This window comes from Dromaius novaehollandiae, chromosome 2 (genome assembly GCF_036370855.1).
Source record: "Dromaius novaehollandiae isolate bDroNov1 chromosome 2, bDroNov1.hap1, whole genome shotgun sequence".
Taxonomy (NCBI): Eukaryota; Metazoa; Chordata; class Aves; order Casuariiformes; family Dromaiidae; genus Dromaius; species Dromaius novaehollandiae.
The window spans coordinates 92,622,527-92,694,126 of record NC_088099.1 but is presented as its reverse complement, the minus strand read 5'-3'; the positions used below and the strand labels follow the sequence as shown (position 1 = coordinate 92,694,126).

The following is a 71,600-nucleotide window of genomic DNA, read 5'->3' as shown; positions in this document are numbered from 1 at the left end:
AATTATAGAGTAGGATGAAGCTGACAGAATTATTCCATCTCCAACATAAAGTTATGGGGAGATAACTGAAAATATATTAATACCACTCCAACTACTGTAAATGTTCTTCCATAAAAACAGTTTGAGCCTATGTACTAACCTGACTAAGGTTAATACATAATATAAACAAAATACTTAATTCTTCACAACCATCCCAAAATATTGTGTCATTCTCACTACTTCTCCTCCCCAGCCAAGTTTTTATGGTCACTTTGAAACATCTGAAACATCCATGAAAGATTTTGGTACTGGAAACAATTTTTGATAATACAAACTCTGTTCTAAAATGTAAAGAACAGGCAGAAGTTGTTATTAAGAAACATCAAAGAACCTGGAGGATGTGAGGAAAAAATAAAGATACTACAGACCACACTAAGGTCATGGCTGGTGTGTGATTAATTACCAGCAGAGGCTGAAAAGACAGCAGTGGATGAAGACTGCAACAGAGACAGAAGAAGCTAAAATACTCAAACCTGGTAGATAACCTAATAACCCAGTTCTGTTTGAAGTTCACTCATGTCTCATTGTTCTCAGTGCTTAACTCCAGCACTTCTGGGTTTTTTTTTAATGTTGTTGTTTTTTCCTCATTCTAATTATAACAAATAAAGTAATAGTTAATGTTTCAAAGCAATGGTTGAGTTTCAGTGTTAACAGAACATCAGCATGTGAATCTAAACCTATAAATGAAGGACATGGTGAGATATAAGTGACTGAAAAGAGTGAAATAATAAGAATATACTAAAAATGTGATTCAAAACTAAAATCTGTGATTCTACACAGATTTATCTTACTGGGCTCGTGAACATCATCTTCTCATGGCTCATCGCTATTCCACAGTAGGTTCCTAGAATTGGTTGGGGGGATTTTCACATATGTTGCAGGATCTACATTTCATAGCGTGGATTTCATAGGATGTTGGTAAGTAACAATTCATGAATTATTACTATATTTGCAGTAAGAGACCCATATGTTTATAAAGTTTATTTAAGGTCACACTTTTTAGACCAACTTTAGTGCTCGTGCCCCAAAGGATGAACGCCCCACCACCAAAGTTCTTATTTATTTTACTAAAACCTTTGTGATTCTTCAAAATAATTTTATTCTTCATCTCAAAATTTACACAGACTTCTTCCCATTTCTTCCAGGATCAATCCCTGTTGCTCACCTGGCCATTCTACTGCTTTTTCTTTTCAGGATTATTGTGAGGCATTTTCCTGGATACTAATGAGCCTCTCTTTTATTCTTAGCTCAGTAGCACTGATCCTTGAATAAAAACCACTTCCAGGATGTGTAATTCTATTAGAATTTTATATTCACTCAACACTGGTGCTACTTTCCTGAAATTCCTGAATCACAGGGAGGATTTATCTTGTTTCATTCAGATCTAGACTCAAAGCTGTTTAATCCGTTTAGAAGAAGTCTCGCCCTAAGATAACCGTCATATTCCCAAGTACCTGTTGCAGATAGTTATGAACTGTAAAGGTTCATTAGGAAAGTTAATGAAACTATACATAATGGTATGAAAATCCAATTCCAGCAAATCCCTATAAAATCTTGCATTTTTCTTGGAATCTCAGCAAAATTCAACAGCTCATTGAAATCTTAAAAAGACCCCTAAAGCTAGACAATTATATAGCTCTTCACTACCTTAAAAAATTCTCTGTACCATGCCTATTGAAAAAGATTGAAGTCCTTCCTTTGTCTCTAAGTGACACTAGAGCAGGCACACACTGAAAAAATCATATAGTTGAGTATTACACATCTTTTCATCCTTCCTCATGAGAAAGGTTCATTAGAGGGCTCTCGTTACAACACTACTATTTATCTCAGTTTACCCACAAAAGGCCTTTCACAGAAGACGACCACTTCTTCAGGCTAACATGCTGATGAATTGTCAGAAAAAAACAACAGCCAAGATAGAAGCTCAGCCATGAATTCAGGTCAAAGTATTTCAGAAGGGGCTTTGCAAATATGTCATATGATGCAAGAACTCTCTCAGACACAAGAGAGAAATAAGTGGCGACTCTTTCTTGAAGACCAGTAAGTATTCTGGAGATGTTTCTTCAGTGCGATCACTTTGCTCTTTTAGTCACCTATCCCATTTATTTTAGTGCCTTTAATCATGCCGTGAAATGCAGTCTCTCACATGCCACATTAGCTCTGAGAAAATCTAATAGCACTAAATATAACACTAAAAAAGACTGTAGCCTATTTTAAACTGTAACTCTTCCTTCTATCTGGGCTTTCCTTTCTCTTCAAATTAGGCTCTTTGAACATCCTGTAGGGTCCCAGGGTAGGGTCCCAGACCTTAGTAACAGCATTGCAGAAATAACAATAACCCATTTTAAAATACTGTTCTGCCACTGGTTTCATGGTAAACTTCAGTCTCTCAGGTTATACCTTTAAAGTACTAGTACACATCATAGCTATAACTTTGGTATTCTTAACATCATCAACAATTAAAAGCGCACTTTCAGTTATAAAGCAGCGTGCAAGGAGCATGCATAATTTCAACGACTTCTGTCCAGAGAGTCAGGAACTATTTTCAGCCCTAGAAAAAACAAAATGAGTATTCATCATCCCCTCCACTCCACTGGCTTCCGTCATGCATCCCTCCCTTTCCCATCCTGCACCCTACCCCTTCCAGTTACCCCTTCCAGAAGCAACTCCCGTGACAAGACACCTGCACCACGCAGACTCCCTGGTCACAAATTTTTGCTGAGCTCCAGGAAAATCGTCCCAGCTGCTGTGCCTGTAGCAGGCCCTACAGATGACAAGCCTTAGCTGACTATGAATATTTACCCATTTCTGGGATAGCCATAGTCACACAGGACATTCTGGGAAATTTTAATAAACCAAAAGGCATGTTAACGTAGCACCAAACATGAGCTACATGAGCTAATAGTGCCTGCATTTCCTCAGCAAGAACAAATAGAAAGAAAAGTGGCCGTGTAACATACAAGTAAGGAATTATCATGGGAGTTCATGTACCTGTGTACAGAGAGAGCCATAAAACCGTTGCACAGCTATAACTAAAATGCTGCTTACAAAACTATCAGTCTGATATTTATGCACTCTGCATTTTTACAAGTGTCCAAGAAGGGGATAGTTTCACAGAGCCCTGCTTCTGCAGCACTTACTGTGACAGAAAATTCCTCCACAGTCGTTAAGGGCCTAATAAGTGCATAATTAAACATATTTCATAATTGCAGAGTTCTGGCCTACCTCGTGGCTGTTTTTCAGGAGCAGGTCGTTTGAGACTACATGGATTTGCACTGGCAATCTTTTAGAGCTGTACATGATTCTAGGTCTTTTCCAAGAAAAGATTATCAGTTTGTTAACTGAGAACAAGAAATTCTGTGGGAGGAGGACATCTAGTGATCTGATAAATATTTACATGCCTTAGTTGTCTATTCTTGTACAGCTGAGCTATATGGCTAGTAAATTAGTGTTTTGAAGAGGAGCAGAGAGGAGGACAGGTACACATCTTACTTTGCTATAAAGTACTCAGGGTTTTGATAAGACAACATCCGAAACAACAGCAGTGATTTAACCACTTAGTTCTCAAAGCAACCTGTTTGCAGTTAGATGTTGCAAAGATTTAGTGACTATTGCGACCCTTTTCATCTACAGCAATGGTATCTCCAAATCGGTATTATACTGGCACTACTTACCACCTATAAAATTCATGCACAACAGTCACTAAAATCATGATATGCTAAGTGTCAAAAGCTTCCCATTGAACTACACAGATGTTTAGCATAGCAACAACTCTGAAATATAGTGATAACTCTTTTTTAAATGCTCCTGAAAGCACGATTTATTACATCTCAGACTGATGAACATTAGAATAGTTATTCTTCATTGTAACTCCCCAGAACAAAGGTTTTATCAGTGAAACGTTGGAAACTTGCAAGAATAAAAACTCAGATAAATACAGTAACAATCACTGACACACAATAGTCATTGTTAGTATGTGCTCTTGAACTGCGTATTATCTGGCAAAACAATGCCAGGTATCGCTAAGATAAAATAAATATCAGTAACAACATCTCCATTTATACCATTTTCAAAATAATATCAAAATATTCTTTCCATATTTCTAAAAGTAAAACAAAGTTATATAAAACAGATAGTGAAATATTAAAATAATTAAGGAAGACAAGAAAAAGAAAGACAAGAAAAAATATATTATCAAAAATATTAGTTAAATAAATTCATAGCCATAAAGAAAATCTGCAAAGACACACATTTGCTCATGTACACTTGTTTGTTGTTTTGTAATTTAGGGGCTAAAATCAGCTGAACTGGAAAATTTATAGATGCATCTCGAACACTTTTTTTTTTTTAATCTACTGTACTAGCAGTATGAATAGCACATCCCATAAAATCTCCTTACTTCACTGCTACAGAGAGATTAAATGGGTGCTAGGTTAGATCTTTCTGGACTATTTCTTCAGCCAAAGTCTGCTGCTGATGTAAAACAGAGGGACTATTGAAAATCCTCTGCCACGGTTTACTGCTATTTAAGCAGCTGTGTTGTCTCCTACTAAACAAGTTGTACTCTCAGTCTTCAATTTCAAACATCTAATCAACTTCTTATAGTTGTATTATATACTTACAACCAATTAAAATTCCACATCTGAATTTAACCAAACTTGAGGAAAGTTTGAATTCATACCAAAAATTTTCCCGTTGAAATTCATCTTTGTATCCAAAGAAGAGCTCAAAAAGTACTTGTGTGAATAACCGTATTCAGCAGCTTAGAGTTTACACAAGCAACCTAAAACAGCAAAAGCAAATGCCCTAACAGTTCTGTGTTCAGGGGTTTGGCTTTTAAGTATATTGCCTATATGACTAATGATAAACAGCTCAGTGGTTAAGTTGGTGACTAGACACAGAGGAAAAAAAGGAAAGGAACAGGGAAGGCAGTAGGGGAAGAAGAAATCAGAAGTCAGAGAAAAGAGGAGGTGGCAGTAAAAAGCTATTCAGGCACCCAGAGATCCCGTTGGTCCCGGAACAAGTAGTTTTAACTATCAGTGACAGTTAAAGCTGTAATAAAGGAAAGCTTACATGCCATTTTGAGACCTAGTCCTGAAGTGAGCTCTTGCAACATTGCTGCAAGTCCTCTGATCCTATGTTATGCCTGATTTTGGCATAACTTCACACCTAAATCCACAACAGGCAAAGTCAGCTGTAACGATATATGATTCGCATATGTCCTGTTACAAGACCTGCAATATCATAAAATCCAAGCTTCTCAAAAAGGGGGATTTCTGTTGCTTGCTGCTTGTATCTTACCAGTACAACAATATCTCCAAAAATGCACTTGCAGCGTGGAGGAAATAAAAGCTGAACAATGAGGCAGTTCTCTTCAATAATATAACAAAGAGCACATCCACAGTACAGGCAGCTTTTGATTTTACTGCTTCTATGCAGTGTGCATGGGAGGATACCTCCATAGGTCATTTTATTAGTATTACAAAAAATCACAAGAAAAAATAATCAAAATAACATGGTATTTAGGAAGCAACTTCTGGAAAAGCCAGAGCATAGCAGAAATACCAGAACATCGGGGCAGCTGTGCTGCACTGCATGGTGTTACTAGCAAGCATCTGTGCTAGCCTGAGGTTTGCTGTCTCATACTTCATTTTGTAGATACATTCTCAGGGTCTTGCCCAAATTCACTCAGGAAGCTCATGGGTGAGTAGGAAATAATATCTGCTAACCAGTGGGAATGGCCAGCCTCTTTACAATACACTGCATTTCTGCTACACAACTCTGGTTTGAAAAAATCCTGCTAACGATGTCATTTTTGTGAACGTGTTTGCACTGAACTGAGAACTGACTGTTTAGGTTGAAGTTATGTATGTATTTTACAGGCAAATAACCAATGTAAGCAGCTCTCAAAGTGACAAGGCACATCCAGGGATTGACAAATCCAATACGATATGGAAATTATAAATCTAGATATTCCTGGATATGTCAGAAGTAATATAAATTGTATCAAGCCGAGAAATTAACTTGTTGTAATTTATTTCAATGATTAACTAATGATAGCTATAGCTACAAACTCACACTTGAGCAGACAGTTCTCAGTACTTCAATGCCAGCATAACACTTCTGGCATGCAGGACATATCAGTTTGTAGAGTATCATTTACCATGATGATAAGGCAAAGTAGTTTTTCAATGAAAAGATACAGAAAAGTTAAAAATCTTTGGAAGTTCAGGTAGTGAAGTGAATAAATAAAAATTAGCTTGCTTTTCAACATGTTATCTATCTAAAGCTTTTGCGCCTTTTAATTACTCTCTTCATATTCAGACTCTTTTTCCACTAAGAGCAAAAATTTAACTGGAACAGAAATATTTGTTTTTATTTTTTCAAGTTACACACTAATAAAGAATTAGGGAAAAGCCATCTTCGAAGGTAATGTTATATCTTCAGTGGAAATAAAGTGAGTTAAAAAGGAAACCCTTATTTTATCTCCTTGCAGAGCCCAAAGCGAACGATTTTTTCAATTTGTGCTGCTGGAATTCGTTAGCCTTGAGCCTGTCTGAAGACATTCTTAAGAAAATCAACTGAAAGCTGTATTATTGCCTATTGTAGCACTTCCTTAATAATTAATACTACTGTACAAAGCATATGACCATTTTATATATAGAGAAAATGACTTTATCTTCTTTCATTTTAGCCAGTATAGTCCACTGAGGTTGGCAGCAGCAAGAATACTGAATAACTTTTTAAGGAAAAGTAATACTGGGTGCCTTTCAGCCTTACTACCATAAATTACCCTTAAACTCCATTGATTATTGAAATAAAAATTCCATTTCCCTTACACTGACAATTTCTTTGAGGGAGAGAGGAAGTTTCTTTGTCATGCAGAAAATTTTCATTCTAAAGTTTGCTAAACAAAATTGGCATGGACATTGCTGTGATTATTACAGTCAAGCTTCTGATTTTTAATATTTTCAACCTGACAGATTTATTTCTCCTCAAATCAAAAAAATTCCTTCTTAGAATAAAAATATATAGCTTCCTTGTATTTCCCGATTCTGAAAATTACCAAGTGCCAAGCTGTGAACATAAGGAAATTGAAGACCCTTGAGGGTGACCTTAAGAACCACAAAGGTTGGGAATTGTGATATAGTGGTTTAGGCAATTTCATTGCAGCTGCTTGGTGCTAGAAAAATGAGAAATGGGTTTTCTATTACTAAATATAATGAATTCCCTTTCTGTCCTGTCACAAATTGTCAAACTTCATTAATGAGAAGAAAGATGTGGTGCATCCATATATAAAGGGCATTATGAATATACATATTTAAAGTGGAGAAATGCTGCATATTGCTACACAAGAATTCTTTCTCTGCATTAGATATTTTATAATTCTTTCTAAATACGATTTTCCAAAATTAGCAGACATGCTGATGTAATGCAACAGCTGTAACTTCAAAACAATTTGATTTTATTTGCAAAAATGGCTACATGCTTTTAGGTGCATAGACACAGCTCAGTGGCTTCATTTCAGAATACTTAGACCCCATTTAACTTTAAATCTGTGAGCATCCAATGGAACTAGAGAACTACTTTTAGTTAGGATTAGTTTTAAATGCCTTGCTGAATCAGGGCATAAAATACTGCATCATTATGTAATAACATGACTTATACTTTAATTGTCTTGGCAATTATATTAAATTCAGTGTGGCTCAGTTTGATTTTGAGGACAGTAATGCCTTCCATGTACTGTATTATGCAATATATAAGTGCTGTTAGGAAGAAATGCATAAATTTCTTTTTATAATCATTTATAAAGTACTCAAATATAATTTATTTTGGAGTTATGCCAATAATGAAACTGAAGAAACCCACCATATGCAAATTTAGATTTATCCCCAGCTTTTAGCCTAGAGTTTTGCTAGCTAGACTAATCTGGGGATAAAGTAGAGATTACTGGAATCATCCAGAAGCCTAAACGTGGATATTCCATAGAGCTCTTTTACTCAGCATATATCCTGAGGGGCAAGATGAGCTTATGTATATCTAACTCTTGAGATGAGTCCCCCTGAGGCCTCAATTTACATTTCCCAGTTCTATTGAGAAGAAATCATACCTAACTTTTGCAGGATGTAGAAGTAGTATTTAGACATTTAGTGGTGGAAAGACTCCTGCAACTATAAAAATGAAGCATATGTCAAACTTTCTTACAGTTCTTTTTGGCAACTATAACCTGATGGATGTACAAAACTGAAGGGATGCTGGAAGTCATTTTGAGTAACTTGAATACATCTATCATCACAGTAGAAAAAAGTGCTTTGCAACCAAAGATTTCAAACATGCTAATTCAAAATACCTTACTAATATGAAACCTGAAACTGCAAGCTCTGAAACAGAGGTAGCAGAGAAGTTAACCCATTTGGAAAAAATTTCCTCTATTCTTCACCGGGGTAGAGCAACATAGCTCATTTACAGCATGTGCTCTGAAACCCTTCAGCTCCAGGTCTTGTATCGCTATATTTCGGTCATGTTCTCCCCTCCCATAGACCTTCTCATGAAGCACCTGCTCTTGAGGTTCATTGAAAGTACTTGTTTCTTTTTGAGCTGCTCCATAATCACAGACTCCACAGGAAGTTGTGTCCCTGTACCTAACCTCTTTACTCACTACCCAAATCCTCTATATTATTAATCAGTGATGCTGTACTAGAAAGGATTTTCTTTTTCTTCTCTTCTCTGCAGTTGGCCTTGGGCCTCCAAAGTGTCAAAAGCTACATCAAACCTGATCACTGAATGTGCTCCATGATATCCCTCGGGGCTCCCAGGGTCCCTCCTTCTCAGTCTGCACACCCAGCCTTCCTTCCAGCAGAAACTAGGCAGCAGAGAGGTGGTAGGGGTTGATTCACAGACACCCAGGTCTTAGCCACGTGCAAAATGAGCACAGCAGTCTTCTGTGTCTCTGTCTTCTGCATAGCCAAACGGTTTTTGCAAATGACTTATCCCTCAGAAAATCTGCTTTGGTACTTTTTCCTCCATCACATGTTTAGAGCATTACTCTGTTCCACTTACATAGGACATGCTCGTCTCTTTTGTTTACTTGACAATGCTGGATTTGAGACAGGCTAGAGCAATTGGCAAAGTGCCATCTAAGTTCTGAAACTTAAAATGGGAACAGGATATTTGCATACAGTAATAAGTTGGAAATCTAAAATTCCGTTCAGCATAGAAAGATCATTCCATCTTCCTGAAGTATGCAGGGGCACATCGCTGCACATTCCACGTTATAAAAATGTTCTTTTAAGCAGAGCAGGCTTAGGTCTATAAATAAATGTGTATGAAGCCAGAGAGTGTATGTCAGGTATTTGTCACACACAGCTAGCCATTTTGGAGACATCATGCAAAAAAATGCAGTTGTACAGGTCTGACAAAGGGAGGACCCCCAGTTAGTCCAGTTCAGCTCACCAGTAACTCCACAAAAATTAACAGAATTAAAAGTAGTGAAATCAGGATCTCGCTTTGGTCTTAGAGTGAGATGCTCTTAGGAAAACAAAGATATCGCATTTCTAATGTTTTAGGACTGGCTATTGTTGGTCCTTCTGGCTTTGCTATAGCCTTACTTACGGAAATGGAATTAGTCCTTTTACCTGAAGATATCAGGTGAGATTCTCACCTGGTGCAACATCACAAAAGCAATCACTCAAACATTAATGTTTTCATCTGGACTGTAAACATTCTTGCTTAAAAATACTATGGAAATTGGATCTACTTATAATACAACTATAAAGTGGTAGCACAGACACTGTTTTGGACACACTTGTGCACGTGCAAACAGCACATCAACACCAACTGTCGCTGGGAAAGTTAGTTTCCGAGGTTTCTGTGCTGTCTGTAGAGACCTCTAGTGGAGAAGGAGTAGTAAAATTTGAATTTCTTAGGTAACCATGAAATTGGATACATGTAATTTTTTTAACTGATCTGGTAATCCATAGGAGCTTTGATCAGATCATCTCTTTTGAGCATATTGTGTTCAAAAGAGTAATGTAGGAAAAACAGCAGGTAGTCAAGTGGAAGTTAGTAGTTTGCGCTGAGGAGTAAAAAGCAAAACACTTGCAATGTCACATTAAGCACTGAACAAAATTGCTGTTTCCTAGAGAACTGATAGTTTGCCATGTGCTTTTATTCTGCACATGAATATTTTGAAACTGGTTATTTCAGGTCCTGATTATACATTTGTATTTTCATTCTATTCATAAGTCATTCATAGCATAATGTCTTGTTAAAGTTTTTTTAAAACTATTAAAATAGATAATGTCAGAATTGCCTTCATACTTTGCTCAGAAAGTATGTCAAAAAATTCTCTACTGAAGTTAAATAAAAGGTTGTGTTGAATTTGTTAAAAATAAAAATGAACTCGAGTTAAAACATACCGCATTTTCTATACAGACTACTCTGCTTGTTTCAAAATACCCCATTCTAAAACTCATCTGGTATGCAAGTCAGGAAAAAATAAATAAATCTATTTCCTCCACTGTTTTGTTTTTTTCTTTCAAGAAAGTAAACCAATAGCAGGAATTGTTTCCAGAACACTGTCTGCAATATTGAGTGGGAGAAGACCTTGCAAAGTTCCCTGAAGCTCATTCTTCAGGGAACGTTGCAAGGTCTTCCCACTAAATAGATCATAACACAGCCCACCCAGGCTGCATTATGATCTCTAGTGACAAGGAGGCTTTCTATCAGGAAACCCAGCCAGAGACCCCACGTCCCACAAGAGCAGCTCAGGCTCCATCAGCCCGACTGTCCCTGCTGAGTACCACTGCCTCTGTGCGGCAAAGAAAGACAGGAGCTGAGCACTAGCAGATGACTAACGGGTGTGATTCCTGACGATTTGCTGCTTCTGGGCTACTTCTAGCTGAGGGCAAATCCAGTAAATTTTTACATGAATTGGCTTTCCAGTTGCAGTATCTTTTACCAGTTATAGAAAACTGCATACAAGAAAGACCATACACATCTCTGCACTATCCTTATTTCAAAAGATGTATCTCAGTATTTTTAGAGTGTAGAGAGCTTTCTAGGAATAGGTACATTTTTACACATACTTGTCTTACATATTGTACTCCTAGGAACAGCTCTATGTCATATGTAAGTGATTTTATAGACTGTACTTCTTCTACTTGGAAGCAAAAACACACTGAGAAATAACCTTACTTTACTATAATGAAGAGAGAAGATGTTGAGTGAGCCTGAATCAACAAACTCCCCTCCTCCCATAAACAGCGATGATACCAATGTAGATAATAACTGTTAAAAACATTAGTATTAGAATGTATAGAACAGTTTTGCATAAGATATAGAGGTAAGAAAACAATAAATAATTTACTCTGCTATACTTATTTAAAGTATATTTCATGTTTCCTAGGGACACAAAATAACTTGGGTAACACCTACAGATAGATGAGAGAGTGTCTCCATAAAGTTATGGAAAACATGTTCTGCAAAATACTACTGACTGTTAGCAAAATTAGTGCTTAATGTAAAAAACTGATGGACAATTTTTTTTTAATCAAGGTTCTCATGTTAAACCAACCCAGTCCACCATAGTTAAAAATGCAGCAAGTAGTATAGATGCAGTATGATAAAATAAAATGGCAGTTGATTAGTATGTCCAAAGGACAAGCACAAAGTATGTATTTTGTTTTCTGTAGATTATCATGGTAATAAACATGTAAGCTCTTTCAGCAACTATGACATAACCTTGGGATATCACAAAAACCTGACTTAACACTACCAGGTTGTAGCTCATGTTGATTATTATGATAAAGTGAAGAAACATACTAGGATATTGAACAGAATGGGATCTAGTTAGCAGTTCAATGTTGCACAGATCCTGCCCCAGATTTTTTTATTGTTATTAAGTGGTGGTGTATTTCACTGGTCAATTATCACAAACTCACCCCCAGATATTCATAAGAATCTGTGACAGCTTTCCTCTGCTGTCTCACCAAGTGTGGGGGACTTCTTGAGGACATGGGGTTGTTAGTGCTGACCCAAAAGGTAGGTGCTCTTAGCTGTGCCAGGAACATAAAATTATCTTTTAGGAGTCAGAGACAATAAGTGCACAGAAGCAGAGTAGTTTCTTATAGAAACAGCCAACCACAGGAGGAACAAGATTGATAGCTGGTATTAGCAGTAAAGATAAACTCAAGGTAGGGTGCCAAGTATTATACAGCTTGCATGACATGCATTTGGTGGCCCTGTCCCAAAGGCCACCTGAGATCTCATATATCTTTCTGTGCTGTGGATAGACAGCTGCAGTTTTTTTCCTGCCACAAACACTCAGTGGATAGAGTTTGCAAACAGATAATATTTTGTAGTTGTTTGCCTTCATTGTCTTGTAAAAAGCCCAGGAGGCAATCATAATTTCTGGTTGGGAGGAAGCCAACCTAAAAAGGACAAAGAATGGGGGGAAACCAGGAAAACAAGTGAAAACATCCCGAGTTTATCTATGCCACAGGTGAATATTTAAGAGAGCAGGCAAAAGTGTTGCATACCTTCAAAACCATGCACCAATATCAACAACTCAATCCAGTAGATGCCCTAGAGGGTTGGGAGGAGTCAGACTGTCTATTTTTAAAAGGAGTGATACACTACTCCGGAAAAGTTAAGAAACCTAACTGTATTTATTTTCTGCATCCCTGAAGTGCAACCTGCCCCTGGGAAGCTTGGTGCTCTACAATTTCTTTCACTTGTCTCCTGATAATGAATTATGCTCATCTGACGAGACAGCAAACAATTCTTTGCTGTCAGCCATAACAAAACCGACCATAGCTTATATACTGAGTATTGAACTCACATGGCAAACTTTTCTGTTCACAATTAATCTACAGGATAAACAAGCACACAGAACAAACTGTAAATTAAAAAAAAAAAGTCAAACTCTCACTGCTTGAAGTCATTCCCAAAGCAGAAAAAGTGTGAAATATGCAATAAAGTCACTGCAAAATGGATCACATGCTCATACATTTACTTATGTTTTGCTGCATTCATGAAATGATCTATTAATCTAGTTTTTAGAAGTCAGATATGTAAATGGTGAGGAACTGCAACATGGTATGTACAAGAAGCCATCAGAAAATGAGCCAGCCCTCAAGAATTTCTACTTACTCTGTATCTCAAAACCTAAACCTCCTCTGCCATTGCAAGTAAATGTATTTCATAAATGTAACATAGACATGCCATTGTTTCCTGTCCCAGAAGATGGCAGCAATCCCACAGTATTTCATGGCTTCAGAGAAGCTGTTTCCTCTTGAGACAGGTTTTTTCAATTCTTTTAAAGCTAACTTTCTATATTTTACCATTAAAGAAAATTTCATTATCATTACTTTGCTCTAACATACAGTTTGTACCTGGCAATTATTAAGGTCTACTCCCATTTTTTTTCTTATTTTAAATGAAATTAAAATGAAATGAAAAAAAGTTGTTATTAACAATCCTTAATGACCTTCCAACAGCACGTTTGTTGCTATAGATTTACTGCCTGACACTAGTGAGATATTAAAATCTGTTCTGTCTCAGATTGGAGACCAGAAATCTGTGCTGTCTGTTCAAGCTTGAGCTAAGACAGTTTTAAGACAATGATAGTTAAAGCTAGTTTTCTTGCAGCCCGGAGCAATGACGCTACAAAACCGTTTGAGCAAATGGATTTGTGTCTTCTGCCACACAGTATGGAGGAAAACTTTTCTATTTTTTTGTTTGTGTTGCTAACTCTCCATTTTATTAGAAATCTTGTATTTGACATTTTCTTAGTTCCCAGAAAATAAAATCATAACACAGTAAAGACTTTAGTTCCTCTTTCTGAAAAAAAAAAATCATACCACAGTTGCAGAGAAAATTGAAGATTCGAATCTTTAGGACTCAAAAACTGGGTGACAACTGAAAGATCATTTCTGTAGGCAGCAGCATGATATTCTGGAGTGAGCTGATTTGGCTGGAGGTTTAGCATGATCATAAATCCCGCACAAGAGATAACAAGAACATTGATGAATTCTTTCCAGCAGACCCTGCCTGCTGTATTTACAGTCTTTTGTTTACTTTAGAAGTTCCTCATTTGCATATATATTACTAAGTTCAAAATATCATATCTGACATGTCAAAACCTCAACTACAGCTCTCTGGATGTGTTTTACTCAGAACATGCTCTGTCTTTTTGCATGCATCTTCTCAGCACTTTACTCAAGAAGGGCCTGAGTTTGATTGGGACTTTTGGCTCCTACCTGATTAAAAGTAATACAGTATTTTAATAACATCCTAAGTATTTCTGAAGGTCAGATTCTCCCTGAGTGTCTTTCAGAGTCTATGGGTCCTACTTTTTTAATCTGCGAGCCAGCAATTCATTGCATTGTGATTAACACATTTTTTCCCCTACTAGCTATGTGAATTGTGTAGTACATTAGACATATTTTGAGGACAATAGGTGAATTGTAAAGCAGCATTTGTGAAATTGCCATGTTGAAATCCTAGCAAGTTCTTCCTTGACTGTTTCTCCTCCTCCTTCTCTATTATCTGAACTCAGTCTGTTTTCTGTCATGATGGCTTGAGACTACTTTAAGGATGAGTAAAGAACAATTTAAAAAACAATAATCTCTCTTGACCTTATTTCAGACAGGTGAAAGAAAAATATATTCTGAATAATTCCAAATCCTTTTTCTGTACTTCAGCTTCCAGGAGCTGAATACATTTTCATTACCTTTGGAAAAATGACTGAAAGGTTCAATTTCCGCCCCAGATCCCCCTGGGATCCCCTTGCACGTCTACAGCGATACCGAACCACAATGAAGAGGATACAGAGCATTAGGGACTTGTGCAAAATCATTAGACGCCTGGTATGTACCCTTTTGAGAACCCAGTTTCACAGATTTCAAAGCTTCATGCCCATTAACAATGGGGTGAGAATGGTCTGGTAGAAGAGTTTGTGCCCTGTGCCTATAACAATCTGTAAGTAACTTCACTGTTCACCAGTTTTAAAGTAAGCCCAAGCTTAAGCAACTCTGGGCCTGAAGATGACTGACTGATTTACCTGGGAGTTGAAACCACCTAAAATGCAACTGAATTTGGCCCTATAACTCTAGCCTGAAAACAGCTGCTGCACGTGTAAGATGGCAGTTTAGATCACAGTAAGGTCAGCTCCTCCTATTACAAAACTGCTTAAGAAATGAAGAAGCATAGCAAGATTGCAGCAAGGAAAAGAAATTAAGCATTCACCAACATATAGAGAAGGGTTAACAAGCGCTCTATAGTAGCAGAACATGACTCATTTTCTTATAGTGCTGCTCTACAGCAGAAGGGCGCACTGAAGTTCAGATTCACACCTATGAGGCCATTTCAAGGCAGAGCAAAGTTAAGCTCCAACAGAGCTGAGAGCAGCTAGGAACAAATGGAGTTGGCCACAATCTCCACAAATACAGAGCTAGAGCATTAAGCCCTTATTAGCACAGGTGAACACACATACACAACCAAACTTTGTTTCCAGTCTGGAACCAACTAAGAGAACACTAACACTTTTGTATAAAGACCCACTGGCAGCCAGTTACTAGTGGCATCCCTCAAGGGTTAATACCACCAGTACTGCAAACATCTTTATTAAGAACCTGGACAACACTGGATGGAGTGCACTCTCAGCACATTTACGGATACCAAATTACACGCAGCAGTTGGTATGCGGGAGAGCAAGGCTGCCATATACAGAGACCTAGACAGGCTGGAGGAATGGGCTGACAGAAGCCTTATGAGAAATCTCAAAAACTAATGCAACGTCCTGCACCTGGGATGGAATAATCCCATGCAGCAATACAGGCTGGGGGCAGCTAGCTGGAAAGCAATTTCACAGAAAAGGTCCTGGCTGACAGCAAGTTGAATATGAGCCAGCAGTGTGCCCTTGCAGCACAGACCAACTGCTCCCTGGGCTGCACTGGCAGGAGTGCAGCCAGCATTTTGAGGGAAGTGATTCTTTCCCTTTGTTTGGCATTTGACACCACATCTGGGGTGCTGCATCCAGTCCAGACTCCTCTGGCCAAGACAGACATTGACCTACTGGAAAGAGTCAAGTAGGTAGGTGCATCTAATTTAAGACTTTAATAGCTTCAGAAGACTTTAAGACTTCAGAAAAACTTCAGTTTTATGTGAGATAAATCGCTTCTGTGGAAGTGTAGCAGAATACTGCAGAGCTTGCTCAAACCCTGCGGGATTTAACAGTTAATACCTACCTTTGAATCAAATTCTGTAATAAGGAAAGAATTCTATTACAGGTATTTTTAACCATCCTATAAAACTGTAACACAAGCAGATGCTTGCAACCCAGAGTCAAACACCGTATCACCGTTTGAAGAGTAATTCAGTGGCACAATCATAACTAAAAGTGAAGTGTATGCAATACACACTTGGGAAGAAATTACAGATATTTACAGTGATGGATATTTTTAAATACTTCAATACACATCAAATCAAATATCTCAAGTTTGCCTACAAGCCAGTGTTGTGTTTTGTAAATGCAGCAGTTTTGTTAAATGATTCTGCTTGTACTGCTTTGGCACATGAAGCTGATGGAGTGCTATAGACTTTCTGAAACTCCTGTGAGTGAAATAATCTTTTCAGTCATATCTCAATGTTATTTGCCCTCTTAAGCAACACGTTTAAGTATTCCCTTTCCCCAACTCTTCCACAGAGGTTAACAAAAGCCTAAGAGAACTACAAATATCTAGTAATGAAAACATTTTCTCAGATCTGGAGTGAAAGATCATGCGTCTTGTTCAAACCAATTTTTTCTTCTTGTAAGAGGAATAGTTTAGATTAACACTCAATATATACTGAAGCAATTATTACACTTTTTTATCATGAAAACAAGAATAGAATTTTCATACCATATATGACCTGTAACTAAATATGACAACGAGAGCACTAATATTTTGTCAGTGCTTTTGTCAAGGAAAGTACAAGTTCTGCCTATAAAATCTGGTTAGTCCTGAAATGCCTAGGTAATACACATAACTCAAAGCATTTTAATATTCAGTCCAGACTGACAACAGAAACTGATGAAGCCCAAGATGGTATATGGATTTAGTGTTAGACTGGAGCTACAACTCCTAATTTTACATTCCTACATTAATTCTAGGATCACATCTAGGATCTCTTCTAAAAATCTGTTCCTTCATTTCATAAGCAGCTTTGAACACATTTTGAAATGGATACAAACTCTAGACTGAGGACTCCCAGCGCATTGCAAAATTTACCTGTAAAAAGGAAAAAAAATAAAAAAGTGAAGACAAAGGTGGAAATAAACAACACATGTACCCCAAAACTCAGTCCTTACTGACAATAAACTATAGAGAAGGAAGATAGCAATGGTTGCTCCTCTTACCATGTACAAATTCATTCTCACAGTGTTGTATTCTTATAAGCCAAATATTTTGGAGCAATGGACTTAGAATTTGACTTGTCAAGGATTTTTTGTTTATTTAAGGAAGGTTTTGGTCAAGATAAGTGCAAAGAAAGGTTTGAAAAATTTGTGCCAAACACAGGTTAACACACACACACACAGAGCAACGTCTGCTATCTTCTGACATCTCAGAATTTTTAGGCAACTTGTTATGTTGGGGGTCTGATTAGCAATTCTGAAAGCTTGAACTTAACAACACTGAATGAAGCAATCTGGCAATCTGAATTTGTGTTTTGGACTGAAACCAGGACTTTGGATTTCAATCCAATGACATTTATTTTAGTTTTATTTGAACCCATTTCATTTACAGAACTTGGAATGAGTTAGAAACAACTGATCAAAATCTAACAAGTTTTAATGCATGTTTTCAGCTTCTTCCTTCGTTTCACAACCTGCCAAATATAACCCTCATGAAGGTGAATCAATATTGAGAACAGTCAATGTTGACAGCTGTTGGTGCCTACAGAGGGCAAAATTTGTCCAAGAGAAAAAGCTATACATGCCAGTCGAGATCGAGAGCTATCCATCCCTATGGATAGGTATGAAAATAGATAAGCATCCCTTGGGACTGATGTCGATAGTAGTAGATGCCTACTCAATGCAAACTCGGTCTGTGAGCAAAAGCTGAGGTACTTGTGGAGATCAAGAGCTATTGATGCCTATCGATAGGGCTGGATATCTATTGATCTTGTTCCTAGCAATACAGCTGGTAATTGATCCTCAGCCAGGCCTCTCCACATTGTGACCAGTCAACTTTGATAGGTGTCAGCATGTACTGAGCAGAATCAGGGTGAGAAAGAATGCTCTAGCTGCCAGTCAAAACTGAGAGTTCTCAGTGGTCTGAGAGGAAAAGCTATAGCTTCCTGTGCAGATGGAGAGGTATCAATGCCTATTAGGCATTAGGCATTTCCAATGGTAGGGAAATGAATAGGCATCAACAGCGATGCCAAGGTGGCACTAAGGACATTCAAGCAAGGAAAAAGTAGGGCGTGACACAAGGAGAACTGATAAACCATGATTTTATAGCCACATCAGGTATAATAAAGCTGGAGGTTCAACCCTGATGTCCTTATTTGGTTCTCATGCTGATGGCAAAAGGAGTGTACTTATGTAACAAGGGAGTTTTTCAAAAACAGAGCAGGATTCCTAGTGTATGTTTCAAGACTTGCAATGACTACAGAAGAATGACCCAGAGGCATACCCTCTATCTGTAACTATAGCAGTTAGGAGGCCTGGCTGTGCTGGAGACAAGAATTATTAGTACTTAGGCAGTCAAACTTGCACTGTAGTTAGTTGGAAGTTGCTGGAAGACTGGGGCTTGTGAAGCATTTCTGAAACATTCCTAAAGCAACTGCAGTAACACCAGGGGGAAGCAAAAAAATTGTGCATTAACTGAACAGAAGTTCATAAATCTAAGATCTGTATAACAAGTTAACTTTGCAAAACTGGTTTATAATTTGCCATATGCTGGAACTCACTTCCTCCTTCACAGGCTGTAGAGAAGGCACATTACTGGGTTGTGTTACTGAAGCACTGTGAGTAACACCTGACTGCTCCTGACTGGCAGAGTTCTGCAAAAGCCGGTTCTGTGCACAAAAGTATTCAGCAATCACATCATATGATGCACACAAACGGACCACTGAAAGCAAGCCAAACTTGGCAGAGGGCAGAGCAGAAGAGAAAGAACATTTTCTTCAAGTCTATAGTGCAATATATGCAGAAAAAATGAATTGTATCCCAAAGCCTAGCAATGACCACAGAACATTTTACAGAAGCACTGAAAAAATCCAGTCAGAGTCCCGGCCTTTTATTGAACCATGGCAAAGGTGAACATTCTGCCAACACCAGTGAGCTCTGCAGTGAAATCTAGCAAAACTGTGGAAGGGCAAAGCTCAACCCAGCACTGCTGCAAACCCTTTCCGTCCTCCCACCCCCGTGTGGTTTCAACGACCCCATGCGTTAGCCAAACCACTACACGCATTCCCCGATTGCCAGGGTAAGGGTGGTGGATCCCCTGCGTCCCTGCCCAGGCCACACCGCCGTGTCACCACCGCCGCAACTCCAGAGGGGACGCGCTGCTTTGGGCAGGCTAAGACGCTTCATCCTCAGGCCCCGCGAATCCCCACGGTAGAGCGCGGCGATCCCCCGCCCCCAGAGCCGTCGTTCCCGGCCGAGCTCCTCACGGCAGGCAGCGGAGCGACAGCGGAGCGGCAGCGGAGCGACAGCGGAGCGACCACCGCGGCGGCGGCGGCGACCGCGGCGGCGGCGACCACCACCACCACCACCGCCGCCGCCGCCGCCGCCGCCGCCGCCGCCGCCGCCGCCGCCGCCGCCGCCGCCGCCGCCGCCGCCGCCGCCGCCGCCGCCGCCGCCCCTCGCGCCCGCGGCGGAGGCTGCTGAGCTGCGCCCGCGGCCGTCGGCTCTTGAGTAACGGCCATCGAGCCGCGCCCCTGCCGGAAACGCGCCGCGGCCACGCCCCCGGCCACGCTGCCGCGACCCGCAGTGCGCCTGGCCTCTGACGTCCCCGACGTGCGCGGGTTGCGGTGCCGGAAGCGGAAGTCGAAGCGGCGTCGGCGGCGGTTGGATGCGGAAGCGCCTCGCGGGGGTGGCGGTTTCGGTTCTGCGGCCGGCGACGGCGGTGGGGAAGGGGAGGGGAGGGGAGGGGAGCGGAGCTGAGCTGAGCTGAGCTGAGCTGAGCTCCGACCAGCGGCAGCCGCGGTCCCGCCCGCTTGTCTCCCGCCCCCCCGCGCTTTGCGATGGCGGGCAATACCGGCAACCTGCAGGTAGGACGGCGCGGCCGGGCGGGGCAGGGCAGCGGGGGCGGCCGGGGGCCTGGTGGCCGGGGCCTGGCGGGGATCGGGGCCGGAGCCGGCGGCGGAGAGGCCACGGCCGCCTCTGACGGGGCCGGGGCCGGAGCGGGCGAGCTGCAAGGGGGCGCGGCCGCGGCGGAGTGACGCTGGTTCGGGCTCCGAGGCCGCGGCGGCCCCTGGCAAGCGCGGACCTGTGCTGGGATTCCTGGCCAAGGGCGGTGGGTCGGCTCCGCCAGCGGGACCCCGGGTCCTGTGGAAAGCATTGTTTTGTCTTGTGGTCCGGAGGTGCGGCTTGGTAGAGGTTTCTTCTGGGAGCGCTGGCTGCAGGAAGTCCTCGTATGCTCTGTTTTCGCATTCATCGCGTTAACCCTCAGTTGTGCCGGTGTAATTGTTTCTGCGGCTGCTTGGCAAAACAAGTCCCGAAATCGTCTATGTTAAAAAGTTATTTTCTTTTCAGCTGTTTAGAATAAGCAGGAGGAGAACAAAACCTGTTTATGCCTTTGTTGCTTATGAAGGTTGGTGTTTATCAGGCTGTAGTCTGATACGCACACTTTGTGCCTCGTGGATACTTAGAGCTGGCCATTTATGGCCTGGTTTATATAACTGTCTAGTAAATTATTTCCTTTTTGATAGCAGAGCTCTTCATCACAGTTACATGCTAAGGTGCCTGCTGATATACCAGAGCTGAGAATCTAATACTCAAATAATAGTTTTCTCTGTGTTTATAAAGAGAAGCATTAAAAAAAACAGTCAACACATGATACAGATATCTTTCTATTTAAAAGGAGCAAAGCTACAAGATGCCCTGTTTTCAGAGAGTTTTGTTTCACAGGTGGTCTTTACCATTCATTCTTTGGATATGGTGTCACATGTATAACTATCACTCCCCTAAACTTGGCTCTCCGATAGCATTGTTCTTGTTGTGCTGGATTCAGGGCTTACTGAACTGCCTATGGAGTAATTTAAGTCACTGTAATAGCAGAAAACACCTTTTTGGGGGGTTAGTTTTCTGCTACGCTGTTGAGTTTAAATGGTTCATGAAGGGATCTGACAGAGCAAGCACAAGGTGAGCAGCAAGGAGGGGACTGGAATTGCCCATTTAGAAGTGGTGAACTGTTGTGCCAGCTTATGGCATCTCCTAAAAGGAAGGACTAAATTCTCTTTCAAGGGAACAGATGTTTGCAGTGTTTCCAACACTTGCCACACAGGAACTGCAGCGTCTGCTTTGCTGAGGTCATTGTTTTTAAAAAATTACTCTTAATCTCAGATAGGTCTGATGAAAAGACTTTTGTTTCCAAGCCAGAAAGTCCAAACCGTACAATGAGAGATTTTGCCATTTCTTCTGTGATGCCTACTGCTTATCAGCTTTGTTTTGCCTGAGACATATGAGAATATCTGCATACCAGTGAGAATTTGTATGCAGGAAGGCCTAATGAAAACTTGTCAAAGCTTTTACCCTTGCTCCCTGCCGTTACGAAGATCATGGTGAACGTCCTAGAAATGTTTTAACAAGACAAAATCAACGGAATACGGGAGAATATCTGTAGGGCTATATGTGATTTAGGTATTGTTGGTGAACCCTGGCTAACCAACTGGCTTTCTTAAACTTACTGTGAGCTAGTCATTCAAACTGTCATTTTTAATTGTCCTGAAGTGATATAGGCAGTCCAAGCAGCAAAATGTAGTCAATGGTAGCAAGCACTGGAGAATGGAGGAGTAACAGTCATATCATCAGATTCACAGGCCAGTTTATACAATCTGATAGCTCAAATTATGGCCAGATTTATCTGAAACTAGTCCAATAAGCAAATTAAAAATTCCCTCCCTAAGTTCTCCTCCATAGAACTTTTCTTGATGCTTAAGTTCCTTCTTGATACTTGTGTGCTTTCTGTCTGGTGGGGTTTTTTCCCCTTTCCCCGGAATGGTGACTAGAACTTGTTACTTGGTTATCAGGAAGCTGAATCCCTGAGAAGCTGAACAGATAATCAATCTTTGAAGCTGTCTCCCAGCATAATGTTGGAAGACTGACAGAACTAGTTTCAGTGCTTTGTAATCATGTACTTCCTGTTTTGACTCTGCCTTCAGTAGGATTTAGTGATCTCATCACTCGTAGTTGAAACTCTCTAGGTCTGCGATGAAAAAACATGCGTTTATTGCAAACGCTTTTGGAAATCTGTTGTAGGAGAAAGGAAAACTACAGGGAAAAACTAGCAGTAGTTACAATTTACTATGTGTAAACGCTTGTTCTTGTCACTTACTGCTTTTCTTGTATACTAGTAAATTATAGCAGTTTTGCTAATTGTTGTCCATAAAAGAATGGAGAAATAGTGTCAGGTACAAAGCACTCTCTAAGACTGGAAATCAATTGCCTTTAACTTTTTGGGGCTTGGGTTCAAGAGCAGAAAAGCTAGCCATTGAAAACCAGTCAGAGCAACAGCTTAAAATGTGTCTTTGACTGTGCAATGTTGTTGCTCAGCAGTTACGTCATTTTAATCATCTGCTTGTGTTACAGAAAGCAATAGACCTTGCTAGCAAGGCAGCACAAGAAGATAAAGCAGGAAACTATGAGGAAGCATTCCGCTTGTACCAACATGCTGTGCAGTATTTTCTCCATGTTGTTAAATGTAAGTGTAATGTTTTAAATGATTACATAGACTTTTTAAAATCAAATTGCATAGAATGATCCCTTGTGTTGACATCAGTATTTAAATTCTGACTTTCATCATCAACTGACACTTGCTAGCTGCAGTTTGACTGGGATCATGTTTTATGCAGCTTTTTCTTATTGTATTGTATTACACTGTATTGTATGCTTGCTCCATTCTTGTAAGAAGTTGGGGGGGTTTTTTCTTTTTTTTACTTGTTTTGGAGGGCTCTTTGAGACGGGGGCTGGGTTTTTTGCTGTCTATACTCTGGACTTGTGTAGGAATGTCTTAGGCTGGCTACTGTACATGAGAAATTGTGACAAGGAGTACAGGGATTCCTGTACTTCTGTTGTGCAGAAAACCATGTGGTAGACAAAAAGTCTTTGTAGTACCCATGGAGCATTTTTTTGCTCATTAACTTATGTCATTTGCCTTTCAAAAGTCTTTCTCCTGGCATTTTTTGCTATTTAATGTCATAGAGAAAGCACTAATTGACACCTTGGTCAACAAAATGTATGAGGTTGACTTCTGTGTTCTCACTTTTATTCAGTTTCCATATTCTCATATTACGCTCTTTTCACATTTCTGTGGGCCTTTGTCCTCATGTCCAATGTTTGTATGAAAGGAGCAGTCTTTTTTAATGTAGCTAAGCCCCTAGCCTAACTGGATAAGGGTTGCTAGCCTGACTTAAGCGCTCTTACACATCTTAGTTACTTAAAAAAAATACTATATTCTTCATAGCCATTTACGATAATTTGTGTTTATCACTTCCTATCCATTTATAGCACATAGACTACCAGAACATGAATTTCTGTGCTTTTAACAGTGTTGATATACTTTTGGAAAGTAACACACAAACCTACCACATTAAATTTTGATCACTGCTTCAAAAAATTATAATAGTGTCTGACAGAACGTTTGAGCCAGACCTAGGTTTTTTCAGATGTTTATTGCTTTTTTTTTCTTTATGGTATGAACATCCTTTAAAATAAGCAGGCTTAGGAAAACTGAAGTATGTTTCTAAATAAAAATTGCTCAGCACAAGCAGCTTCTTGATGAGCTAGGTTAGAAAAGGTTCAGACATTGCACAGTAGTTTGAGAGGTTGACAGAAAAAGCCTTCGTTCAGCACCACTGTCCTTAATCCTTGTCAGTCAAGTTTTAAGCCAAAGCAGCATTCAAGGTTCTGTTAGGTGGTTTCTGCCTTCCTGTTACCATGATATAGGGGAAAAATAAGTAGTTGAACTGTTTGGTTATCTAGTCCCTGAGAGAGAGATATTGATAAGACATAAAGATGACCGAATTAAGTCTTGTTTTCTGATTAATATGCATGTTTTGTTGTTAACAAGGTGTTGTTTCTCTTCAAATTTTTAGATGAAGCACAGGGCGATAAAGCAAAACAGAGTATTAGAGTGAAATGTACAGAATACCTGGACAGAGCAGAAAAGCTGAAAGAATATCTGAAAAAGAGAGAAAAAACTGTACCAAAACCAGTTAAAGAGTCTGGTCCTACTGATGGAAAAGGGTATGTTTTTGGAGAAGGTAAAGCAAAATACTTTCTGAACTCAGCTTGTCCTAAAGTTCATCTTTTCAAAGATCATTTGAACTGTAGTGTTTTTGAAATGTTTCAGATGACCACTAATGCTGAAGTGCAGTGGGCTAATAAAAGAAAAATAACATGCATAATAAAAGAAAAATAACTTGTTTACTCGGATGCTTGAGTATTTGCATAGCATATTCACTGAAGAGTGAAAGCTGCTGCAGATTAACTCATGCTTATCAGGCTGAACAACAACAGGCCCAGTGACATTTATTCTTCTATATGTGAATACTGACCAACTGGAAAATCAATTAAGACTGATGATTACTCTGGCCCAGATTTGATCTGTCTCACATTTGATTAGAGAAGCAAAGCTCCATCTTAGGGTAAAGTTCCACAAGGTGGGCTGAATCACTCTAAGGCCTTGCTGCAGTCTTATCTTTCCTGCTGCTTTCCTTTTATTAGATCTATTTCTCTTTTTGTGGATTGGAAAGCTGAATCAGATGATCTGAACAAGTAGAGATGCTTTTGCACTTGCCACTGGCTTAATGGGGGTAGGAGGGAGGAAGGACTGCACAACAATATCTGCTGGTGGGATTGCCCCTTCTAGCAGTCATGAACAGCTAGATCTGCCCAGTTGTCTCTTGAAACGTCATCTGGTTTCTGTCTCCTTCATTGTTTACTCATCTCATCCATCAGTTTTCTTTTTTTGAGAGCTGCACTGTGTTCTGACAGTTAATATTGGGAGGAATGGGTAATACCACTCAGGCTACCTGTATTTTCATGACCTCTATTCCACCTATGCACCTAGCAGTCTTTTCTTCCAGTTTCCTTTCCTCTGACAAGAGGGGGGCATAGAGTTTCATAGTATGAGGTGCAATTGGCCAAGTCTGTTTGCAATTCCAGGTAAAGCATAAATGCCCACATTTAAGAATAAACTGTTTTGGTGCCTCCATGGTGCTCAATAAAAGGGCTTGTTTCCTATCGGTTGGCTCAAAGCATGTATGACAAGTGTATTGAGGAAGGGCTAGGTCCCATGAGAGGAAGCTGAAATGGTGAGGAGGGAGAATTAAAAAGAATTAGGGTGGAGAAGTAGTGATACTGTGATGTAAATTTGCAGAGTTGTGAAATACATTTATTGGAAAAAAGGTTTCTGTCATTTCTCAGAGTGGTGTTTCTGCTTGTTACATTTTGATTTTTAGTCTAAGACAGTTGTTTCATTTGTACTTCAGCAATTTATTTCTTGTGTCCAAATCAGGAATGACAGTGATGGGGAAGGAGAGTCAGAGGATCCTGAAAAAAAGAAGCTACAGAATCAACTTCAAGGTAGCTTTGAAACTTCTCTTTCTTCAAATAGAGGCATCTGATCAAGTGGCTTGCTAAATTTGGCCATCTAAATATTATAGATTGGCTTAGTCATTGTCTTTATTTTGAGTGGCTCAACTATTATACATTCATCACATACAGAAACATAGTCTTTATGGAAATACGGGTTTGCGTGCTGTGAAATTGTGGGAAATATTTTGAACTTTATCTGCTGTCCCCTGTGCTTCATGTTTATTTATCAAGAAAGTATTTCCCAAAGGGAAAGCTTGCGAGATCCCAAGTAGCTATTGGCTAAACTGTATCAGTATTTTTACTCTTAAGTGCAATACAAAATTGCCTTGAGGCTAAGGTAACAGCATCTTACAAGTCCTTAGTCTATGCAGGGCCATTTTCACAAAGAAGCTTGCCCTCAAAAACAGAAGTGGAGTAGATGGGTTCTTGCCTTCTGATAGTAACAGGTGGTATTTCCTCACATATCAGGGATGATGTTATCTCAATTGATTAATATAATTCTGTGGCTTTTTGAACTCAAGTGCTGAATGCAGTGATGCAACATAGAGCAGCTAGCAGTAATTTTGTACGCAGTAAAGGAAAAACTTTACTTTACTTGATTTTTATTACTCTTTAATGGTAAAGTATTGTTCAGAGCTTCCCTGCCAGAAAGAAGGCGGTTATGGATCCGAAGAAACTTTCATGGCTCTCCTCCTGTTTTTCAGTGTAAAAAAAGGACAAATGCCTTTACCAGATCTCTCTGCCTGTGTAATTTCAGAAGCTATTATACTGCATTTGGAAACTGCGCCATGCTTTTTCAACTTCTCTGCATACACAGTTGTATGGGACAAAGTTTCGTATATTTCAAAATGACAGAAAATTGATGAGGACTTAGAGAATTCATTAGACTCCTAGCCCCCCCCTTTCACTATGAACAGTTTGTTTCATCCCACGAGAATCTGACCTTCAGTTCTTACTTTGAGAAACAGTTTTTTGCACCACCACTACTTTGAGACTATCTATAAATGGCAAGATTCTTTCTTACATATTTACTGCTTTGAAAATCTGAGGTGTGAGTTCCTTGGTACCCTTAAATGTAACACAGGAGTCTGTTGTTCAAGATAATATAGGCTCTGGGCAGTTGTCAAATTACTCATCTTCATTTTGCTTGCCACAACAGCTACAGAAATTTCCTGTAGTTAATTTTACTGCCTTGTTACTCCTAGCTGATTGTGCCTTTTGAAACTTTCCTAATTTTATGGATATTTAATCAAGATTTTAATTATAATAGTAGTTTGACTTATTGTGTGAGATATGGCCAGTAACAATCAGACTGGCTGGTAGTAGTGGGTCTGTTTTCTTGTGCTCTCATTTATAATTTTAGAGGCCTCTTGCGCTCTATCACTTAACCTTCCAGCTATTCACTTCCACCTTCAAAACTAGGGAGATGATGATGTCCAATTCCAGTTGTGTGCTGGCATGGGTAGTCTCTTACAGTGCAGTAACTTCAGTTACCACAATATGTCTGGTACAGATAAACTTCCTGTGATATTTCATCTTTAAAATAATCTCTTCTTCCTATGTGAGCTGTTACCTGTTCTGATGATTATTTTAGTGATGGACCCCATTGTTCTATTTCCTGTCTTTATGAAAAACTGCATTGTAATCAACCTAGCAGAAGGGTTTAATGCACTGAAAGTGGGCAGTGGAATTAATTCCAGTAAATAGATTATAAGCTAACAGTTTGCAAATACCTTTCCCTATAATGTTTTTTAATAACTTTCACATTATGATGTTCCTCTTGGGCCCTAAATGAGATCTGTTAACAGAAGTTGTTGCTTTCAATCTGATGAAAAAGGAATGCAGCAAAAAAATCTCAAAGGAGATATGCTTATGAATTTTTTTTATTAAAAAAAGGATATTTGCTTTATTTGTTAGGTGGTGGTAACAGTAAATGTTCAATTTTAAATGTGTTTTGGAGGAGAGAAAAAAAAAAAAAAAGCTGTAGAAAAGTTAGTTTTCCAAAGGCATGAAGTGAACATGGCAGTGAAATAGCTGGTAAAAGCTGATTGTAAAATTATAGCATACCCCTTGAGGAAAAGTAGGACAGCTGAAACTTTCAGTGTGTTTGAGTACTTAAAGATAAGCATTGGGTTGGTTGACATTTGTTGAGAGAACTTAGAGAAAATTTGTCTTACAATTTAGTTTTGCCTTGGCTTGGATTTCAAGCTCTAATCTTCAGTTACTAGCTGAGATCCAAGTTGTGCCACTTAAAATTAGTCAAGGCAAAATAATTTTTTGGCCTATCAGACTAACCAACCTAAAGTCTGAATTAAATTAAAACTTAGCTGGCTAAAATCAAGCTAAATATGTTGATCAAGAGAGATGAGACTTAATGATAAAGTTTGACTGGAAGAACATGGCTAGAGGAAGATGATGTTTTTTCTGCAGCTGAGCAAGCTCAGTATCAGTCTTCTGAAGCTTTTCATCCCTAGCTGTCGAAGTGCTTTTACCGTGGGACATTCTTATAATTTCTATTGCACATCTGGAGATATCTAACAAGTTGCTTCATCTGCTATAGAGTCACCACTACAAGAAGAGGGATTAGTGATGAAGTTCTGTGAATTCTGGACTACTGTGACTATGTTGCTTCCCTTGTTTAAAATTAAATTCTGAATTTTTCAGAAAGTATAATGGTGGAATTCAGTGAGCAGATGGTGCCTGGATACCTATTAGGGAAGCTACTCATCTGTGACTACTAAATTCATCCTTGCTGCCCAGTTATGGGCTGTGTTTGACCATAACAGGACTTCTACTAACTCTCAAGCGTTGTAGTTATCCTTGTTTTATTGTGATTAAACATACAAAGGGACATATTTCTGTAGAAATAACTTCCATTTGACTAGCAGTATTCAGTGTTTACATCTCCTTAGAAATTATTTGGTTTTATTTGGTATGAACATGGGCATAGGTTTTTGCGGGGTTTGGGTTTATTTTTTGGTTTTTTTTCCCCCTGAATGGAAGTTCTTTAGGCTCTGAAAGGATGTGTGTCACTATTTGTTCAATCTTCTGTTATAGGTGCAATTGTTATGGAGCGACCAAATGTAAAATGGAGTGATGTTGCTGGCCTTGAAGGTGCCAAAGAAGCGCTTAAAGAAGCAGTGATATTGCCCATTAAATTTCCTCATCTGTTTACAGGTCAGAAATGCATTTTTTATTTCAAATCCTAAATGCTAATGTCAAAGTTAGGACTGTCACTGGGGTCTGAGAAGAGTGGTATGCTGATGGATCAGAGACTCAAACTGAGCTCTCTCTAAAGTGATTATCATCCATCTGACAGAAGTTTCAGAGGTAGATATAGAAAATCTCTGAATAAATTAGAGAGGCATCATCAGAAAAGTAGGCTCTGTCTTGCTACCATGTTTTGATGGCTGCTGGTTTCTCTCTTCCAGGAAAGAGAACACCTTGGAGAGGGATTCTTCTGTTTGGACCACCGGGAACAGGAAAGTCTTATTTAGCAAAAGCTGTGGCAACAGAAGCAAACAATTCTACCTTCTTCTCAGTATCTTCCTCTGACCTAGTCTCAAAGTGGTTAGGAGAGAGTGAAAAGTAAGTTTGAGTTGCCAGAGGTTCAATAAAACATTTGCAAGAAGTTAGTATAAAGGGGTAGATAAGATGTTCTCAAGAAACTAGAGTTTGACGTAAAGGTCATGTGTCTTTGAAAACATACTTGAGGTATTTCTGTGGTTTGCACTGCAGTATCATATAAAGATACCCTCATGTGCTGCATTTTGTGCTGCTGCAGCTGGATTGCTCTTCAGTGCTCTGGAAGGTTTTTACAGCTAGCTCAGAAAGGTATTAGAAGCAGCATGGTGCTCTTCCTTCTTCTGAACCAGGCTGTGATTCCTACCACATCACTCTGAAGTGTTGCCGTGCTCTGTTTTTCTATTCCCCTCCCACATGTTAAACCTAACTCTGCCCTAGCAACTGTACAGTTAAAATGAGACATCCTTTTTTTCTCCCCTGTTTGTGAGATGTTTTATTCCTTATTCTGTTTTGAAACAAAATATGGAAGACTTAAGAGACCTGCAGACATATTTTGGAGGGGAGGGGTAGCCACAAAAGGAAATGTTAATTGTTTATTTGTTGGTACATGGTGTGTGAACAAGGCCAGAAAGTCTGAAGTGACAAATCTGTTGCAATCTAGAAATGCCTGTCTAGTCTTCCCATAAAGACTTTATGAATTAGGAAGCCCCCTGAGCTTGTTGCACAAAAAAACCTTCATCTGATGGTTAAAATGCTCCTCAAAACCATGTTCTAGTAGTTTGAGGTGTGTCCCAGCTGAGCAACACTATTTCATGTTAATAGGATGCGGAAAATAGGCTATTTGATCAAAGAGTTTTATTTGGATTTTTTGTTTCTAAAAAGCTGGAAAGCTTGAGCTACTCTTCTTTTGCTGCAAAGGGAATACAGAGCTACAGTGCAAAGAGACATTTTTGCTATTTAACTTCAACAGCAGGCTGAGTATTACCTAATGTTATTAGTGTTGGTGATATGAAAAATTTCCCCACGTGTTCCGATTTATTCTCCTTTTAAGCTCATTAAATATGTTGATAAGATTCAGCTAGGCTTTTTTAGGTAAACCAACTGTAAGTATTTTCTTGTCATATAAAAAGTACTTAATTAAGTTGTGTAAGAATAAGTTTTCATATTATTTCTTCTGAAAATCTATGGAATTAAGCTGTTACAAATCTTAAGTAAGAGAAAGCTATGTTCTTCTTGGATGTGTTTAGAGCGGTGGTTTTGCATAGTTCAGCTTGCCTTTGTAGAAAAGTAAACTTAAATAGTGCATTTGCAATGCATAGAGCACTCTATTTAAGATGCTTCACCTCCATTTATACTGTGGGATCTCACCTGTAATGATGCAGAGTTCTTGGAGCTGGAAGAATATTTTATCTTTGAGAACCTTTGTTCACATTCCTTTTTTATTATTTTTCTCTAAGGGAAGTGACTGTATCATAATCCTAAGTTTTGCTTGTGTTTTCATTAAGATAACTGAAGCTTTTGTTTGTTTATTTTTTAAAGATTAGTTAAAAACTTGTTCCAGCTTGCCAGAGAAAACAAACCTTCTATTATCTTCATTGATGAGATAGATTCCCTATGTGGATCAAGAAGTGAAAATGAAAGTGAGGCTGCTAGGCGGATTAAAACCGAATTTCTAGTCCAGATGCAAGGTAAGCTAACTGGTTATCAGGATCAGTCAAAGGAATGATACGTATTTTAAGCATAGCTTGCATGAGATCTGCCGTTTCACCACATGAAATTTGGAAGATGTTTTAAAACACTGTGTGCTTATCTTTGAAACAATTAAATGTTTTCTGCCTGGATGCAGGGGTTGGTGTTGACAATGAAGGAATCTTGGTCTTGGGAGCAACAAACATACCCTGGGTTTTGGATTCTGCTATCAGGAGGAGGTATGAGGCATTTTTTTTATTTTTTATGAAATACAAAGTTGTGAGGGTTCAGTCCAAGACTATTTGAAGTAGCAGTCTAGCTTATGTATGCAGACATGGCTAATGTTCTTGGGCTCAGTTCCATGAGATGGACTGAGCCCATCTAATAGTCCCTCGCCACTTGAGAGGTGAGTTTTTCCTTCTTGCATTGGTCCTGTAGTTTATCTGATCTCTTGGTTAGTTGATTCTGCTTGAGCAAGCAGAAAGGTATTGTTTCCTTGCTGACTGGTTTTCTAATGGGAGCAGGGTTAAGATACAAAGTATGCACCTGGGAAGGGCAAGAAGGGGCAGAGTTGACCTCAGCAGCAGCAAATGGAATAGCTTGAGGTATTTCATGAAATTGCACCTTTAAGTTAGGCAGAAGAACAATGTTTTTCTACTGGTCAAGCCACATTTAGCTGTGATCTGTCAATGTGTATTTTGACTGCTCTTCTGTAGAGGGCTTCTGTACCTTTGTTTGACAAGTTGGACCTTCCTTTCAGCTGCTGAGCAGCAGAGCATAAATACAGCCGTGTGACAAATATGGCTGTATTGTGATGAGGACTCAACTTGGGTGATGGTCATTTTTACAGGCATACCAGTTGCTAAAGAGACTTCTTTTTTTTCTGTATGGATGTGATTAACTGATTTGCTTATATACCTAATTCTAGCCAGCTGTACTTCGAGCAGGGGGTTAGACCAGATGACCTGCAGGGGTCCCTTCCAACTTGTATGACCTTATAGCTCTATGCGAGATTAGATTTAGTGGTGAATTTGTGTGTTACTTAAAATTTTAAGTAGCTCTGTAGCTCTTGTTCCTAAAACTTCAAGGGGTAATTTCTAGTAATGCAGTATTGGAATTAATTTCCATATGGTTTTGGCCCACTTCGTCATGTATATCAAGCTAATTGTGTTCTACAGAATTTGGAGCTGCTTTTATTTTGTTGGTGGGGGGTAATCCTCACTGTGAGAACAGATACTACTTCAAAAGAAGAACTGCAGTTATCCAAGTTTTCTACTGACAGCCATGTTGAGAGTCTGACTTCAGATTTGCTTCAGACTTTAGCAGTTCTCTTTAATTTAGTTGGAAATGATAGAAAGTGGTTGTGTCAGCTGGTTACCAGGCAATTCTCTCTTCAAGTGTGAAAACTGTTTCAGTATACTTCAACACTAAAGGGATTTTTCCCCTCAAATTTTTCTGTTAAAACAAAAGAGACTGCTGGAGAGGATCTAGAAGAACTTCAGTCCGAAGGGAAAATCTTTTTTATGAAAAGAAAATCATTATATTCTGGATGATAAGTTATGCTAGCTACAGAATTATTTATGAGAACAGGTAGTTGAATATTTGCCTTAGATTTTTAAAGGTTTATAATACTGAAACTGCTTCTTTCTAATATTGTTAGGAACAAACCATATACTGATTTGCATAAACTTTTTTTCTGCACCTGCATAATCCTGTGTCTGTGGGATTTTTTTGTTGTTATTTTTGTTGTTTTTAACAGGTTTGAGAAGCGTATTTATATTCCTTTACCTGAAGACCATGCCAGGGCTGCAATGTTTAGACTTCACCTTGGGTCAACTCCAAATCTCCTAACAGAATCAGATTATCGAGAGCTTGGAAAGAGAAGCGATGGCTATTCTGGTGCAGATATAAGCATCATTGTACGTGACGCACTGATGCAGCCTGTTAGAAAAGTGCAATCAGCTACTCATTTTAAAAAAGTAAGTAAGAATCAAAAATTTTTTCTAGTTACTTCAGCTCTAGAAACTTAAATTGAAAATTTCTGCGAATAAACTTGTTTTGGGGTAGCACTGTATGTTTTAAAATGTGTGGGCACTGTCATGCTTATCTACCAAGGGAGTATTTGGGTATCCTTCAGATTTTTTCTTAGGTCCTGTCATAAGTCTGATGCAGCTAGTTCCTTGGTATTCATGCTGTGTAATCTGAGCTCTGATGACTTTCTTCATGTCTTTAGTGTTAAAAACATACAAAATCTGACTTAAAATGTTACATTAAAGTTGTCCTCTCTTCTGTGCCAAGTTAGGTAGTTCTTTATATATTTTTAGGTTATTTAAATAAATTTATTTCTCATCTGTATGGGAACAGATGGGTTATGATTATGGAAATTCTGCTTATGTAGTGTATTTTTTTCAAACAAAAATAAAGGTTCTCATCATTTTGGTAAAAACATTGAATCATTTAATGTTACTTGCGACAATAGCGAAGCTACAAGATATCTGTGCAAAGTCTGTGTGTCATTGGGCAATGTGCAGCATCTTACTGATGCTGCAGTAATGTGAAGACCAGTTTGCACTTACCTAGCTGTGCTTTAAAGAGACTGTTGAAACTCTATTGTGTGGCTTATCTTGCAGTGACCTCTGTGTACAGTGTACTGACTTAAGAAATTTTTCTTCTAAATGTTTGGATCTCCAAAGCTTTATATGACTAAAGCAGCTAGAGTTCCTTAGGACAAACAAATTTAAATCTGCTACATCCGTGGAACCCTTTTTCCCCAGAAAATTTTCAGATACGGTCTTGTGTTCAATCAAATTAATATGAAACATCTTCATGCAGAAGATTACTCTTTAAACTGTTTTGCTCTTGAGTGCAAAAAAATGTTATCTTAATGTTATCAGTGGTTGTAAACAGAGCTCAGAATACATACAAGATGTGTATCAGTTAAATACTGTACAGGAAAAATAGCATCACTTTATTTTTTCAGAGCAGACCCAAACTAAAAGAATCATTTACATTTTTACTGCAAATTTTGGTTTTATAGATATTCATATATTTCAGGTGAAGATAGGTCAAGATTCTCTGCACAGAGTTTTTTCCCTCTATACAGGGAAGCTTTCATTTGATGTTGGGCCTTAAAGAATGGGTTTCAGGATTTCTTCTTCAAGGGGGAAGAATTTTGGATCCTGAGCTGCAAGGAGATGAGTACTGTGTAACTTCTGTTGGCAGCTGGTCTTGGCTCTGAGTTATAAGTTTTCTACCAGTAACTCAGTCTGACATAAAAAGCTAAAGGTTGTCCACCTGCCACTCTTAAAAGTAATATTCTAAATAAAATCATAAAATAACCTGCCATACGAGAATTAATTTTTTTTTTTGGGGGGGGGGGGGGGGGGAGCCTTAACTGAACAGCCACAGTTACTTTTAATTATAGCTAGACTTTTTTTTTTTTTTTAGCATAGTTTTCATCCAAGGAACACATTCAGCTTAACATTGGAAGGTAAAAGAACACTTAAATCCAGTATAGTCCTCCTTGAATATAGGAGGACTATGTATGTTTCCAGAGTTTGCTTTGAGGAAGCTTTATCAACTTTGTGCTTGTTAAAATAAACTTGCAGCCTGTAATTATGGTGGAAAAATTATTATAAAGAGTTTTTGAGGAGCTTTTCCCTGTTTAAAAACAAAAGGATATTTTGAAAGACAAGTTTGACAAGTCTCTTTGTGGAGCCAATCTGCAGTAACATTGCAATATAAACAATGTTTCTTAAATAAGTATTTGTTTTGGTATAGCTGGGTTTTTCTAAATGCTACGGTTCTTTATGCAGTGATGTGTGAAGTAGTTTTCCATTGTTGACTTTAAATGACATTTCTACCCAAAGAGTTATGTTTTGGCCTTTCATTCAAATTTGCAAGAATTTAACGCATGTCTTGGACTACCCCAGAGCAAAGAAATAACTTTAGTTGTCACAGTTTGCATGGCAGCCCAAAGGGAATGCTTGCATCTCGTCTTCTTTTGCCAAAAAGACAAATAAATAAATAAAACAGAAAAAAATGTAGTACTTTGAGGGCACTGCCAAAAGCCAAATTTATTCCACTTGTGCTGTTAGTGCTTTAATTTCCTGTTTTTATACATAATATCTTAGTTTTATTAATGGCTTGCGTCATGACAGACAGCTTGCCCCAGTTATACAGAGCTTTGCTCAGTTATGAATTCGATGTAAACCATTCCTTCCTGTAAGTATTACGATGATGACACAGGTTTGTCAAAGTATATTTTGAATGTTAGAATTATGCTCTTTAGTATTGTGCTTTAAAAACTGTTTGGAGTAGCAAATCCAGTTCCCTGCCGTTATAAACGGTCACTTAATAGATTGTCTTTCAATTTTTGCCTATCTTCTGAGTTCCTATGAATGTGGGTTCTTCAGGTAATGATGAAGGAAAATAGAACTGCGGGTCTTACTTGCGCATTGTCAAAATGCAAGAGGTGTCTAGTCCATCTCCTTTGGGTCTGTCCGTGGCAGTGGAGGGATAAAAGGCTGGTTTCTCTTCTTCCACTAGATGGCCCTATTTTCTATTAAGTGTTGCTGGCATGGTGTCAGAAAAGGTGCTCAGAACTTTGCAGTGCAGTAAGTAAAAGTTTTAAAAGCGATCTCTGGCTTTCTGACTTGAGGGGCACTGTAGGACAATTACTGAGAAATTTTTAGAAGCTGTTAGCCAGCGTGGAATGTGCTTCCAAAGTGAGCAGGAGCTAGGTAGTGTGATCTCCTCCAACAAGATTTCATGGCTGATTAGCTTTCTACAGAAATTCCTATCTAAGAGGAAGCAGCTCATTGGTTTTAACCTGATGTTAATTTAACTATCTGGCTACAACTACGTGTCTTCCAAGTGACTGATGCCAATACAGCCATACAATTTCTCTTTCATAGGACAAGATTTTTCGATGGCTGTGGCATCTGTATAAAGTGAAGGAATGTTTTTGCTCCAGAAATGATATTCAGCTTCTAGTTGTGTCTGGAAAATTTTAACTCCTATAAACTGTTTCCCTTTTTTCTAGGTAAAAGGACCATCACTGTCTAATCCAAATACCATGGTAGATTTGTTCACCCCTTGCTCTCCAGGGGATCCTGAAGCCATAGAAATGACATGGGTGGAGGTCCCAGGTGATGAATTACTGGAGCCTCAGGTTTCCATGGTAGGTATTTTTTGTGAAGTTTCTTTCTTCTTTTGCAGAACTCTAAAAAGACTGTGAGGGGGGTTTTTTGTTGGTTTTTGTTTGTTTGTTTGTTTTGTTTTCAAATACATCAGGCATTTGGATGAGCTGTTTGGTTTCAGAAATGCTGAACATACCAGATAAGATTCGATTCCCAACATACAGCGTGGCAGTACAGCATGCCTATAAAGAAGCCAGGTCTCCATCTCATACCTGATAAGCATTTCTTTTGTTGTTACTGTCTGCTGGTATGCAGCTGCCATCCTCTCATGCATAGATAGCATCTGGCTCCTCCACTTTAAGTGAATAAAGACAAGTGAAAGAATAAACTTCAGAATCCCTGTGCCATGCTATGCTATCTTCCCATCACACTATAGCCTGAACAGAGATACTGGGAAATGGAAAACTATATTCAGTGTAAACTGGGAATGATATGTTGTAGGTAAATATTGCCCATGAAATAAATGCAAGCATAACCAACATATAACATATAACAAACATATAAACAGGTGGTGGTTGAAATGGTAGGTTTTGTTAAATTTCGTCACAGGTGATATAGCTAGCTTTCATATCTCAGTCAGCTGTTTTCTTTCTGAGTGCTAAAATACTGTTAGTCTGTGGAATAAAATATGCTCTGTATCATTTAAGACAAATTGAAATTTTAGTTCAGTATGAAAAATGTGGCTGGACACTTGTGCTGTATTTTTTCCCAAGAGCAACAAAAGAAGATTCTGAAATTGTTTGTTGTTTAATGGAAGGAACTGATATCAAATTTGTGCTGCTGCCAATTCTTTTGTGGAAATGTTCTTGTAATGAATGAAAGCAGTGTATTTCATGAGGATCAAAAACCTCTAAAACACTAGGCTCTGTTTTGTAATAAAACTGTTGTGCTTAAGGAAAGAATAATCTGCAGTTATTTGCACACTAAGAAAGCACAAAGGGATGTATGCAAGTGCAGGCCTGCCCTAATATTTCTGCCTGCATGGTCTAAGTGGATTTTTAATCTGTCTTTTTTGGAATTAAACATTAACAATTTCTTGAGGAAGACTAATGATACTGAGGCTCTGATGCACTACAGCTGCATAGGGGTTTGTTTCAGTGTCTAAAATCGGTTCTTGTCAGGTCAGATCAGGCTTTAAATCTTTCTCAGCAGAAAATCTGTAGTCTGGCCATAAGAATCTCAGGTCTACAGAACCATGATGTTCATCTGTCTTTGTCCACGGTTTTATAATAATATAATAATCTACTCTTTTCAGTTAACCCTTAGCTAGGACTTGATTACAGTTTTCTTACCCCTCTATATTAGTAGGGTCTTTTAACTGCTGTTTTTGACTTCATAAACCTGCAATTTTCCTGAACTTCTGCATTTTCTAGGATCCAAAGTATTTATAGTGGGAATTGTCTGAAATGAAGATGCAGAAACTACTGGTCATGAATAGTGAAACTTTGTTAGAGATAACTTATAAAATACTGGTATATAGTTTGGACTACGATGTGTACAGGGGAACATATAATTATTTTCGCCTTTAAACTACCGTAGTTGAAGTTGGGATAAAAACAGTAACTGAAAAAAGAAAAAGGAAGCTCAGTTCTTTCCAGTAAGCAGTGATGAATAAAACTTTTAGACTAGATGAGTGGCTGAAACCTAAACCTGAGAGTTGTGGTTTCATTACTAGAAAACCCAGTTACCATCTGTCTTCACAGGTTTAAAATGTAGCCTGTGTGCAGAAATGTTCTGGCTTACTTAGTTTTGTGTGAATAGTAATTCTTACAGTCATCTTGCTTTAATAGGCTTTTTAATGTGGCTTTATATTGGCAATAAGATTGTTAAATGTGGTACTATTATTGTTTCTGAAAACAGTTGTTTTCTTTTTCTCTGACAGGCTGATATGCTCAGGTCATTAGCTAGCACCAAACCAACAGTTAATGAACAGGACCTGGAGAAGTTAAAGAAGTTTACAGAAGACTTTGGTCAGGAAGGTTAAACCAAAAATATATGTGGAGCATTAGAACTCTGTTTTTTTTGCTTTCTTAAGTATCCCTGTGTCTTTATTGATGGCACTTCAAATAGATGCCAATAAAATCAGTCCTTTCTTACTTTGCAGAAAGAATAGCAGATCTCTTTGCAAAGACCCTTGAGCTTTTTTATTGTATTGTTTTCTTCAGATGTCTATTAAATGTCTTCTATTGAAAAATAATGCTAAAAGTATAATTTTAGGGTAAGACAGCAAACTGATGTGGTAACTTGTATTAAATATTAGCAAACTTTAAATGATTAGTTCAATTTTACTAAATGTTCAATTTTAGGTATTATATTAGACCTGGCTACAAGTGAGTTTTGAACTTCCAGTAGATTCAAAAACCCTTTTTTGGAGGGTGGAAGAGAACCTATTTGTCAGGTGTTTTCAATATCAGTCAATCAGCCTGCATATTAATTGCTCTCATTTCATTTAGAAAAATGCAACAAATTTGCTAATAAAGCATATTGCAAGTATGGGTTTGCTATTAAAATAAGAAAGAAAACGCTGTGAGGATAAGACTGTATGGGCCAGTACTTTGTTTAAATACTGATGGACCTGGTACTTGGCTTTTTCTGCTATGCTGTGTTAAAATTTTGCCTTAAACAGCAAGCTTTTGTTTTTAACTCTCTACCAGCTGATACACACGTCACTATGCAATTTAGCAAACGTTTGTTAAATGCAAGCACCTTGGAAGGTTTTCTGCTGGGTTTTTTTTGTTGGTTTTTTGGTTTTTTTTATTCTGGATATACTTTCTGCAGGAATTTAACTAAAGTTAGAAAAAAGTATGAATAGTATCCTGTAAGATTCTATATGTCAAGGCCTGCAAGGTATAGGTAGTCTTTGGACTAAGGGAGGTGTTTGGGGAAATAGCATACTTTCAGACCTGAGAAAAGGATAACAGATGATCTAGCAGCAAACTTTCCAGTGATGGATTAACTCAGAACCCTACTGCTATCTATTGGATATAGACTACATCAATTTAGAGCTTAAATTTTGAGAAAAGGCTGGCACTTTAGTATAAAAGCAGCACTTCCATTGATCTTTTTTGAAGAAGTATAGAGCGAGAAGTGCCTGAATGTAACTTACAGCACTACAGTGTCAGCATTGAGTTTGTGCCTTTTAAGTTTGCACTGGCTGTAGATATGAAACATCATAAGGATACCTAGAATACCGTATGTTCCCTTAGCACTGTACAACTCTATCCTGTATATGCTTTGTTTAACTTGCATTAAAAAAATTTGCACATTTCGTGTGTATGTTACATGCACATACACACATTTATGATCATCTTTTGATGGGTTTTGGTTTCCTTTATGTACAAATTTTGTGTACTTTATAAATCATAGGACTGGTGAAATTTGCTGTACTTAAATGAAGTAAAATGTTATAGTACAACCTCAGCAATGTTCTTTGGGTATTTCTTCAATATTCTTTTCAAGAATTTACCACTTGATTTTTAGACTTTGGATTTCTATGTTTAACAGCTACACAGAATATCTAGTTAATTCTCTTTAATGTGCAGTGTGCTGAGCTTTCGCTTGCTAACATGATGAAACATCCTCTCCAAAATCATTCAGTAACGCACACGTTTACCTTTGTCTTTTGTTGGAACATGCATAAATCTGAATCAGTGGACTGCAAGTTTTTTTGTGGACCTCTAAGAGGAAAAAAAAAATCCAATGTAGATGCAGGCAACTGTAATGGTAAATATAATCTTAGTTGCAACAGAATTGCTTCTTCTTGGTTGGCCTTTGGTGAAAGGTTCACCCTTTAGAAGTTAACCACAGACTGACAGGGTTCTCACTTAGAGGTTTGAAGCTAGTGACCAAAGTACTTGACCTTTTTAAAACAAGTGTCTTTACTTACAATTCTCAGGATATTTTTTTCTTTTTTTGATAGGCTTATTTGCCCTATAAGTTTCCATAAACTTAACTGTGTAATCCATTAGTCTTTAATGTGGAAGAAAAGTATATTGTATGTTTTAAATTTACATCTCGCTTGCTCAGTTTTGGCATGGCATCTGTAACAGAAGCATTAATGTTCCATATTTAAAGTTACTTTTAGAAATAGATTGCAAAAAAATTGCTGCTTGGAATTGCAGCTACAAGGACCATTTTGCTGTTTTTGTAAATTGAGAAGAAAATTATTTATATCATAGCGCTTCCTAACTAGGTTACACTGGAATAGATGATAGCTAAATAAGAAAAAAGAAAAAGTTTTTAGTTTTCAGTGTTAATCTAAAATACTCTAAATTACAAAATTTGACTCAGAATTTTTAGTTGATGAAAGGTTATATTTGCTTTACATCATCACTTCTGTAAATACTGGAGAAGTTAGCTGTATATTTTTCATAAGGTCTTATGTATAACTTGTCTTTGGTTACTTAGCTTACAAAACTTTTTTTTATTAACTGCTGGTGTTACTGATAGCTCTGACAGTAATATGAAAAATTGCCATTTTCTTTTCTTACTGTGGGCAGAGTAGTTCTTCAGTTAAATCAGTTGTATATATGCTTGTTTTGTTCTCCACAGATGTCAAATTAACATTAAATTTTGTATTTTCTGCCACTTGTGGTACACATTTCAACACATGTACTCATAGGGTTAGAAAAACACAGTAAATTAACTTATTATATTTTTCCCCATATTGTCTGACTGACCTCACATTAGTCTGTTTTTTTTCCTCTTATTTAACTATCAGGGTTTTTTGTCCTTCTCTAGCACACTGAAACCTTACCAATGTCCTTTAACATTTTTTTTTTATTATAAAAAAGTATATCACTTCTGATCTTAGTTGCTTTGCTTGCTTTTGTTTTAATCAGTGAAGTATAATACGTGTAGTTTATGAAACATTCTTGAATCTGCTTTTGTTCATGCTGCTGTTAGGTGACCGATCACAGCCCTTTATGTCAACTGAAGCAAAGAAGCAGCAGAATATTCTCTATTCAGCCATGGTTTGATCTACTTCCTGTTTATTTAGTCTTCCACCTAACTGGAATATACTCTTCCCTCCCACCCCCATGTTATTTCTAAGGATTATCTTGACATGAAACTTGCTAATAGTCCTGAATTTGTTGAAATATGCAAGAACATCTTTCTTCTGCTTCTTGCTCCTTCCTTTGTCCAGAATGACAAGCTCATTTCATGACTGACTTTGCATGTTTTTTGTCTTAGCCAGGTTCATCCTAGTAATCACAGTTGACTTATGGAGCCATGCCCATAACTTACACAAACTGTTGTAAGAACTTGATGGACTGTTTGTTTCCTGCTGTACTGCTTTTCCAGCAGATACTTGATTCTTACCACAACATTGTTCTCTTCATTTTTGATCAGGTAGTCTATACTGTAGCTTTTGTGGCATAGCTTCCGTGCTATCTCCTTCTATTTCTCTTGCTTACGTCCTTTTTTAACAATATTTTATTCAGTGATTTTATTCCACAATCCCCTGTCATCACAGTTAGTTGTGTAAAAACTGTAATTGTTCCAATGCATCCTGTGTCCTGGCATTCGTGTACTGACAGCCCAGGTATTAGATAATTTTGTCCTGTTATTTGTCTGTTGGTCCCTGTGACCTAATTACAATTCTTCCTCTCCCTCCCTACCTATACATACACGTACACCCTTCTGATAGTAGCATTTTGATTGGGTCACTGTTTTGTGGTGCCTTCTGTTTACTCACCTATGTGTTCTTTAACCCATCTAAAAGGCTGTGAGCTCATGAATGAATGTTCCAGGATACTTGCTGCCTTCATCAGAGCAACCCCACCACATCAGCTCAGTGTTGAGGAAGGCTGGAGACCATCTGTCAGTACCACCTGTGCCCGGTGCCTGCCATGTGTACAATCTGCTACATTCTTGTGCAGAAATACTTGACATTTTTAGGCTAATTTCTACAGCCTTCTCAACCATTAGTCACAAAAACAAAACGTGATATCCTACCTGCATCATAGCAGGGGCTAATTTCTCTTCTAAGAGTCCAAAAAGGCTTTGGTTGTGTTTTGAGAAATCTCCAGGAAAGAAGTTGCTGATACTTGAACATAGGCCCAATGTTGATAATGAAGCCAGAGTTTTCTTTCCTGCTCAGTGACCTGTTACCAGGCACCATGCCATGGATTTGCAAGACTTGCTTTTGCTTGCCCTCCCCCCTCCTCTGCTGCCTCAGCTAATTTAAATCTAAGCTATTCAAGGCAGAGACCTTACCAGTGTCACATGTATTCTGTAAACTATAAACAGTAATTTCCTCTGATTCATACTGTTGTAGGCAGATGACAGTCTACAGGTAATTGTTGCAAAAATCTAGGCTGGAGTAGTAGCCTTCTACTACTGTTCTGTCAATGTGTCTGCAAGAACGTTAGTTAATAGTCTGTTCAGCAGGGGACTGAGAAAGTTGCTATAAATATCACCATCTCATACAGGAAATATAAATGGCAAATGAAGACTGTTATTTAGAGCTGTGACTTGGGCTCCAGAAGAGTGAGGTGAATAGTTTGCCTAATAGAATACTAGCAAAAAATGAAAATTCAAACTATACAAATTCAAGTTATCATTTTTCCTCCCTCCCCATGCACAGGCTGGAGTATAGGCTGTAGCCTGGGGGTTCCTACTTGTCCAGACCTTTTTTTTAGGTGAGATCATAAACATTACAAAATCTGAAAAACTGGCTGACCACAGTTTTCAAATGCGGCTTTTAAAATGCCAGAGTTCCACATACTCTTATCTGGGCTGAGGTTGCTTGAACTTGTGATGTTCTAATGAATTAAAGCTATGAATTGCTCCATACGCAACAGCTAAACAACTAGCACTTTTTTTCCCCTTTACAGCTATTGTTGTTTTGGTGTGGACATTTGTGTTCTTGCTCTCTGTCTCTCTAATTCAGAAATGATCTGTCGTCTTTATCTGCCTTAACATCACATGTCCATGATACACCTGGCTACTGTCAGTACGGAAACAAGCAGGCAGTTTACCTGCCTGACAGCAAAATATGCGTAATTGCAGAAGAATACTGGAGCCACAGGGCCCACTCACTGAAGCTGATATACAGTCTTAATTTTCCTCCTGTCTTGTATCTTTAATGCACCTTTACCAGCTTCAGAAGGATAGAGAAGGGATGCTTGATAAATAGATGCTGTCATTGACCAAACATACATACATAGGGCTATGATAGACATGTATATCCATAACCTCAAATCCTGGTTACAAACAATTGAAAAAAAGATGCTTATAACTATGTAGCAACTTATCAAACGCACAAAAAGTAGTCACTGCAAAGTTAACTTTTATGCTGCATTTGTAGCACTGGGAAGTGTCTGTTCCTTACAGGCTTGGATGGGTTCAGTCCCGCAGGGAACAAACCTGTTGGAGCTTTCCTGTAACCTTTTTGAGCGCAGCTGTGGTCATTCTTCCTGGGCACTCTGAGGGTCTGCACATGGCAAATCTGTTTATGGAGAAGTGCGCGGGATGAGAAACACCAGCCTGCGCTTCACATCTCCTGTATCAGTAACAGTGGAAGCTGACCTGCGGATAATGGCAGTGATGCAGACGTTTGGGGCTTTTTTTTTTTTGACCTAGGTGTCAGCTGAGTAAAATGGTTTTGCCAAGTTTTGCAAATACCAGGCTTATCCTCTTCCACCCTTTTTTGTTTAAGGCATGCTCACGCCATCACAAAGTAGGTGTTGAAAATGGATTGTCTCCATTTTATTTTTACCTCTTAGAGGCAAAAAAAAAAAAGTTTTGATCAGAATTTTCCCTTAATCTGACAGTTTGTGGGCAATCTATGCCTGCCTCTTTCCTATTGCTTTTGATTATTCTTTCCCTTCCCCCATGTGTGTGTGTGTGTGTGTGTGTTCACGCACACCCCAGTAATTCTCTCCTCTTTCAGTTTCTCTGCTTCTCTGATTTATTCTTTGTCCTTTGTGCCATTTTTCTCTCAAAGTGAAGACAAGGAGCTGATTCCTTTATAAATCCTATTTCAAAGCAGCAAGAGGGTTTCTTTATGTTTCTGTATTTCCCCAACTTTTCTATCAAAGCTAGCTTATATGCAGAGAGCAAAAGCTGGCAGAGTCTCTCTGATTTCTCTTTTTTCCTTTCGCAGCTGCAAGGCATATCTGTACCTGCTGTCTTTTCATGGATTTACAGCAGGGCAGCAATAATCTCTGCTGTTAGAGAAGGGAGACAGACTTGGAGAATTGCAAGCAACTCCTGTGTACTTGATGTCAATGCAGTGGGTGGAAAACAGCTGAAAGTGGAGGTTCCTTTGTTTTCAGCTAGCTATTTTGTACTCAGTTTTGGGGTTGGAGGAGAACTGAGTACAGGAGATCTTCTAAATTTCCATCGCAAAACAGCAGCTTCTCTGCAGTGCATGCCAAAAGTAACCTATCAGGGACTGATAATGAAGGCACATATTGTGTAATTGTATCCAAGAAATAAACACCAGTCTCTTGCCAGTGCTCTGTATACTGCATGTGTTACCTGGAACTGGAAACAGGCTTAATTCATGCTACAAGACTGAGCAAACAAAGTTCTCTGAATTGCTTTGAAAGAAAGCCTGGCATGAACCTGAAGGAAGTAATTTCAGCTCTTTCAGTGTTTTTAAGGGCGCAGCTGCAAAGCAAAGAAAAATGGGAGACTATGAACTTTTACCACACAGTGATATGGGGTAGGCCGAGCAGCACTAGAAATGTGTAACAGATGCAAAGAAAATCTCAGGAGCAATATGATAGTTTAACAAGCACAGAAACTACTTAAGATCATCACCTAGAAAAGGTAAGTTTATGATAAACTAGAGGACTGCTGAGACTACAAATCATTAACTTAATCTTTTGTAATAAGATTAAGTCATATGAATATGCACATGACAGAACCTGAGCGACTTAGAGTAGTGTAACTGGTAGCTTAATCCTGAAGCAAACTCAGGAAAGTGTAGGACCGGTCAGTCTTTAAAGAAGATTACCTTGAGGCACGTGTTTCCAAAGCCATGATGTAAAGCACAAAATTCTGCCCAAATCCAAACCAGATAGCTCAGGGACGGCAACCTTCAGCTTCTGGCTTACTGTAAAAATTGGAAGAGACATACTTATTGCTGGGGAGATCATTTGGTGAATTATATGCACTTCATAAGGTCTTCACCTATGAAGATATTTTTCAAACGAAAATACATGACACTTCAATAATCCAGAAAAAACATAACGAGAGTAGACATTGTCCAAGCTGGCTTCTCAGCCTAAAGGAGAAAGCAGTAGAGATTTATCTACAAAATCTACTGTAAGGGAAGGCCACATTAGACGAGAAAGGCTTCTAAAATGTGATTAGCAAGATAAGAACATAACTGTGACAGCTCAGGATCATGTCATGTGTTCAAGACTTTTAAAGGCCCCCTACCAATATCCTTAGCCTTCATTTTACTAGAAATTTAGTGCAGATGATTTGTTTCACGCATGTTCTCACCTTACCTCGATGTTGAGAGCAATATTATATTGTGAAAGACGGATTTGTCCCCATACCGCTGACATCTGAGCTTTTAAAGTCTCACCGTCTTCTGTGGTGGAAGTCTATAAATAGCCTATATTTGTTATCTTGGCAATCTCCTGTTCTATCTTAAATTCATCAAATACTGTTGTTGGCAAGATAATACACAGACTGTCCTATATATGAAGAAGGAACCAAACATACTTCATCACTGCTTTCTCAAGCCCACGTCTTATTTTGACTTCTGCTAACAATGGAATTAAAATATTGTCTTTCTTAGATGGCTCACTAATAAGCTCTTTCCCTTCCATTCTTGTCACTGTGGCAGCTATCATCTTAATAAACACAATTTCTTCCTCGCATTTCCTCATACCTCCACCTCTGGAGCATTGCACTCAAAATGACACCAAAGACATTCCAGGTCAATCTCATCTCAGAACTGATTTCTGGTTTCCCCTTTTTTACTGCATCAAATTCAGGTTCCCTTGAAAACTTCTTAATCCCTGCCTGTTCCAATTTCCGCCTACTCACTACTTCTAATCTCTTCAATATCATTCTCACACCCTTCTGCACACCCTCTTGCCTAGTGATTTTTTTTTGGTCTGATTGCAATCTCTCTGGGGCTGCAACTTTGCTCTGTGTACTGTGTAAAGATACTGCATCATAACTAATAGAAAAAATAATTTGAGGGGGATTCTTTTCAGTTACAAATTAATAACTACAGGCTAAGTCCAAAACAGAAATGTAGACAAATAAATATCTAAGTCAAATAAATGGGATTATGTTATTTGGACAGCCTTGGAAGGGTTGTTTGTTTTAAATCTTTGTTCTCCTATTATGCCCTAAAGCTGAAAAAACATGCTTGTATCTTTTTTTCATACGAATAACATGCAAAATCTGTAGGTTCGCCCAACAGGGAACAGCATGCTGAAAAGAGATTTTTAGACCGGTGGAGAGGCGTTAACTCCGGCCTCAGTCGGCAGAAGCCGGTGGAGCTAAACCGCTCCGAAAACTGGCTCTCACCGAATTCACGTCCGCTTTTACTGGAGGCAAAGATGTAAAATCGGCTTTGCAACTTCCCATAACAAAATCGCCTGATCATCTTCCATGAAACACTGACATTATGTACGCGGCTGCCATGCTAGCTGTCTTTTCTCAAACCATTCCCCTTCTTGCCCTGGGCGCCTGCAGCAGGGGCAGCCTGGCGCGGCGCCGCCACCTGAGTCACCGCGCCTGGTAATCGCCGGCAGAACGTTAAAAACGGCGCACAAACAGGCACCTGATATTCACGGCATCTTCACTTCCTCGCGTCCTTACAAGAATAAATAAAAAAACAAGTGCTCGGTGCTGCCATGCTTCGTCGACAGCACGTCACTTTTTTTTAATCCCAAACCGGCGTTTAGCACAAACACCAAACGACACCCCCCACACAAGGTCCCGCCCCGGCCCCTCAGGGCGCCGCCCCGCCCCGCCCCCCCCGCTTTCGGCGGGAAGCCACCGCCCGCCGGCGGAGCAGCAGGCGCATGACTCCCGCCCCTCCCGTAGGAGACGCTCGCCCGCTCGCTGCCTGGGCAGGAGGGGTTCTCTCTTCCCCGCCGCCCCTTGCCTCCGACGATGACCCCGAAAACACCACCAGGCTCCAATCTGCGCGCCCCGTCCCGCCCCTCGGCCAATCCGAGAGCGTCTTCCCCGCTCGCTGGCCAATCCCAGCGCCCCGGCCCGCGCCCGCCTCGGCAGCCAATGAGGGCGCGGAGTTGCTGCTGGGCTCGCCTTCCCTCCGCGAGCCCTGCGGCGGGGCCTACCTCCTCCCGCCAGCGGCTGCGGCGCAGGCTGCCCTCGCGGCTCCCGCGGCGGGCTGCGCTCCCTCCCTCGGGCCCCCCACCTGCAGCGGCCCGACGGGCTTCGCCCCTGCCCGCCGCCGGCTTCCCGCTAGCCTGGCCGAGCCATGCTGCTCCTGGCGGTCGCCTTCATCGTGGCCTTCGTCCTCCTGCTCTACATGGTGTCGCCGCTCATCAGCCCCAAGCCCCTCAAGCTGCCCGGCGCTCACGTCGTGGTGAGTGAGGCACCCGCCGGGCCGGGGGCGCGCTGCCGCCGCTTGGGGGAGGGGTGTGAGGAGGGGGCGCCCCCCCCCCGTTACCCTCCCCGCCCCGCGTGAGGGAGGGCTCCGCGGAGGGCGGTGCCTCGCGGCCTACGCGCCCTCCTGCCCGCCGCGCGGGGCGGCCGTTTTGTCCTTTGGGGCTTAGCGCGCGGGGTGGGGTGGGGTGCGGGGGAGGGCCGCCGGGGCGGGCGGGCAGCGCTCGCGCTGCAGGGGAAGGAGCATCCCGCTGGGGGCCGGCGGCAGGCGCCGCGCTGAGCAAGTTCAGCGCCGAGGGGGGGCGCCTGGTGGCGTGCAGGGGATTTTGGCAGCTCGCTGGAGCTCCCGCAGCTACCACAGCGTAAGCGCCTCAGGTCCGAGTGATAAGGAAATGACCTGCATGGATGACTCGGACAAGCGCTGCGTATCTCTGCCGACTTGAGCCTGTCTTCTGAGTCACCAGAAATGCATGCCACCTCCGGTCTTAGTGCTGGCTTTTCGGAACATCCCTTTCGTGTTCCTGGCGTTGCTGGTTACCGTGCGTTTTATTTTTTCTTAGCATCTCCCACGATGTCTAAGCAGTGTGCACGCTTATGAACAAAAAGCAATGTCTCTGGTGTTCTTGCTCTAAAGGCCGAGTCAGACTGAGGAAATGGGAAGACTAACAGACCAACACAAAGGAAGTGGTCAGGTGACACTCATGCACCTTTTCATCTTTATGAGGATATCCATGTCTGTAGGCAGTGTTTTGACTGTATATACTCAGAGTGGTAGAAGTAAGTCTTTAGAAATAAATTTTCAGAGGAGTATACTGTTGAAGCAATTCATGAGTAGTACTCCACTAAAAGTTATTATGGGTGTATAGCTTGGGGAGGGGAAGGAAGGAGAGTGACACCCAGGTGCTTGCAGGTGGAGCAAAAAATTGTGAGTTTGATCATGCAAATGAGTTAAGCAGTTGAAAGAATTGAGGCCTAAAATCAGCTCTTCTGACATAGCTTTAGATCGCCAAGATATGCAGAGAAGCTGTGGTTTCCAGTTTGTTAAAATTTGTTTTCAAGGGGTGAGTAGCATTTGCAGATGCGCTGTTTTTCAGTGGGAGTTTGAGATAATCCCCAGGAAGTTAAGCCTTTTAGATAAAAATGAATTTACAGCTACTGTAAATTAAACTTTCTGCATTCTGGCTGATGCCTTTTTATTTTCTTTGATTTATTGTTAGAGCTCCTTCTTGGAGTATGGAGCTGTCCCAGAATAATTTACACCTGTCCAAGTTGCAATGGTATTCCTAAGTTGCTTTATGTAATACTGTATTACCTGGGTACTGTAACTGGCTTTATAGCATGATATACAATGGGACATGTGTTAGAACTTGTATTAAGGATCTCTAGTTATGGGTCGCTCTTTCCACAGTAGTAATGCTAGTTAAGCAGGAGCTTTTAGAAAACCTTTAGTACTGAAAAAGCAAAGGTGAAGCAGACTTTTGAGGGTCTTATGTGATTTTTATGCAGAAATGGCAGCAATACAAAGTTTAATGGACTCTTCATCAAAATTTTGGTGTTTTTTTCATATACTCTGCTTTTATCCCAAGTTTTACCTTTTCTTTATGTGGTTAAACTTTTTCTCTAGAAGCTGCTGTGCTGTTTTTGTTAAATGAAATGCCTCTTTAAAAAAAAAAAATTGAAAATGATGAAAATACTCTTGTTAGAGAATACCCCTCTTCCCTACCGCATAACCACTACTGCTGATTGCATTAGCAATTTAAGGTGAATTTGGCACAAGTGGAGGTCGCAAAGGAAAATAAATATCTGTGCAATTTTTATAAAACTGAGAATCCAGCTAGAGGAGTAATTGTATTAAAATACTGATGGAGGAAAAGGCTGTAGATGTATTTCAATTTCATGACACAAGTCTACAGGAAACTAATTTTACTAGTGCCACTGCTGGCAGAACTATTTGTTGTGCTTTGGTTTTGAGTATTCTCCTAAAATATTTAGAAAAACTAATGCAATACAGAGCAATTCTTCCCAAGTTCATTGAATCTTAGATTTGTAGGTTCTGTTAAAAAGAACTCTGTACGTTTGACCCATTTGGACTTGAAATTTTCGAGTGTAACGTGAGGAAAAATACTGGATAATGGTACTTTAAACTAGAAATTTTGTTTAGGGAGAATTTCCATGCTGTGCGTCCAAAATGAGTTCCTACATCATATACTGAGAGTGTTTTCTGCTACTGACATGACAAAAAGACTTCCTGAAATTATTTAAGGACCATAATGTTATTTAAGGACTTCTTCTGAAGTCTTATGAGGTCCAGTATCTGTTTATGTAATCTTCATATATAGTTTCTTTTCGGTATGTGACTGGATTCTGATAAAACTATAGCTCAACATTTAGTAAGCTTTGTCAGGCCTCAGTTTAAACCCGGTCTACAAATTTACTGCTCTGGAAAATACCACGATATTTCAATACATCTTTAATATCAGTTAGCTAAAATATGTATTAACATTTATATATGTTCATCTTTTTTCCTTTTCAATACAAGAAAAGAGTAAAAGGAATAAAGAACTGTAAATTGCATATTCGGCTGGATAATTCCTCTTGAAGGGGCAAATGATCTCTTTCACAGTAAATAAAATTTTTCAAGATATGCTTCAATAAATACTACTTATGCTTCAGAAAATGTCTTATTGAGAAATTCTTCTTTCTGGTGGCCTGTTGAAAATATAAAAATATATCTGTATGTTTTTGAAGGAAGGGTGTTATGCAACTTCAGATACTATTTGACGTGTTATTATGTACTGGTTCTTCCTTTAATTTTCAGTTTAAAAAAGAATTTCTTCTCTCTACCCAATCCTTCATAAAAATTACCCCTCTACACTCCTAATTGTTGTGTTAGTATATTTATATGTTTGAGTTGAAGCTGAGTAACTGGCTATGGCAGTCTTTGGGGGATAGAAAGTTGAAGCAGAATGCATTTGGTTTTTTTACTCTATCCTCTGCCAGAGTCAGTTGTGTGATAGAGATGCTCACTGTGTTATGCCAGGCATGCTTTCTGGAAGAATCATGGTTGTAGGAATCTCTTTTGCTTTGAACAGAATAGGACTGCTATTCATAAGTCTGCAGACCTCTAAATTATTAATGGTCTGATATTTTGGGTTTTTTCCTCTTATCAGCTCTGTATTGTGGTGATCCCAGTGGGCACCATTAAATAAAAATGACTTCTCTGCTATCAAATTGGCTCAAGCTAGCTTATTTAAAACAAAATTCTTTTACATGTATAATATTCTTTGCTTTATTTCCAGCATGAAATGAGAAGTCGTCTAAAATTAAATATATAAAAGGTATTTCTGTTCAGTAGAGCTGCTTCTTTTCATGCTGAACTTCTCCTTGGTTTTTTTTTCTTTTTTTTTTTTCTTCCCTCCTCTTCTCTAAAGTCTGGAAAACTACTTTTATGTATCTTTTATTTTGCTCTTAGCTTTAACTTTCTCCTCAGGTCACAGGTTACAAGCTAGCATGCATCACCTATGAGAATAAACAATTATTTGGATAGCTGGCTGTAGTAGTCAACAGGAAATTGAGGATAGACAGGATAAGGCAGGCATCCGTGCTCCACCTGCATCATGGTCATCTGCATCAAGCTGACTGCTTCCCTTCGTCAGGGATGTTGCACCTTCTCTACACGCTTCTCCTTTTTCTTTCTGTTCCTCTACAGAGGTAGTTTGCTTGGCTAAGTGGAATCTGACATAAACTTAAGGGCTTGCAGCAAAAGAAGTCTTCTGTAAATTTCATGAATAATATTTAGAAACTGTCCTTGCTAAAATACCACCGTTTGCCTCCCCTTGCCCCCTCTTTCTTTTCAACATTAACCTTTCTGAAACTATGTTGCAATTTCTGCAAAACAAACTGAATTCGTGGTGGTCTGAATGTCCTTTATGAAAGTTTGTGGACTAGCTATGGCAGGAATATAAAGATGTTCTCTGTCTGTAACTATCTCCCATTCAGATTGGACATGCCTAAATGCATGCAGAAGGGTCATCTCTGGTCTGGAAATAGTTTGGCCATTTCCATGCAGTTAACTTGATAACTGCTGTGAACTTGGGTCAGCTTTAAGCAGAGCTAATCTTGGTGTCTCGGCACTGTAGCTCTGGTATTAGGAGTGGTGTGATCTGTGGTTTGGATGTATCTGAGTGGTTCAGCAGGAGGTAATTTTGAATCTATTCGGGCATACTGACCACTTGGAGCAGATTACAGGGAGGTTCCGTTTCAGGGGAACTAAATACCTTACGTTAAAGCACTGTCTAAAAGCATGAAGCCAGTATGCATTCAGTGCTGCTAAGTGAAAGGTAATAGGCTCTGTAACTGATCTAACAGTTTTCACAGATTCAGTTAGCCTAACTTCATTATGGCAAAAGCTAAGATTTTACTAGTGTTAGAAATGTTCTCTTAATTGTTACATTAGCAATCATGGTGAATGTTGTTGAAAGATGTGCGTATTAGTAACAACATCCCACATATTAGTAACAACCTCCCACCTAACCAGCAGAGCTCCCAGCTAAATGATACTGCCTTTTGTCACTGACATATCTGACATGAGACCTATTCAGTGTGACTGAATAGAAAAATCATTTTCCCCTTTCTGCATGACTTCAGAGCTTGTCTTTCTGAAGTGAATGTTAGCATCGTCTGAAAAGTCAAAGCCATGATGTCAGTATCTTCACCTTCAAAGAATTCCTCGAGCCCTGGTGTGCTTGACCTGTTTGTGATGCTCAGCAATTTGTGCAGGCAGCAATCAGATGTCTCTCAACTTAATGCTGTGCCAAAAAATGGTATTAGAACAGTCTCCTGCGTGCATTAATTAGTTGCTGTGATGTTGTACCTGCTGCCATTGAGAATCTGTAGAAGCAGCTCATAAATGCTGTGGAACTGAGGTCTGCCTGAACATATCAAATTGAGTCTTTTAATCCTTTCAACGATGTACTGAAATCTTGCAAGCTGTTTTGGGAGTATGCTGAAAGTCTTAACTTCTCTCCATTATGAAGCATTTAATTCTGGGGTTATGCTGAAGTCCCAGATCGTTAATGCACACTCACCTATACCTGCACCCATTCACACATGCATGCACGCACACCCAAAATTGCAGACTTCATTTATTCTGAAAGCAGTTGTTCTTGGTTCAGACTGCTGAAGACCAGATCTTGCATTTCCAGAAGTGGCGATGTGTCTAAAAGTCATCCTTAGAGGTTAGTGTAGTGAAGCTAATCTTGCAGAGAGTCGATTAGAAGGTAATATGAAGCAACTATCCCTAATAATAGAGGAAGCCTGAAGAGATTAGGCTGAGCTTGCGAGTGTTGCTCCTATTATTCTCACCCTGTTTATGACTGCAGACAAACAAGTCAAAAGTTGCAGACCATATTGTAAATATTTGTTTGCTGGATTTATTTTACTTATACTAAGCCATTTTTGAAGGTTAATGATAAAATACTCATGTGAAAGAAGAGAATTTGGTGACTCATGGGAGTGTACTTCTGGGGTTCTGACTCTTAATATTCTTTCCTGCCTCCAGGAATGGAAAGAATGTTTTAAGGATAATGTGTCCATGAAAACAAAACTGTTTGGCATCTGCAGGTGAGGAGACAGCACAAGGCTTTTGATAGGCATGTGCTTAGAGAAAGGGGATCCTGGCTCTTCCAATGATTAGCTTAGTGCCTCCATTTTCTTTTATTTAAAATGAAGATGATAGTTAACTTTCTGTGAAGTCTTTTGAAAAGTTTTGATGAAGAACGAAAAAATGACGTAAGAGGAATCTGAATCACTTTTTCCAATTTTTAGAAAATCTGTATTCCAGAATTCACTTCAGTAACTGATTTTCTTTACAATAACTAGTTCTAGCCATTTTGTTGCAATATTTGTACCACAATGCAATAATTACAACACTTAATCTCACTTAAATCTGAATATGCTGTTAGGGGACAAGTCAAGCAATTTGGGTGTATAAAGAAGGTATCTGTGTGTTTTGTTTAAGGGCTGAAGGTGCACCTGACTGAGACTGCATCTAAGGGAATTTGCAGCATGTCATCTGAAAGGCAATATCAGGCAGATGTTTTTCCTTTTAGTCAAAAAGAGAGGTCAGGATTGTTGTCTACTTTTTGTTCTGCCTGGAATTCCAATGTGGATTTACTGAGGGAAGCAAGAAAGGTGTTAAGGTGGCTTTAACCTGTATTATTAGTGTAATTGGGCATAGCATGTGCTTCTGCAAGATATGATGCAGTCCTGTAGCCATCACTCTGTATTTGTCTCTAGACAAACTGTTATTTCCTGTTTGCATATAAGACTCTTCCTCTAAACCATAATTATGAATAAGAAAATGTAATAGAGGCTTGGGTACTGGGATCTCCACATAGCTGGAATTGAGTGATGACAGAGACAGCCCAAGGACCAGACTGGGGGACTGATTAGAGACATACCCTAGAGAAGACCAATTGTTGAATTAATGATTTTTTTTTTTAAATAAGAAGATATTTTTAAAAAATCCTGTTTACATTTAAATGATCTATAGTTTTTCTTTTTACAACTAATTTCTACTGTGACCAATTGTGGAAGGGAACAGTATGTAGTTGGGTTCTTATGGCTAACTTTAATAATTTCAAACTTCTAACTACTTCTGTCTTTTATATAAATAACATACAGAACTTCGTCAAAAGCATATGAGAGAGTCTGCATGGGAGTAGGTTTAAGTGTGCCTGGGATAAGAAATGAGCAAAAATACCACTGAGATATAACTTTGGTTTTGGGATAGAAACAGAGGCTCATCAAGATAGTCAAATTTTATTTTTAGTTCGTAATATGTAAACTAACTTTGTGTTCAGACTTCATTGGATGAAACTTCAGTCTTGATCCATTTTGGAATTTTCATTTCATTTGACTTTTGTGATATGGGAGAAGGGATGAGAATAATAGACTAATGCTGCCATTTTTAAATAACTTTCAGGTAACTGGAGGCTCCAGTGGAATTGGAAAATGTATTGCTATTGAATGTTATAAGCAAGGCGCTTTCATAACACTGATTGCAAGAGATGAGGTAAACTTATGTGTATTTTTACTGGCTAAAGTATGTTCACAAATCTCTATTGTTGGGGAATAATTTTTGAATTGATAAATGTTCATACTTTTTTCAGTGTACTTTTTAAGGGGATCCTAATTATTTCAAATTAATACACTGGGGGAGGGAGGCTACCTTTATGTTAAAGAGTGTAGTCCAACATGGAATTTGTGATAAGCTTGCTTTAAAACTCTGCCAGTGCTATCACTTCTGTTAATGGCATTCATTATTTTACTGTCTAGATCCGTGGCAGAGGACAAAAGCAGAAAGAGTGTTATATTCTTTAAAACAGTAAAATTTCCCTACTGTAAATGACAACTGGGGAATTAAGAACAACTACTTAAAATTTACAGACTATTCTGGGGCCAGATAATCATGTCATCATCCCTTGTACTAGTCAAAAGCTACTCATCAAGACAGCCTTAGACACAGAGTTTGCTTTGTGTGGGTGTTTTTGTTTGTTTGCTTGCTTGTTTAAAGCTAAGAGGTGCTCAGTAAAATTTAGTTGGAACCACTAAGTTTTAACAATGGGGTGTTTGATTAGGGAGAAAAAATTCTTTGGGAAATAAAAGGATTTAAATTGCACCTCCCCTCCCCCCTCAGTCTCAGCTGTGTTTGGTAATTTACTTAAAATTGAGAACTTTTCATAACCTTGAATACAGCTACAGTTAACTTTTCTGGAAAAGAGCATGACAATTGGAACTTACAGAATTTTCATTTAACTTCTGTGGTAATTCTGTGACAGTTATTATTCTTCAGAATAGTTTATGTAATATTATATAAATATAAAAAAAAGGTAAAAATATACATTGTTTTAGGTGTTCTGTGCAGTTATATGAAATGGAAGCACTAAATCTATTATAGAAATACTTCCTGATTTTAGTAGACAGAGTAAAAAACAGATAAATGAATTGCGATAGCTTGATGAAGCTGATGTTTTGATCACATACTCATAAATCTGTAAGATGTCAATAGTGTTATATATATTTGAGGATAACTTTTATTTTTTAGAGAATATTCCAACATGTTTTTGAAATCTTGAAGACTAATATGCTGTCATAACTGCAATGCTTTAGCTGTTCTTATATCCATTTCAGAACAAGCTGTTGCAGACAAAGAAGGAAATAGAAAACTATTCTGTTAATGATAAACAGGTAAGATCGCTGCTACAAATAGCTATTTTCTTTTGTTTGTAAGATAGTCACTACAATGTGTTCAGTATTCCTGTTTATAAAAACATAAGAGTTTGATAAAAATAAGTGAGGACTCAGTATAATGTATTTGAATTCAAAAAATACCTGTCCTCCTAAATGCGGTATTCTGAACTCTGATGCATTTGATGTCACTCAGCAAGTACAGGAGTCTGCTTTTAGCAGAGGAAAAGACTGATGTCTTCAACTGTAGGTGTAATGGACATTTTTGGTTAGCTGCCATTTACTATCAGTAGATAAGCATTTGTAGTTTTCAAGATAAAGTGGAAGACAACCTCCCCCCCCCCCTTAAATCTCAAATCTCTCACTTTTTACAAATCATAAATACAGCTGTTGGCTTGTGGAAGAAGATTTGATATTTCTTTTCAAGGTTTAATTCACTACACCATGCTTATTCTTTTCACTGACAAAGCACTCTATCAGATAAATTAAGTTTGTGAAGTTCTGAGACTTGTAAGTGCTAAAGGTTCAACACATGTTGAATTCAGAGCTTTGGTGAATAATTAGTATGCTCAGGCTTAAAAGCACTGTTTTAGAGCTCTTTGAGGTACTAACTTAAAGGAAGTAAGTTTGTTATGTTAAAAAAATATAACTTCAAGATGAATTGCTAACATTTTTTTCACAATATTACTAATCAAGGAGGGAGGGGAAATGGTGAGATTGTTGTGTTCCAGAACTTTGTTACTTCCATGATTACAAATCCATGCAATTTATTTGCATGGGGTAAGGGATTATGTGTCTGGCTTCAGTGAATGTTACTATAGTTTGGTGAATTGATAAATTCAATAATCCATTGAAAAGAATCATTGAAAAAAGCCCAATGTTTGGAGGCAAGAATGTTAGTGCTAGCTGATACTAAATTTTCTCAATACCTCCATTTATAAATCCTGTCTTCACTTACTAAGAGCTATCAGATTGGCTAAGTACTTTCAACACCGAACAAGCTCCAATGCGGACTGAAAAGGACTCCTTCGGCAGCAGCGCCTTTAGGCTTGCATAGCTACTAGGGCTGATAGAGATAGCCTGGGTCTTCTGTACTCATTGCTAGGTTGTAGGCAATGTCACAGGGGAGCCTGCCTGACCTAAATGCAAAGAACAGAACTGGAAAAGGCAGGGGGTCTGGAGCAGAGCTTGCACTGGAACATCAAATAAGAACTTGGGAGGTGAGAATAGCTGAATTCAGAGAAGTTGTACAAAAATATTGCTGAATGAGTGTAGGGAAAGATGATGTCTGGGAAGGATCTGCTTCACAGACTGCTTGCTCCATTTACTAGATGAGAAACTAAGAGGCAAAGACCCCCAGGAAAAATTACTTTTTAGATTATTATATAATGTCAAAATTAATCTCTTCATACGTTCATCGAACCAGGTTGCATGGACAACATGGATTTTGGCACCTATGTACACTTTAGTGTTTGACTCTGCAAATGTTCTTTTAAAACCATTTGCATGTGATTTATTCAGAATGCTGACGGTGCAGCCTTTATGGTTAAAGCTGTGCAATGGGACAAAATATTTGCCCTTAAGAGTTTTTTGCAGTTTTTTAAATCCATTTCCTGATAGGGGATCTTTCCAGTTACTTCACTGGGAGTTGAATTTAGCTTTCATTGTGAAAGGAGCTCCATTAATATTAAACAAAATGTGTCATTTGGAAAAAAAGGTGAGGAACAGGGATGAGGTCATTAGACTGTTTCTGGCAGCATATTCTATTTCCCAGGAGTGGAGCGGCAATGCATGCTCTGGGAAGTGAGTGTAATGAGTGTATTTTAACAGAAGGTAAAAAGTATACTAATAGAAACAAAGAGGTGCATTATAAAATGTGACAGTAGTCAATAAAAGCTGTGGTAGCTCTTGAGTATGTTGTTCATAGTATGAATGACAGATCTATGCAGTCTGGTACATTAACCAGTTGCTCTAATTCTGATACAGAACTGTGATTTCAACTGCAGAAACCTCCTCACTGATCTTGCAAAGACATTCAGATAATATATCAATGCCTTCTTTACTCAGCTATTATTCTATTCTCAAATTTCTGCAAAAGATAAATATTTCCAAAACTTAATAGATGCCCCAAGGGGAGATGCATGGAGACTCACCGATAACTTGTGCCACAAGTTTACTTTGTTCAAATTCATACAGTGCTGGAAGGCAGGAATAGCCAACCTGCTGCACAGGAACGGCAAGCAAATTCTGTTTATTCAGATAAGTGCTGCAGCCTGACTAGAGGCAGAACTGACAAATGACTAGCTGCCACAGCAGTTAGTTACACTGTGGTAGGTTTTTTTGGTTTGGTTTGGGTTTTTTTTTTGTGTCCACATACAACCACCTGTCATGAAGTGTACTGATGACAAACTGGTGACAACTTTATTTCACCTCAGACTGCTTCTAAGTGAATTGACCAACATAAAGGAAGGGATTGAAATGAGAACAAGAATATAGGAGCCCTCCTCTTACTGTGATATGAGATTGCTACTGCTTTCAAGTTGGTGAACTGTCCTGAAGCTCTGCTGATTGTTTAGTAGAGGAAGTAGCTTGCCTGTAAATACCTGGCCAAGCTGCAGTTTGCAGTGATCTTACAGTTTATAGGTGATACCCCAAAGGCAGTACTTCCTTTGGCCATAAGTCAATTTGAAGGAGCTCCAAAAGTGAGTTTCTGAGATTGTCTTCTTAAAACTGATCAGTAACTTTCAAGAAAACCAGTTCCTAGCGTGCCTCCCCGCCCCCCCAAATAAGGCTAGGCCACACTGGTGGTTTGACTTGCATTTAGTACTAATGAAAGTTAAATTGGGGAATTTTGACTGCCTTACTCAGCATATTTATTACTGAACTTTAGGTAAGTAAGTTAAGCTGTAGTGTTTCTTAATGCAAAATATAATTTCTAATTTACTGTATGTGAGTAGCTGCTTTGAGGATCATGAACTGCTTATTCATACATTAACACAACCTTTATCATACTAGAATAAAGCGGGTAGGGATTTTGCTTTCTTCAGTGTGGGAGAAATACTAACTGTTCTGTCTAAAATTACTTTTTGCTGGAAAGGATACATTGTTGGGTTCTGTTTCCTTTTTGTAAAGGGTTGGAGTTCACAGTTACTTGATTTATTATGTTGTAAAATATTCTTTCATCTTCATTTTTTTAGGTTGTGCTGTGTATTTCTGTTGATGTATCTAAAGACTATGAACTAGTGGAGAACGTTCTAAGACAGGTAAGGAAGTAACTGATTTATCTGGGTTTCTTAAGAAGCTTATCTGTGTGCAATGTATTTCTGATGGAAATAGTTTCTTATAATGATACTGGTAGCTATGATTTTTGTGCTATAGGAAGTTTTCCTGCTAATGAACATCTTAATCCCTTCTCCATTCCAGGCTCAAGAGAAGCTGGGGCCAGTTGACCTGCTTGTAAACTGTGCAGGAACATCAGTTACAGGAAAATTTGAGGACATTGAAGTGAATTCCTTTGAAGTAAGTAAGCGTACTTTATTGTATGAGTGATTTTTTTTTTTTTTTTTTTTTTTTTTTTTATTCAACTGTTCCAACAATTAGACCACATTCATGTGCCTTTATAGACTTTGTATGAATAGTTATACACTTGATTTGTGGTAGCTTTCTGAACTAGAACCTAGCTTTAAATTTGCGAGGGTTGTAATTGGTTTCTCACCCAGCTATTGATCCACTAGTAGGTTAGAGTAGTGAATTACCTGTTTGGTACAGGGTGAGTCCTCAAGATGGCAAAAGAGCCTGACATGTATTTCTGTAATCTAATACACTGTGGAAGGCACTGAATTTCATAGTCTTGGTTTTTTTTCTGGTGAGCATGTTCTTTTCATACTTTTTTTTTTTTTTTTTTACCTGTTTCAGAAAAATCTGACTTGCCAATATTCAACTCTGAGGTGCCCAAATTGTTTGCAGTTTGGTGCAGCTTGAGAAGTGTGTGACACAGACCAAAAAAAAAAAAGTTTTGATTACTTTATTGATCCCTCCCTCATGTGGGTGGTACAGCCTACTAGTTGTATTTTAGACCTTCTAGAGAATGAAATTAAAGACTTTCCCTTATCCTGTCAAAGATTAAAGTCTCAGAAATGCATAAATACATAGGGGTTTTCTTCCTGTTTCCTGTTTTAGAAAGCTCTTTAAACTTTCATTTCAATATGTTTTCATAGATCATCTATAAATGGGTTGCTTCCTGGACACCGTTTAAGTCAGATTCTTCCTAAAATATGTTTCTTTTTTCCCTGAAGGCCATTGTTTCACAGTATTATCAGTATCCTAAATGCTATTAAGGCTTCTTTATTGAGCAAATTTTTTTTTGGCTTGAGGTGAGATTCTCAGCTATAAACAGTTTGTGAAGCCATAGATTAGAAAGCAATTGTTCTTTCTTTGCTAGCTGATAGAACTACAAACTTGATTAAGCTTACTATTAAAGCAGCGTGATATGTTTTTTGAGAAATGATGCCAAACGTCTGAATGCTTCTGAATCTGTATAGCTCAAATACCATATTAATATCATTTATACAGAGATTAATGGGAGTCAATTATCTGGGTAGTGTTTACCCAAGTCGTGCGGTAATTGCTACCATGAAGGAACGACGGATGGGAAGGATTGTGTTTGTATCATCTCAGGCTGGGCAATTGGGCCTATTTGGCTATACAGCTTATTCTCCAACAAAGTTTGCTCTTCGAGGACTGGCTGAAGCCCTGCAAATGGAGGTATGTGTGCAATGATATGAGTATTTCTGCTTTTAAACAAAAAATTTTTTTTTAACTAGTAGCCCAGCAAATTTAAATAGCTTTTTCTGTGTGTGTGTGTGTGTGTGTGTATATTGCACAACACTGCTGATGCATGCTGTGTTGGATGCTTTTTGGCATCAGTACAATGATGTTGCTCTGGATGGGGTTGCAGGAACTAAGCTGATTTCAGTTGCAATAAGAAGGAATAGATTCAGTTTGTTCTTAAAAGTAAAGATCACCATGTGTGCAAACTTTTTTTTTTAAACTAAAAGGACTGGATTTTGAGTGAAAAGTCTATTTCACAGTTCTCTTATGAGAGCAGAATGGTATTTGAAGGCTCCATGAATGTATGAGCAGGCACTGCTGAAGTCAGTGGTTCCTAAGCTGTTTGAGATCATGGTGAGTGCTGTGTGAAGCATATGAAACAGTAAACTTTTCAAACTTAATGATTGTCCGCAAAAAAAGATTGGTTGACAGTGGTTCATTTTTTTTAAAGTTTGATAAATATGAACTTTTTCTTATGCAATGACCTAAGCTTATGTTTAGCTCATGACCAAAGAAAAACAGCCATTTTTTTTTTCCACTATTCAATGGAGCAAGATTGGTAAGTACATCATGGTAGTAAGACAGGTAAAATGGATATGAAAATGATTTCAGCTCTTGTTCCTCTGTTAAGTGCCTTTATTTTGTTTGTCCAGAGCATATATATTAAGCGTTCATGTTTGATTTTACACGCTTGCATAGTCATCACTTCTACTGCTTTCTGTTCAGTGTAGTTTTATGGCTTAATCAGGATAGGAACGTGGGGTAAAGCTGCCTCTAAACTGCTTCTGGGCTGCTAAATAGAACAATGTGACCAAAGGTTCTTTCTTTGGACACTTTGCGTATAAAGCTGGTGACAGGTATTTTTTGTGAAGATTGAATTCTTCAAAATTATAAATAGGGAGCTTATGGGCCTGTGGTGTGGTATTTCTGTAAGTATTTTTACATAGAATGTTTTGCAATATACCAAACTTGAGTATTATTTTTGACACTTTTTTCATATTTGTCCAGCAGTGAAAATATACTGGCATGAGCAACAATAAAAAGGCACGCTAATCAGCCTCAGTGGAACCCTTGTTGGCCTTGACTTTATGAAAGTTGGGTTCTGGTGTTCAGCAACGGTTTGGTTTATGTTTAAAACTGAAATCTGTAAAATTATAGCGCTTAACTCTTTTCACATTCCTCCTAAATGTCTTAAAAGGCACTTGGAATTATCAAATAATTTATGTCAAATGTAAGGCTTCTAGAGAGATTTTATTAAACAGCAAAACACAACTGGCTCTTTGAGTTCTTTGCTATTTTGCAAATTTTTGCTGGATGTAAGGGGAACTTAAAGCTGCAAGAGGTTCAACTCATGCTTGCTATATTTCATCAATACAAGGGAAATTAACAAACGTATATTGACAACACTTACAGGTCTCTTATTAAGATAATGTTTATTTCTGTAAAAATACAGGTAAAACCGTACAATATCTACATAACAGTGGCCTATCCTCCAGATACTGACACACCTGGCTTTGCAGAAGAAAGTAAAACAAAGGTAAATTAATTCTTCAAAAATACTCTAATGTTTCTAGAGTGTTGCTTCATAGTAAGCAATGTATTTCTGATTTCATTCATTTCTGTAGTACTTTTGAAACTGGTGCACATTAAGATTTTAAGAAATACTTGAATTTTATCAACTTGACTATTCAGACTTAAATAGCTTGTGAGATAATTTTGTGTAGTTTACTGTTCTGGCTTTAAATGAAATAATTGCTTATCTTTATCTGAAATGCATCGTAAAGTCTCTGTACACTGTCTAAATGTTGCTATGGAATGGTAAACTTTAAAAGCACTACAATTTGCTTTGGTATAAAAGCTTAATAAACCAAAATTATTCTTTTCTTACCTCTTAATAAAATACTGTTGTTCTGATAGTTGTAACAGATCAAAATGAACCTCAGTTCTTTCAGCAAACTGCAAACCACCCCTTCTGTGTAAATATACCCAATGACAATGGTGACTATTAAATTGTGTACAGTATTAAAGTAGGCTGGAAACTCTCTTGCATTGTGTTTTTAGTGCAGATGACAGTATAACTTTTCAGAAAGGTGTGTTGGCAGTAGGCCTTTTTCTTTTGACTTAACTTAAAAATGAATGTTTTGACCTTTAAAATTTATTTGCCTGTCATGTGACATGTCCATACACAAAGTTTAAATCAAAAAAGGGTGAGACAGGTGCATACTCAGGCCCGCTGTTCAAAATGAAGTCTCATTTAACCAGAGAAAATGTGTCTACTTTTTGCATACTGTGAGCTATAAATCTCATATCTAAGTAGATCAGCCTTTTATAGATGACCCCTCTAACATCATATGTTATAGGAAGTTCAGTTTGGGATTCAATTCCATTTTCTTTTACCTTTTGTATAGGAACAGCAGGGCTTGTATAATACAATTCTTACTTCATCTCCTTCAGATAGATTTTTCTATATTAAATGTATCCTCCCACACACCCACATAAAGCGCCAGAATTAGATATCTGCAGATATTTGTATAGTTTGCACCTTCTTCAGACTATTACGAAGAGAACATTAATCCTGTTTCATGGAAATAGTCACCAGCAAAATGTAGTGTTAGTCTAAGATTACTCTTTTTAAGAGATCCCGTGAGATTTGGCTTAAAAACAAAGCTTCGCTTTAGGCTTTGTTTCAGCACACATGTATCTTCAGGTGACTTGTTCCTAACTTGATGGTTGACTAGTGCGCCTCAAATATTGTGTTGCTTTAATGTTACTGTTACATATACTCAATGCTACTTAATGTAAAATGTCTGTTACTGTGTTTTGCATCTCTTTAGGATTGGCTATTTTCTCTGTACTCATTGCTTACATTCAGTTTAAGTTCTAGAGGAGATAGGGGGTTTTCTGGTGGTTGTTTTTTTCCTCCTTGTTGTTCATCAAGTAGATCTGCTCCTTAATACTAAAATTGGTGTGTGTTGGAGGTGGGGGGACAATGTCAGGTACCAGGGTACATCTTTCCTGTGTTTGTTACGCCTTCCTCTTCAAGAGAATTGCTAGACAAACAGCAGTGCTTTGGCTGGCTGACTAGCCTGATCAAGTATTTAATGGATGGGTTTTGCTTGCTTCGTCTTCAACATGTCATTAACTTTAGTCTGTCTTTCCTGAACACCTGCTGATTTTCACAAACCTTGTAGTATTATAATTACCTTTGAAATCTCTATACCTCTTTCAGGTTTGGTTGGTATTGGCAGGTGGGATCAAAAATACTTAGGGGTAATGAAATGCAGTTCTGATGTCATAAGCCATATCTCTGGAGGAAAACATGTAAAAGGTGTTTGATTTCCTCTGACAAAGTTGCTGATTTTTGTCAGTGTCAGTTTTTAAGAAAAGGACTGATCTCCTCAGAGCTGTTTATGCATGTTAAGCTGCTTTGACTAGGCTTGAATGTTTGAGTTAAACTTTTACTACATTTAACTGAATTAGCCATTACAACAAGTTGACTCGCTCTTTTTTAATTTAGTATTATTTTTGCTTTATCAACAGAACTATCTATCTCTATACGGTATGTTAAGTGGTTAAATAGATTGCCATGCATTTAGTTCTGTCAGCATTTCATTTCCTAAAAAGAACATGAATGACAAACTTGCTTCTGAATACTTTAAAACACATTTTTGGTGTTTGGTCTTGTAGCAGACCAGACTCCTCCTTGTAAAAGGAATTATGATTGCTAAAATAACTGCTGTAATTGCTTTCTGCTAATGAGGTAAAATGGCATAAATATTCTAAAACACAAAGTAGTAAAATACAAAAAGGGATTGTGAGGGATGCTGGCATACGGAATTTGAGAAATAATAAGAAAATCTATTTATGACTTTCTTTTGTAGGAGCTTAAAATATTCTAGGCCTATCTTGTTCTTCATTTCTGGCACAAACCACAAATGAACACATCTCATATATGTTGAAGACATGGTTTAAACTTTTTGATAGCTTATGTTGAGAAGAAAATACTTGGGGGGGGGGGGAGAACCCTCTCTTTAATTTTTTTTTAGTAGTAAACTACAAGAAAAAATATTACTCAAAAGTTGGCGGTTCCCTTAATGAAATTAAGACTATTATTTCTGAAGATGCTTTCACCTCTTTAAAGTAGTTTTTTTTAGCTGGCAATATGATACCGCTTGCTAACAGTGATGGTGGTGTCATCCATGACAAAAAACACAAAATTTGATCTTGATATTTTTATTTCCTGTGTGTTGTCAAACTTATAATCCTCTTTTTCCTACTAAAGCCTTTAGAGACGAAGCTAATTTCTGAAACCTCATCTGTTTGCCAAGCAGAACAAGTGGCCAGAGTTATAGTCAAAGATGCCATAGTAAGTAAATTATCTTTTTAAAGACCTTTGTAGGAGAGACTAGGATTGCATGTAATGCCTGTTTAAAAATATAAGAGAATGGCTAAGCTAAATACAAAATCACTTATTTTGCTTGAAATGGTATTCTTTGTTGGTTAGTTTGGAAGGGATGCATTTTCTTTGTTCTGTTCTTGCCACCATGCCCACAAATGGTTTTATACAATTTCTTGGAACTAAAAGATGTCTGAAGTTGTTCATTATAGACAAAACAAGATGATGCAGCAGTATGATGTCATGTCTCAAAAGTTATGACTTTCTTTAAAGCATTAAACTCTATTGACTTTTTATGCCTCAAATGCCATTTGTCTAACCTCAGAGCTTCCTTGACTCTCTTATTTATCTTGAACCTGAGTTAATTTTGAAACAATTTTACAATAAATTAAGGCAATATAGCCTTTTTGGTTTTTAACGTACGAAGTATCTGATTTTCGAGTGATTAAAATGCATAAAATCCTGCCCTCAATAGTTACGGGAATGTTGCCTTTCTGAGTTTTTCTTATGATTTGTGCTATGGAATGCTTGCATTTTTAAAGAAAATGACAAGTGGGCACCAAGGACACTGTTTTATTTGGTTGTAGGCAACTCAGAATTGAAACACATGATCTCATGTTCTTAAGAGCCTGGTAATTGAATCCTAGAAACTAATTATTTTACACTTCCAAATTCTCTTGATCTTCAACATGACCTACCTCTGCGGCAGGTGTTTAATTGTGAAGTTATTGTAATATCTTTACAAATACAGCACACAATGCCTTTTCTGAGTAGTGAGTTTTAATACCCAGTACAACCACACACAGCATTCTGTGTTGGTGCTTTCGGGAGACCAGTATCATCCCTCCAGCACTTGAAGTGGTGTATTAATTCAGATATGGTCTCCTTGCACTCAAGGCATCAATTGAGAGACAAAAAGATAAGTTAAATGTAGCTCTGTGCTGTAGGGACTCACAGTCCTTTCAGGTGTGCGCGGGGAAATACCTCCATCAAATCTCATATCCTCTGCTATGCATAGCTTAATTCCAAACCCTGATTCAGGAAAATCATCTCCTTTCACTTCTCCATTCCATGGATCTAGACCCACATGTTCCAGAAGGTCGTCTCCTTCTGTGAAGTCTGCTAGAAACAGATGGAAGAAGTCTGGGAGTTGGAGCTAAAGAGCTGCTATTTCCAATGGCAGGCCACAGAATCAGTCCAAAAAGAAAAGTTTCTTTTTTCTTGTTTGTGTCCTCCTCTTTCTCTCCTGCCAGCTGAATTGCTTAGCAAGATATGTGTGTTTTGCAGTTTGGAGGAGAGCAAATTAAAATCATTGGCATAGATGAAGGCATATCTAGCATTTGGAATAACCAGAAAAGGAATAAAAAAACCCCCTCCTTGTTAGCAAACTAATCCTAAACAAAAGGCAAGCAGCATTTTATTCTTCAGTTACAATAGTAATTGTTGATCTGACAGAGTTAGGGTATAATTCCATCTCTGCATTTTGTTCTCTATGTTTGTAAATATATTTAATTTTCTCCACCTGTGAGCATGTTTCAAGAAGGAATTTAGTCTTTTCTCTATCTCAAAGAAATCTGCAATAGTTTAGCACACTTCTCTAAGGAGAGGAGTGCATTTTTAATTGAATTTCTTTTGCTATCAGTGTTGCTGCATAGCACACAATATTTTTTAATTTTCTGATTCTTAATTGTGTTAATATTTTTTACGTATAAATATTTCTTGTTACTGACTTAAGTCAACTAAGATCAGCAAGAGTAACGTTAAAATAAGCCACATCGTGTTTTGCCACAACTGAATAAATAACATTTTTATTAATGACTGTTTTCTTCCCATCCAGCAAGGGAACTTTAACAGCTCAGTTGGATCAGATGGTTACATGCTATCATTATTGACCAGTGGAATGTCACCAGTCACTTCTATTACTGAAGGTCTTCAGCAGGTAATTTTGGGAAGGCCACAATTTTGTAATCTAAAATACTTGAAAATGTAAAATGTTGTGCAAATATTGATTGTTTTTCCATCAAATGGTTCTTGATACAGTGGAGATGGGTTTAGGAGACTGAGCTAGTATTTCCAAGCTGAAGCAGCAAGTTGGCAGGAAAGCTAAGACTAGTGCCTGCTACTCAGTGCTGAACTGTTAAACAGTGGTTCGATGGTTTTCAAGAGTTTGTTCTTTTTGAGGTTATGTTGCATACCTACCTGAAACTTGTTTTTTATTTCATGGGTAAATAATATGCTACAGTCACAAGATGTTAAATGAATTGAAAGCTGTTTCTCTTTGTTTCCAGGTTGTTTGCATGGGCATTTTTCGCATCATTGGCCTATTTTACCTAGGAAGTTTTGACAGCATAGTTCGTCGCTGCATGATGCAAAGAGAAAAGTCTGAAAGTGCAGATAAAACTGAATAATCTTTATTGTTAAATAGAAAGAAGAATGTTAAACAGTCCTGGACAGCTTGCTGCTTAAGTGGGATCCAGTTTATCTCCTGAAGGCTTTAGATTGAAAGTATTCCGATATGTGACAGATGAGTCCCCTCAAAAGCAATGAATGAAAATGAAAGTACAACTCCAGAAAATGCCAAACTATGCAAAAGTGTGAGTACGGATTAGCTAGTTTCTGGTGGGGGTGACTGTGAGTTGGAGAAAATTTTGGGAACTTCTTTTAAATGATTTGAAGAGGAGAATTTCAGAATGGACTGTGTGTGGTAATTCTGGACAAATGCTTAAGTTTTCTCACATTGGTGCTTACAGATGAAATAAGTACCATGATTTTCTGGGCTGAAATAGATTGAAGTCCCTGCAACAAGTTGGTACTTGTTGCTAACATCTTGGGACTGTTTTTAATTTAGAATGTTAACTTTTCCTTTGGCAAATCTACAGATCCTTCTGTCCATGACAGCTTTCCTCATTCTGTTCAACATGCAAGTATGGAAACCTTAAGATGGCAGATACATTTGTATGATCCAAGCCTTCTCAGTCTGGGAATAATTAAGAAGTATGCATTAATATATGCATACTTTCTAAAGGGAGATGAAGAACCCATTCCCACAGAGATGCTAGGAGATGTGACTGGGTCTGTAGCTCTTCTGGCCTTTCAAGTATATTATGAACAGAAAAATCAAACCAGTATCACAGTGTTTTATGACTTTCAGCATTTTAAGCCATTGAAATTAGTGTATAACTTCTTCAGATGCTTACTATTTTCTTACCTGCCAGTTTTTGCTCTGGAAAGGAAAGTAGCATTATGCTACTGTTATGGACACTATTTTTAAAAACTGCAAATGATGAGCCAAACTAGTTGATGATGGAATCAATTGTAATTAAAATGCCGGGCTTTTCCAGTAGCAGGAATGTAGCTTTTGGGGTAGCTAGGGAGGGGGGATGTCAGAATGGCATTCTGTACTTAACTTTATCACTTCACAAAAAACTTTCACATGGCAAGAATTGGTTTAAATTACTCTCTTCTCTCTTAATTTGTTTCACTTGCATTGTATGAATCAAGGCTGCTGCATAACTGTGCCAGAATACACAGAACCCAATGGTTGTTCCTAATAAATCTAAGCATCTAACATTGGAAAAGCTTGATGCATAACACTGATGTTAAAGGGTGCACTGTATATACTGTTCATTTAGCAGACCACTATAGCAAGTGCCTTGTGAGCCTTTTTTTTCCCAAAAGCTGCACACTTTGTATTTAACACTGCTGTGTTTTTAAATGTCCTATTTTCAGTCCATACTCTGAATCTATAATTGCTGGTAAAACTTGGCACTTTCACTTTCTCAAAAGTAGAATTTACAGCCAAATAGGCAAAATTGATTACTTTTATGAAGATACTCTCTAAACCCATTTAAGGAGGAGTATTCAATTGCACTAAGATGAGAGACCATAGGTGGTTAACAACTGGAACAACCTTTAAAATGTAACTTACTGAGGCTGTTTATTTTCCCTTTCTCAATTCAGTTGATCACTTGTTTTTGTTCACATGGACTAAACTTATTTCAATATCTGGTTTACAAACAATAGCTGGGTGGCTGTCACATTGGCAGTCTCATTTTATATTGTTAGACTTGCATTAGATTGCAAATGTTGAGGCATTGCAGAATTCTTCACAAAGCCTATACTTTAGGACCTGCCTCCTGATTTTTTTTTTTTTTTAGATATGTGAAGTTGTGCATGCCTATAATAATTTTGAGAACAGTGTGTATTCCTGTATTTTTAAACAACTGAGTGTTAGTGCAAAGAAATCTAGTCCACATACACATTTTCTGTGCTGCTTAACATGAATGGCATATAATGGAGCATTTATTGTACATGCATTGTCAGCGTTGCTATGTTTCTTAAAGAGACATAAGAATGCTTTTGGGACCCTATTATCTATGTTAGTTTTTATCTTTTATCAGATGTCAACGTAAATCAAATATTTCTTTGAACATCTGCAAAAGGATACCAAAAATGGGTGAATCGGTTGTTTTGTAGTTTGAAAGAAATGCTAACGAAAATGACTTTACATCAACACAAGCATGAAGGCCAGGACTTAAAACCAATAAGACTTTGGCAGATACTTGAATTTTTGGATTTTCAACTTGGGTTCTTAAGGAGTTTGCATTTAAGAAATGGTAATAATAATCGAGAAAGCCAGAGCGTGCACACTATGAAAACTGTGCCTCTTTATGTTATTTCAAGTGGGACATCTTAAATCACCAGTCACCTTTTCTGAAAGTTTTGACTGAACACTTCTGCAAATAATGATTGATATAATTTGGTACAGGTATTTTTAAAGAAAGAAAAATAAATACTGGGTGAAAGTTTTGTCCCTGGTAGAGACTTAGGAAGTTCACACCTAATTCTGCATAGTGCAGGTAGTTGCACTGACTGTAAAACTGTAGATTAAGTCCCATAGCAATTCTGGAAGTTTGAACCAGGCTGGTGCGGGGTGTGTGTGTGTGGTTTGTTTGTGAGGCTTTTTCTTTTTTGTGGAAAAATGATCCTTAAGTGTTCTCATTTTCATTGTTACAAATTACTGCAGTTCACTTTAACTGATAAACTTTGCATCTGTCCTGTTGTCAAAACAGAGTAACTTGTAACTCCAGCAACCTAATACCATTTAGGCATTTTGTTTTCTTATGCCCATTCTTGATCTACCAACATGGTCGTTTTAAGGTCCAGTATTAAGTGAAGGAGATGCCTTGTGGTCTTGTGGAAAAATGATTAACTGCCTAAAAAGTTTGCCAGTCTAAATGTAGTAAAACCCCTGCATCCAAAGGTTTTAGCAGCATGTTAGATCTGTGAAGAACTTCAAATAGACTTTATTACTTTTAGTCAAATTGTCAGTAATTTAATCTATACGTGTGCCATATGTGTCAGTCTTGTCTCTTCTTTAGTTTTTCTTTTTTTCCCCCTCCTCCCGCCCCCCCCCAGTCAGTCTTTAAGATTCAATTTAGGATTTGATAGTTGAACCAAATCTTCTTCCATTCAATGTAGTTTCTAATGACTGTTTGCTTTAAATACAGATTTATTATAACTTTACAAATAGTTTACTTCACCAAGGTGTTCATGTGCAATTTAAATAGATATAATATTTTACTAAGAAAAAAGAAATAGATAAATAAAGTTATTTGCTGTGAAAAACTACAGGCACTTTTAAAGCGTAAAAATGTATAGCATTATTTGTAAAAAGAAACTTTGTGCTTATTGCTTCATCATTTTTGTGCCAGAACTGTAAACTAGTTTTCATATTTTGTATTACTCAAATAAATGGAGAATCAACAAAGCTTATAACTTTCAAGTTCTTGGTGACTGTTTTGGTGGAAAGAGCAAAGCATAAATTCGTTTGCACATTTGCATGTAGAGGGTTGTTTTCGTGTGTTGTTTTTTTTGTTTTGTTTTTCTAATTCAGGACTAGTTCAGCGTGATCTTCTTAATTTCTTAGGTGGGGGGAGGCATCATTTTGGCAACTTAGTTTCACAGCAGATGATGAAAGATGTAAAGAACTTCAGTGAATATTGTCTTCAAAGACCCAGTATTATCAAACCATAGTGAAAGTGGTGTTAAATTGGCAAAATCTGCCTTCATTGTAGGAGGAGATGCCAGTATGTAACTAGTGTTTGTCTCTGAGTGCTGGTGAACCCTGATGAGCAAAGAAATGCTCAGTCTTCCTAGCTGAAAGCAATAGAAATAATAATTGATAGCTGTCTTTCTGTACCATCACTAAACATGCAGCTATATATAAAATTACTGTATTATGTAACAGCTCTGTGGCAGGACTACTTGAGTGGATAGCTCCGAGGAAATAGTAAGGGAGAAG

At 38.4% G+C, this 71,600-nt stretch overlaps 2 protein-coding genes and 1 long non-coding RNA gene across 7 annotated transcripts; 2 read left to right on the top strand and 1 right to left on the bottom strand.

Moving 5' to 3' along the window:
• Positions 1 to 20,026: 20,026 nt before the first annotated feature.
• VPS4B (vacuolar protein sorting 4 homolog B) lies at positions 20,027 to 39,684 on the top strand. The gene is made up of 11 exons (XM_026115602.2): positions 20,027 to 20,301; positions 22,841 to 22,952; positions 24,346 to 24,496; positions 25,770 to 25,837; positions 28,907 to 29,026; positions 29,281 to 29,437; positions 30,914 to 31,062; positions 31,221 to 31,302; positions 32,823 to 33,042; positions 36,108 to 36,245; positions 38,147 to 39,684. The coding sequence occupies exons 1-11, from the start codon at positions 20,275 to 20,277 to the stop codon at positions 38,246 to 38,248; spliced, it is 1,326 nt and encodes a 441-aa protein (XP_025971387.1). The 5' UTR covers positions 20,027 to 20,274; the 3' UTR covers positions 38,249 to 39,684.
• LOC135327528 (uncharacterized) lies at positions 23,874 to 47,158 on the bottom strand. Of its 3 annotated transcripts, none has more exons than XR_010387794.1 (3): positions 46,771 to 47,158; positions 45,233 to 45,331; positions 23,874 to 24,179 (listed from the first exon to the last, which is right to left on the bottom strand). It is a non-coding gene; the product is annotated as an uncharacterized LOC135327528 (long non-coding RNA). The 3 variants fall into 3 exon arrangements; XR_010387793.1 differs by lacking the exon at positions 23,874 to 24,179 and adding an exon at positions 39,376 to 43,717; XR_010387795.1 differs by lacking the exon at positions 23,874 to 24,179 and adding an exon at positions 43,732 to 44,883.
• Positions 47,159 to 47,483: 325 nt separating this feature from the next.
• Positions 47,484 to 71,074, top strand: KDSR (3-ketodihydrosphingosine reductase). Of its 3 annotated transcripts, none has more exons than XM_064506906.1 (10): positions 47,484 to 47,800; positions 54,806 to 54,895; positions 56,014 to 56,070; positions 59,268 to 59,333; positions 59,494 to 59,589; positions 60,643 to 60,834; positions 62,354 to 62,437; positions 65,183 to 65,266; positions 67,134 to 67,235; positions 67,722 to 71,074. In XM_064506906.1, exons 1-10 carry the CDS (start codon positions 47,693 to 47,695, stop codon positions 67,734 to 67,736), a joined length of 894 nt encoding a protein of 297 aa, XP_064362976.1. In that variant the 5' UTR covers positions 47,484 to 47,692; the 3' UTR covers positions 67,737 to 71,074. The 3 variants fall into 3 exon arrangements, with proteins under 3 accessions (XP_064362976.1, XP_025971388.1, XP_025971389.1); XM_026115603.2 differs by having other exon boundaries at positions 67,585 to 71,074; XM_026115604.2 differs by lacking the exon at positions 47,484 to 47,800 and adding an exon at positions 48,391 to 48,512 and having other exon boundaries at positions 67,585 to 71,074.
• Positions 71,075 to 71,600: the final 526 nt, after the last annotated feature.

Coding starts and splice junctions, on each gene's coding strand:
- VPS4B (XM_026115602.2), top strand. CDS start 20,275: ATGGCGGGCAATACCGGCAACCTGCAG. Junction 22,953..24,345: donor TTTTCTCCATGTTGTTAAAT/GTAAGTGTAATG, acceptor TCAAATTTTTAG/ATGAAGCACAGGGCGATAAA. Junction 33,043..36,107: donor CAGCTACTCATTTTAAAAAA/GTAAGTAAGAAT, acceptor CCTTTTTTCTAG/GTAAAAGGACCATCACTGTC.
- KDSR (XM_026115603.2), top strand. CDS start 47,693: ATGCTGCTCCTGGCGGTCGCCTTCATCGTGGCCTTCGTCCTCCTGCTC. Junction 47,801..54,805: donor TGCCCGGCGCTCACGTCGTG/GTGAGTGAGGCA, acceptor AATAACTTTCAG/GTAACTGGAGGCTCCAGTGG. Junction 67,236..67,584: donor TTACTGAAGGTCTTCAGCAG/GTAATTTTGGGA, acceptor CTTTGTTTCCAG/GTTGTTTGCATGGGCATTTT.